We start from the raw sequence: 72089 nt of genomic DNA, 5'->3' as shown, positions 1-72089 counted from the left end.
TGAGCAAAGCTGACTATAAAACAAACAGTTCTTAATAGCTGGAAAATAATTTGAATGATAAAAAAGGACACCACAATGGCATGAAATGAACACAAAACATGCACTATAGACTAATCAGCACTGAGACAAAATATAGATATATTGTTTGAAGAGAACCTTAAATACATTTCACACTTTCAATATTTTAATTATATTTTAGCTTCTTACTTCTCAAAAGTTCATATGAAATGTAAGGAAGAAATTTAAAGCAGGACAGGAATATTTTAGTACCCTGTTTTACTTACAGCTTTTTGCAACTGTGGAACAAGACCCTGAAGTCATTAAAGGTTTCAAATCTATTAAAATTGCCATTGCATTTTGAAAATTCAGCAGTATTGGAGTCCAAGAAAAATATTTTACCACTACTAATATTCTTCACTTTGAAACTAAAACAATTTTAAAAGATGACCAGCATCCGATGGCATGCTTCACATTTCTGGAAACCAGAGTCAGCATTGGTCACACCCAACTCAAATGTATTATGCATTGATGCAAAATAAAGCATATTGCCCTAGATGCACCTCACTCCCAACTCTGAATAATTTTGTTCAGGATACCAGTATGGAGGAAAGAAAGAAAAATACTATGGAAAAGAAAGATGGAGGAAGTGAAACAAAAGGGGGAAGAGAAAGATAAACAAAGAATGAGAGAAAGTTAGAAGATTTCACCTCTTCAAGGTAACATTAATTATTGCACAATCAATGAACCAAGTACGAAGTGTTATTGTATTGGCAGTGAATTAATGCATGGCAAAGGCTATAGTATTGAGACGAATGACTCTTCTGATAGTGTTGCTTTTTCCTTTAACCTTTTCTGTTTTCATAACAGCTATCTTTGTGTCTCATTGGGTATATTGCTAGTTAGGAGGGAGGTACAGGGGATTCAGAGCAGGGAAGAGAGAAGCGAGACTGGTCATGTGGTAGGAAGAGAGGAGGAAAGAGATGACATAGAAGAATAATACCAAATGGAAGGGTTGGTGGTGGTGGTGATTGGGATTAAGTTGTAGGATGAGGGAGCGTGAAACAGATCACATACTGGGTGGAAGCAAAAGAGGCAGTATCCTCCATGACAGCATGACAGCATGACTCGTGAATGGAGCAAAGTAACTACTTAATGATCTAACAAAACATAAATAGACTGATTAGAAAATAAAAAAGAGAAAATTGGACATTAATAGTTTTTGTGTACACTTTTATATTTTCAGTTTCTGGTAAAAGAATAGACAACAAAGTTCCCTCTTCTGAAATATGGGATCTCCATCACCTCTGGTGGGAAACCACCATGTGAGTTGGGAAATGTTGGCTTTGTCACCTACTCCCACCTGGAAAGACTTGTTTGTATAGAAGTTGAGAGCCACAGTGACCTCAATTGACCCTGATAGAATTGTTCTTCTCTGATTTGGGCTTTGGGATCTGTTGAAGGATATGGCCCATTGCAACGAAACACCCTCCAAAACAGTGAGCTGTCTATCAACACATATACTGCAAACTGCCAATGTCGAAATAAGTGAATGCAATGCTTTGCCTTTGAATCAGAAGGCTGTGGGCTCAGAATTCAGTCTAAAAGGTAGGTTTGATACTCTAATGTAACACTGAGTGAGGTCAGTATTATTGGAGGTGTTACCTTTTGCTTAAAATATTTAATCAAGTAAATATTTAATCTTTACCCTTGAATGGAAGTAAAAGATCCCATGCTGCTACTTTGAAGAAGAAACAGGAAAGTTTATCCCAGCACCTTGGCTAAAAACACCCTTTAGTCAACATCACTAAACAAAATCGGATCATTATCTCAATGCTGTTTGAAGGACCCGTGTGTAACCTTGCTGCGGTTCTTTCTTCATTACTACACCTCAAAAGTACTTTGTTGCCTGTAAACGTTTTGGGAATGTCTTGAAACATACTACAAGGTAATGAGGCATAGATAGAGTAGATAGCAGAGACTTTTCCCCAGGGCAAAAATGGCTGTCATGAGGGGGTTATAATTTTAAGGTGATTGGAGGAAGGTTCGATTAGATTGCCTACAGTGTGGAAACAGGCCCTTTGGCCCAACAAGTCCACACTGACCCATTCTCCTACATTTACCCCTTCACCTAACACTACAGGCCATTTAATGTGACCAATTCACCTGACTTGCACATTTTTGGATTGTGGGAGGAAACCGGAGCACCTGGAGGAAACCCACACAGACACGGGGAGAATGTGCAAACTCCACACAGACAGTTGCTCGAGGCTGGAATCAAACCCAGGTCCCTGGGGCTGTGAGGCAGCAGTGCTAACCACTGTGCCACCATGCCACCCACAAAGGTATGGGGGAGATGTCAGAGGTGAGTTCTTTACGCAGAGACTGGTCAGTGTGTGGAATGAACTGGCAGCGGTGGTACTAGAGTTAGAGACATAGGGACATTTAAGTGACTGCTGTGTGAGCGTGTGTCTGTTGGAGCCTGTGTATGAGTGTCTGTCTGTGTGTATAGTGCAATGGGGTCACCTGCATTGTGACATGAACCCAAGGTCCCAGTTGAGGCCCTCCCTATGGGTACCAAACTTAGCTATCAGCCTCTGCTCGGCCACCTTTTGCTGCTAGGTAAAAACGAGGACCGCAGATGCTGGAAACCAGAGTCTAGATTAGAATGGTGCTGGAAAAGCACAGCAGGTCAGGCAGCATCTGAGGAGCAGAAAAATCGATATTTTGGGCAAAAGCCCTTGATCAGGGATAGAGACAGGGTGCCTGCAGAGTGGAAAAATAAATGAGAAGGGGTAGGGGTAGGAGAAGTTAGCATAGGGTACTATGGGTGAATGGGGGTGGGGATGAAGGTATAGGTCAGAGAGGAGGGTGGAGTAGATAGATGGAAAGGAAGATAGGCAGGTGGGACAGGTCATGAGGATGGTGCTGAGCTGGAAGGTTGGAGCTGGGGTGAGGTGGGGAAAGGGGAAATGAGGAAACTGGTGAAATCCACATTGATGCCATGGGGTTGAAGTGTTCTGAGGTGGAAGATGAGGTGTTCTTCCTCCAGGCGTTGGGTGGTGAGGGAGCGGCGGTGGAGGAGGCCCAGGGACTCCATGTCCTTGGCAGAGTGGGAAGGGGAGTTGAAATGTTGGGCCACAGGGCAGTGGGGTTGATTGGTGCAAGTGTCCCAGAGATGTTCCCTAAAGTGCTCTGCTAGGAGGCGCCCAGTCTCCCCAATGTACAGGAGACCACATCGGGAGCAACGGATACAATAAATGATAATAGTGGATGTGCAGGTAAAACTTTGATGGATATGGAAGGCTCCTTTGGGGCCTTGGATGGTGGTGAGTGGGGAGGTATGGGCAAAGGTTTTGCAATTCCTGCAGTGGCAGGGGAAGGTGCCAGGAAGGGAAGGTGGGTTGTTGGGGGGGGGGGGGGGGGGGGGGGTGGACCTGACCAGGTAGTCACAGAGGGAATAATCTTTGCGGAAAATGGAAATGGGTGGGGAGGGAAATATATTTCTGGTGGGGTCCGTTTGGAGGTGGTGGAAATGTCGTCGGATGATGTGGTTTAGGCGAAGGTTGGTAGGGTGCAAAGAGCGCACCGGGGCGTTCTGTCCTTGTTACGGTTGGAGGGGTGGGGTTTGAGGGCGGAGGGGCGGGATTTGGACAAGATGCGTTGGAGGGCATCTTTAACTATGTGGGAAGGGAAATTGCCGTCCCTAAGGAAGGAGACAATCTGGTGTGTTCTGTGGTGGAACTGGTCCTCGTGGGAGCAGATATAGCGGAGGAATTGGGAATACGGGGTGGCATTTTTGCAGGAGGTAGGGTGGGAAGAGGTGTAATCCAGGTAGCTGTGGGAGTCAGTGGGTTTGTAAAAATGTCAGTGTCAAGTCACTCATCATTAATAGAGACGGAGAGATCCAGGAAGAGGAGGGAGGTGTCAGAGATGGTCCAGGTGAATTTAAGGTTGGGGTGGAATGTGTTGGTGAAGTTGACGAATTGCTCAACCTCCTCGCGGGAGCATGAGGTGGCGCCAATGCAGTCATCAATGTAGCGGAGGTAGAGGTGGGGAATGGTGCCAGTGTAGCTACGGAAGATAGACTGTTCTATGTAGCCAACAAAGAGACAGGCATAGCTGGTGCCCATATGGGTGCCCATGGCTACCTCTTTGGTCCGGAGGAAGTGGGAGGATTCGAAGGAGAAATTGTTAAGGGTGAGGACCAGTTCAGCCAAATGAATGAGTGTGTCGATGGAAGGGTACTATTGGGGACATCAGTAGAGAAAGAAATGGAGGTCATGGCGGATGGAGGTGTGAGGGATTGGATATCCATGGTGAAGATGAGGCATTGGGGGCCGGGGAAATGGAAGTCTTGGATGAGGTGAAGGGCTTGGGTGGTGTCTCGAACGTATGTGGGGAGTTCCTGGACTAGGGGGAATAGGACAGTGTCAAGGTAGGTGGAGAGGAGTTTGGTGGGGCAGGAGTATGCTGAGACAATGGGTCAGCCAGAGTGGTCAGGCTTGTGGATCTTGAAGGAGGTAGAATTGGGCGGTGCAGGGTTCCCGGACTATGAGATTGGAAGCTGTGGTACATTGGCGCCACCTCGTGCTTCCGCGAGGAAGTTGCGCAATTCATCAACTTCACCAACACATTCCACCCCGACCTTAAATTCACCTGGACCATCTCCTGAGGTGATGAGGTTCTGTATGGTCTGGGAGATGATGGTTTGGTGATGGGGGGGTGGGGTCATGGTTGAGAGGGTGGAAGGAGGTGTCTTCGAGTTGGCGTCTGGCTTCAGCGGTATAGAGGTCAGTGTGCCAAACTACCACTGCACCCCCTTTATCTGCTGATTTGATGGTGAAGTTGGGATTGGAGCAGAAGGAGTGGAGGGCTGTGCATTGTGAGGGGGAGAGGTTGGAGTGGGGGAGGGGAGTAGACAGGTTGAGGTGGTTAATGTCTCGGCGGCAGTGGGAAATGAAGAGATCGAGGGCAGGTAATAGGCCAGCTTGGGGTATCCAGGTGGATGGAGTGTGTTGGAGGTGGACAAAGGGGTCCTCGGAAGGTGGGCAGGAGTCCTGATTGTAAAAGTAAGCACGGAGGCGGAGGTGGCGGAAGAAGTGTTCAATGTCACGGACTTTTTGCTGCTGCCTGTCCTGAAGTACCCCTTGGAGGATTTGCATCTGAAGGTCCGAGGTCGAATGTTCTGGACCACTGAAGTGTTGTCCAACTGGGAGAGAACAATCCTGTTAGTTGATTGTTGTTCAGTGCCCATTCATCTGTTGCCATAGCCTCTGCTTGGTTTCACCAATGTACCATGCCTCAGGGCATTCTTGCTTGCAGCGTATGAGATAGACAATGTTGGCTGAGTCACATGAGTACCTGCCACATACAGAGTGGGACATGTCCCCACGCAAAATGGTGGTATCCATGCCCACACTCTGCAGCATCTACCGTGACAGGGTTGTATGGAGTTGTCCTGAAATCTGAGTGCGGACTGAGGCCTGAGGCATGGTACATTGGTAAAACTGAGCAGAGGTTATGGCAACAGATGAATGGGTATCACACATGAATCAACAGACAGGAGTGTTCCCTCCCAGTTGGAGAGCACTTCATCAGTCCAGGACATTCGACCTCGGACCTTTGGGTGACCATCCTCCAAAGTGGACTGTAGGAGAGGCAGCAGCAAAAAGTGGCCGAGCAGAGGCTGATAGTTAAGTTTGGTACCCATAGGGATGGCCTCAACCGGGACCTTGGGCTCATGTCACATTACAGGTGACCACCATTGCACTACGCACTACACACACACACGCACGCATGCACCCTCTAACCAGACTTAGACTTCTTTACACTCTCTCACACACATATACATATACAGTCTGTCTCACAGACACTCACAATGCCCCCCCAAACCCACATACACATGTACGTTTGTGGGGTGAATTTGTACTTGCAGAGTTACATTGTAGTTTGCTCAAAAACTGCATGAATCCATGTGAGATTCTTAACTCATTTTTTAGATTAGAATCAGTCTAAACAGTATGGCACAGACAGCAGCACACAGGGGGCTAAAACCTTCAATACATTATCTGGGCTAACACCAATTGTTAAAGTTCACTTGAGAATGTAACTTTTAAAAAAAAAAGGTTTTGCTATTTACATATGAAAGAGGTGAAACTAACATGGTCATTCTAACAGATGAGAGACGTAACAAACAATCAAAGTATTTTTTGATGTATAATTTCAGTGATATCACACTGTAAACTTTTGCTATAAATTCTGTGTCTTTCAGTTGTGTACTGCACAACCACCTGATGAAGAAGCAGCAATCGGAAAGCTAGTGCTTCCAAATAAACCTGTTGGACTATAACCTGGTGTTGTGTGATTGTACACCCCAGTCCAACATTGGCATCTCCAAGTCATGTTTAAGTCTTTCTTTCAACTGAATATAAACTAAGCCTAACCAAATTGGTTTAGATACCGTTGTGGGTGTTGTCATTATTGTGCTCACCTCCAATCCAATATATACCAAGAAACAAACATTTTGACCCAAAGTACTTTTTCTTCCCAAGACCAGGAGTACTGAGGTTAACTGTGGTGGCCCCCAACTATTGCATCAAACAGACATCAGCTAACTCAACACAGATGGGGAAGAAAAATAACCCAAACCTTTATAATCAATGATACTGATCTATCCAATGAATCAATGAGCCAATAAGGGAGAACTTACATTATTCACTTATATCAAACTAATTATTTTGCAATGTTTTCTATTGGGTTTGTTTGTGAGTTTTTCCATTCTAATCCAGAAAGTGGCTAGGATTTCAGCAAAAGGAAGTGATGGCCAGTGGTATTGTCACTAGACTAATAATCCAGAGACCTAGGTAATGTCCTGGGGACCTGGGTTTGATTCCCACCACAACAGATAGTGGAATGTGAATTCAGTTTAAAAAAGAAATCTGGAATGAAGAGTCTAATGATGACCACAACTCCATTGTCAATTGTTGGAAAAACCCATCTGGTTCATTAATGTCCTTTAGGGAAGGAAACTGACAACCTTACCTGGTCTGGCCTACATGTGACTCCAGATCCACAGCAACGTTGCTAGCTGTTAAACTATCCTGTGGGGAATTCTGAATGAGTGATAACTGCTGGCCGAACCAGTGACACCCTCATCCTGTGAATGATTTAAAAATATTCAAACAGTACCAAGTATGCAGTACCAAGGCAATGCCACATGATGGCATTAAGTATCAATTTTGATTACACAATTATCAGCAGCCCACTGTAACATAAGTTAATTTAGCAGTCAACAATTATAGATCTATATATTAAAAGGGGCAAAGCAATGAAGAAGATGTCTTTTGCTGGTTAATGGGTAGGAAGGGAAATGGTATATGTTTTACAATTATGAGATTTAAAAGATTATTCCATTTTGGGACAGCTATATTTTAGAAAAATAGGAACAAGTAAACCACAGATTTGGTCGTCAAAGTAAGGTTACTAAGAAATGTTCCCTGAAATGCTCCATGATTTGGCATCCTGTCTCCCTTATGTACAGGAGACCACATTGAGAGCAACGGATGTGCAGGACGATCTCTGCCAAATATGAAAAGATCTTTTGGGGCCTTGTTTAGAGGTGCCATCTCCAGGACACATGCACCAAACAACCCCACTGCCCTGTGATCTCTCCCACTCCACCAAGGCCATGCAAGTCCTGGGCTGCCTCCACCGCCAAATCCAAGCCACCTGATGACTGGAGGAAGAATGCTTCATCTTCCGCCTTGAGACCCTTCAACTATATGGCAGCAACATCAAGTTCACCAGTTTCCAAAACTCCCCTACCCCACCTCATTCCAGATCCAACCTCCAACTTGGCACCACCTTCTTGAACTAACCTATCTATCTTCCTTTCTACCTATCCACCAACCTATCACAATCACCCCACACCTGTATCTACCTATCGCCTTCCCAGCTACCTTCCCTCCACCCCACCCTCCTATTTATTTCTCAGCCCCTTCCCCACTCTCCCACCCCAACACATTCCTGATGAAGGGCTTATGCCCGAAACGTCAACTCTCCTGCTTGGATGCTGCCTGACTTGCTGTGCTTTTCCAGTGCCACAATTTGACTCAATACGATCATAGTTTACCCTGCATTTAATGCTATATTCTCACTTTCTTCCCATACCCCTTGATACTTTTAAAATCTAAGGATTATATTAAAAAAAAACCTTTCCCCTTCCACCCGTGCTTGATTTTTGTATAGGACTATAAATGCTGTATGTTTCATAACTGGTTTCTACGCTGGCCATTCTATCCTGGCACCTGATCCTGAGGACCTAGCAGGAATACAAGAAACCTAATGTCCTCAAGCGGTTGGTCAAGATCAGTGGAAGTGTCTTTATACAACAGCACACAGCCACTACCTCTCTGTGTTCAATGCACCAGCATATACTTCTGGCATTCAGGATTTGAGACTAACATCCAGGTAACCCACCTCACTAAAAAACTCTCATATTCTAACAAACCAAATTCAACTGTTGCTCTCGCTATATTTTCAGCTGTGGCAGACATGTCAGCGTCACTCCAGCACCAATATTAAGCCCTGTCTCTTGACTAAAGAGGTCACCAAAAACAAAACACAGAGCATAGTAGAACTACTGGTGGGGGGATTAAAGACACCTGAATCTCAGGATGGCTACGGAATGGTTCACAGCAATGCTGGACAATGCCTTTGCTATCTGGTGTCACTAAAAACTTTTGGAGCACGATGGAATATTCCTACTTTTAGCCCCAGTTACCCTCATCTTGCCATCACCTGTCATTACTTGCAACTGCTAATAGCATAACCATGGGTGTCTTGCTATTATCTTACATCCCATTTACTCAAACCAAATTTCCTAATTGTCTGCTTTCAGGCACCCTAGAACAGTTAAAGGGCCCCATCACTTGGTCTGAAACTCAGACATTGGCACTCCACATCCTTTAAAGGTTAATAAAGAATGGGGATTTGCACATGATGAGTCACTGGGCATGCATGAGCTATGGCAAGATGAAAGGGTGGGGGAATACCTTGTGTGCTAGCTTGTGGGGCTACATACACGAGAATTTCGATGAGGATGCAAACCACATTGGAATGCACTGCCTCCCTAATCTAAACAGCCTCTTGATGCTGACAAGGAAAATGGAGATCTAACTTGACAGATGGCATCAAACAGGGCTCTCCCAGACTCAGGCCCATGTCCATGTCATATTGTACATCCAGATATGCTGCAACTTCAGCCACTGTGCCTATTACAGAATTTGTGTAGACAGAACATCCCCCAACCCAGCAAATCACCCCAACATCTCAAAAACATTCCACAGTATTTACGATGATCACAATAGCAGGCATCAGTGTAAACTGGGGAGGCAGTAGCAGAGTGGCATTGTCACTAGACTAGTAATCCAGAGATCTAGGACATAAACTTTAATCTCACTATGCCAAATGGTGAAATTTTAATTCAATTTATGTAATCTGGAATTAAATGCTAGAATATTAGCAAGCATGCACCAGTCAATTGCTTTAAAAATTAAATGGTTCACTAATTACCTTTTGTGAAGGAAATCTGCCATTCTTACCTGGTCTGGCTTATGTGATTCCAGATCTTCAGCAATAAAGTTGACTCTCAACTGCTTGAATCTGAAATAGCCGAGGAAGCCACTCCATTTGAGCAATTCGAGACAGGCAACAAATGCTACCTTGCCACTGACACCACATCCCAAAGAATGGAGAAAAATTATCAACTTTCATTAAGTTGGTTACCTGACCCTTTAAATGACATTAATAGTAGGCCCATCTTCCAGCTTTATTCATGTTTTTGGTGAGTGACATACAAATACGTTGACTGAACGTGTATAGTTCAAGTTTGTAAGTTACATGACAACGTATCAGCACATGGATAGCATGCTAGCAAAGGTCCTTCCTAGCATGATATGCCACATTAGAAGCAGCTGCCGGCAGATACACCTGTTGGCATAACATTGACTCCAGCAATATTACAAGTCTGAGTTTCACACCCATTGGAAGCATTGAAATTAGGAGTTAGAATAGGCCAGTCAGCCCTTTGAACCTGGTCATTCAAAAGCATAATGGCTGGCTTGCTAAATCAGTGCCACCTCCTTTCTCCCCAGTCCACTTGATAGATTCATAGAGATGTACAGCATAGAAACAGACCCTTCGGTCCAGCCCGCCTATGCCGACCAGATATCCCAACCCAATCTAGTCCCACCTGCTAGCACCCGGCCCATATCCCTCCAAATGCCTCTTAAATGTTGCAATTGTACCAGCCTCCACAATTTCCTCTGGTAGCTCATTCCATACATGTACCACCCTCTGTGTGAAAAAGTTGCTCTTTTATATAGACAATAGACAATAGATGCAGGAGTAGGCCATTCTGCCCTTCGAGCCTGCACCGCCATTCAATATGATCATGGCTGATCATTCCTAATTAGTATCCTGTTCCAGCCTTATCTCCATACCCCTTGACTCCACTATCTTTAAGAGCTCTATCCAATTCTTTCTTAAAAGAATCCAGAGACTGGGCCTCCACTGCCCTCTGGGGCAGAGCATTCCACACAGCCACCACTCTCTGTGTGAAGTAGTTTCTCCTCATCTCTGTCCTAAATGGTCTACCCCGTATTTTTAAGTTGTGTCCTCTGGTTCGGCACTCCCCCATCAACGGAAATATGTTCCCTCCTGCCAGAGTGTCCAGTCCTTTCATAAGCCTATACGTTTCAATCAGATCCCCTCTCAGTCTTCTAAACTCAAGGGTATACAAGCCCAGTCGCTTCAGTCTTTCCGTGTAAGGCAATCCTGCCATTCCAGGAATTGACCTCGTGAACCTACGCTGCACTCCCTCAATAGCCAGAATGTCTTTCCTCAAATTTGGAGACCAGAACTGTACACAGTACTCCAGGTGTGGTCTCACCAGGGCCCTGTACAGCTGCAGAAGCACCTCTTTGCTTCTATACTCAATCCCTCTTGTTATGAAGGCCAGCATGCTATTAGCCTTCTTCACGACCTGCTGTACCTGCATGCTTGCCTTCATTGACTGGTGGACAAGAACACCCAGATCTCTCTGAACAGCCCCTTTACCTAATTTGATACCATTGAGGTAGTAATCTGCCTTCCTGTTCTTGCCACCAAAGTGGATAACCAGACATTTATCCACATTAAACTGCATCTGCCATGCATCTGCCCACTCACCTAACTTGTCCAGGTCACCCTGTAATCCCCTAACATCCTCATCACATTTCACCCTACCACCTAGCTTTGTGTCATCAGCAAATTTGCTAATGTTATTGCTGATACCATCTTCTATATCATTTACATATATTGTAAAAAGCTGCGGTCCCAGCACGGATCCCTGCGGTACCCCACTGGTCACTGCCTGCCATTTCGAAATGGAGCCGTTAATCACTACCCTTTGTTTCCTGTTAGCCAACCAATTCTCTATCCAATCTAGTACTTTGCCCCCAATCCCGTGCGCCCTAATTTTACTCACTAACCTCTTGTGTGGGACTTTATCAAAAGCTTTCTGAAAGTCCAGGTACACTACATCCACTGGATCTCCCTCGTCCATCTTCCGAGTTACATCCTCAAAAAATTCAAGAAGATTAGTCAAGCATGATTTCCCCTTCATAAATCCATGCTGACTCTGTCCTATCCTGTTACTATTATCCAGATGTGCCGTAATTTCATCCTTTATAATAGACTCCAGCATCTTTCCCACCACTGAGGTCAGACTAACTGGTCTATAATTTCCTGCTTTCTCCCGCCCACCCTTCTTAAAAAGTGGCACAACATTAGCCGCCCTCCAATCCTCAGGAACCAACCCCGATTCTATTGAACTCTGGAAAATAATCACCAGCGCATCCACGATTTCCCGAGCCACCTCCTTCAGTACCCTGGGATGCAGGCCATCAGGTCCCGGAGACTTATCAACCTTCAGACCTAACAGTCTCTCCAACACCAAATCCTGGCAAATAGAAATTCCCTTAAGTTCAGGTCCTTCAGCCACTGTTACCTCAGGGAGATTGCTTGTGTCTTCCCCAGTGAACACAGATCTGAAGTACCCATTTAATTCCTCTGCCATTTCTTCGTTCCCAGTAATATATTCCCCTGCTTCTGTCTTCAAGGGCCCAATTTTTGTCCTAACCATTTTTTTGCCTTGGACATACCTAAAAAAGCTTTTACTATCCTCCTTTATATTCTTGGCCAGTTTACCTTCGTACCTCATTTTTTCTCTGCGTATTTCCTTCTTACTAATCCTCTGTTGTTCTTTAAAAGCTTCCCAGTCCTCCGTTTTCCCGCTTATCTTCGCTAAGTTATACTTTTTCTCTTTTAACCTTATATGTTTCTTTACTTCCCTTGTCAGCCACGGCCGCCCATGTCTCCTCCTGGGATCTTTCTTCCTTTTAGGAATGAACTGATCCTGCATCTTCTGCATTATACACAGAAATATCTGCCATTGTTCCTCCACGGTCTTCCCTGTTAAGGTATTAAACCATTGAACTTTGGCCAGTTGCTCCCTCATAGCTCCATATTTCCCTTTATTCAACTGAAATATTGTCACTTCAGATTGTACCCACTCCCTCTCAAATTGCAGATTGAAGCTTATTGTATTATGGTCACTACTTCCCAATGGCTCCTTCACTTCGAGGTCACTGACCAATTCTGGTTCGTTACACAATACCAGATCCAGAATCGCCTTATCCCTGGTCGGCTCCAGCACCAGCTGCACTAAAAATCCATCTCTGAGGCACTCCACAAAGTCTCTTTCTTGAGGCCCGATACCATCCTGATTCTCCCAGTCTACCTGCATGTTAAAATCCCCCATAACAACTGTAGTAACATCTTTGCGACAAGCCAATTTCAGCTCCTGATTCAACTTACCTCCAACATCCAGACTACTGTTTGGGGGCCTGTAGATGACTCCCATGAGGGTCTTTTTACCCTTAGTGTTTCGAAGCTCTATCCACACTGACTCTACATCCCCTGACTCTAGGTCCGCCCGCGCAAGGGACTGAATATCCTCCCTTACCAACAAGGCCACCCCACCCCCTCTGCCCGTCAGTCTATCCTTACGATAACACATGTAGCCTTGAATATTCATTTCCCAGGCCCTGTCCCCATGAAGCCACGTCTCAGTTATCCCCACAATATCGTATCTGCCAATTTCCAAAAGAGCCTCAAGCTCATCCACCTTGTGTCTAATGCTTCGTGCATTCATATATAGAATTTTTAATTTGTTACTGCTCTCACCCTTCCCCTCAACCCTTATTTCACTCAACTTTACAGCATGATGCCTTTTCCAGTTTTCTGCCTCCTTGATACAGTTGTCTTTCTTGACTTCTCTTGTTCTAACTACCCCTTCAATTTCCTTTTTAAACATCCAGCTTGTCCCCTCCCCCCCGCTACTTAGTTTAAATGTAGCGGTGTTGCAGCAGAAAACCTGCCTGCCAGAATGCCGATCCCTGTTCTATTAAGGTGCAAGCCATCTCTCTTGTAGAATTTATGGTTACCATAAAATATACCCCAGTGATCCAAGAACTTGAAACCTTGCTTCCTGCACCAGTTCCCCAACCACACGTTCAAGTCCATTATCTCCCGGTTTCTGGCCACACTAGCCCGAGGAACTGGAAGCAAACTGGAGATAACCACCTTGGACGTCCTGCTTTTTAGCCTTCTTCCTAGTTCTGCGAAGTCTCGCTGTAGTATGTTCCTCCTCTTCTTCCCGACATCATTTGTGCCGACGTGTACCACCACCTCGGGCTCTTCACCCTCGTCCTTGAGTATGTCCTGCACTCTGTCCGCGATGTCTTTCACTCTAGCACCAGGAAAGCAACACACCATCCTTAAATCCCGTCTGCTGCCACAAAAACCCCGGTCAGTTCCTCTCACGATGGAGTCCCCTATTACCACGGCTCTATGTGATGTCCGACTCTTCCGCTCTGCTTCTGCGGCAACTTTTGATTGACAAACATGGCCGCCTTGCGAACTGGTAGTGTCATCAGACTCTACTGTTTCCAAAAGCTTCAACTTGTTCCTGACAGGTACTTCTCCCGGCGTCTCTTGCACCTGTCTCCTCTCTGCCTTCCTCATCGTCTGCACTCTTCTGCTCTCTTCTGGCATGATTGGTGTAATAACATCACTGAAGGTCTTGTCCAGAAAGATCTCGTTCTCTCGGATGAGCCTAAGGTCTTCGAGTTCTTTCGTCAGTGCTGCAATATGCTCGGTCAATTGCTGAATGTGCGCACACTTTCCACACATATACGAGCCAGACACACCAGAGTCATTGACTTGCCACATCAAACACGTAGCGCACTGAACCAGCTGAGCAGTCATGTCTTCACCCTCTTCAACTGTGGTGTAATCTCTTTACTCAACCTCTTTATCAAGATTCCTGAGCTGAAGCCTCACTCTTCGATCTAAACTTCCTTAGACCGTCTTCCTATGGCAACTCTGTGGACTCTTAATTAAGGTTAGAGGAGGAGGGAGGGAGGGAGACCCTACTTTGTAGGATCTGGGGTTTAGAACACACCCACTCTAATAACAATCCCTTACCTACCCGACCAGCTTTGCGCTCCGTCTGAACTTCCGCCCAGCTCCCGCCGCTCTCTGCTGCTCACCTCTCACGCTAAACCTATGCCCTCTATTTCTGGACTCCCCAACCCCAGGGAAAAGACTTTGTCTATTTACCATACCCATGCCCCTCAATTTTGTAAACCTCTCAAAAGGTCACTCCTCAGCCTCCGATGCTCCAGGGAAAACAGCACCAGTCTGTTCAGCCTCTCCCTATAGCTCAAATCGTCCAACCCTGGCAACATCCTTGTAAATCTTTTCTGAACCCTTTCAAGTTTCACAATATCTTTCCGATAGGAAGGAGACCAGAACTGCCCGCAATATTCCAACAGTGGCCTAACCGATGTCCTGTACAGCTGCAACATGACCTCCCCACTCCTGTACTCAATACTCTGACCAATAAAGGAAAGCACACTAAACGCCTTCTTCACTATCCTATCTATCTGCGACTCCACTTTCAAGGAGCTATGAATCTGCACTCCAAGGTCTCTTTGTTCAGCAAAGATGCCTTTAAAAATTTTCTCTCTCTTTCCTAGACAATGTATATTCAGTGATGTGGCCGCCCATTGCCTTCTGTAGCAGAGAATTTTACAGATTTACAATCCTTTGACTGAAAAAAGATTTCTTTATCTCAATCTTAAACAGTCTACCTGTATCCTGAGATTGTCTCCCCTGGTTCAAACTAGTTAAAACATCCTCCTGTCAGGTTAGGCTGAATTAGGGCAAATAATATTTTGTTACAAAATGCTTTTTGTAGCAGTGTAGTAATGTATGAAATTGCATCAGTCGTGTGTGCTTATGTATGAACAGTTAAGTTTTTTTTAAAACTCACTTGGAATCCACTGGAGGATTAAAATAACATCAAGTTGGAATTTTGTACAGAAGCTGATGCAATGCTGTCTGAGGTTTCCTCAGTGCTGTAGCCACCACAGAAGGGAGAAGGAATGTAAGTTGATACTGGGACAGTGTGCTAAAAATATTTCATTCACACTGCCCAATGAAACAAAAACAAAATTACTGTGAAATGAAATGAAAATAACTATTTTATGGTAACAAAATTGTTGGTGTTGACTTGGTAACATTTTGGAAACTACTATCATACATCTCAGTAGCCTAAACATGTTCTTGCTGATGAAACTTTATTTAGTTTTAATGCGCACTTTTGACAGGTTGTTCTTCAAATTCTTAGGCTATCAGTATTTCGTGAACTCTCCTCTAATTTGCAAGTGTTACCAGTTAATATACTCAAGGCATGTCAGAAATAGCTGCATTCCCTTATTTGGGCATGATGCTGACATAGTCTATCCCATATGAATTATCTTTTGAGCAAATTACCTATTACTTCAAGTCAAATAGTGCAAGTAATCAAAGTGATCATTTAGAGGTTACGTATTGGAATATAAAAACTAAGTGACTTAGAGTTAAGACAGCTATCGTGCTATAAATTTTTCAAAAATAAGTGAACAAATAAAAATACAGCCCTAGAATTAATTCGTGAAAAACAACTCTCCCTGGTCTCTCTTCAGACTAATACAGGTAAAGACATCATTGTCCTACAGAACCATAGAGCTGCTCTTATATTAGACAACTAATAATGGTTTAGCCTGGAAGGTCACACGCCTCAGACAAGGGTAGGTTGAGATAACAACCTTAGCCTGTGAGATTCGGAGGTGCCGGTGTTGCACTGGGGTGGACAAAGTTTAAAAAAAATCACAAAACACTAAGTTATTGTCCAACAGATTTATTTGGAAGTACTAGCATTTGGAGCGCTGAATGAAATTGCATCAGTTGTTTGTGCTTCCACATGAACAGTTAAGTTTTTCTTAAAAGAAATCACTTGGAATTCACTGGAGAACTAAAATAACATCAAGTTGGAATTTTGTTCACCTGATGAAGGAGCAGTACTCCAAAAGCTAGTGCTTGCAAATAAACCTATTGGACTATAAGCTGGTGTTGTGTGATTTTTAAACTTTGCCTGTGTGGGAATTGAACTCTCACTGAGATCATTCTGCATTGTAAACCAGGCACACATTAGAAGAGCTAACCGGAAGACCCTAGATAGACAGTAAGATGATGTAATTGCATTGAATGTGCTCATGATATTAGTAAAGCATATGCTGGCAAATTCATATAAAATTCTTTGGTCTAATATTTAACAAAGGTATTTACTAGTGTTTAATTAACGCATTCAATAGAATATTGGGTATAAGAGTTTGGTATCAATGTGAGTTTGTTCTCAACAAATATTGTAAACATAATATCAAGGATTTAGCATGGTTTTGCAACAGCGGGACATTTAAGGATCAGCAATACATACTGGCCTTTCCAGTAATGCCCACGGCCCATGAATGGAGAAATAAGTTTGCTCTCTCGACAACAATATTGTCATAACCAAGTATGTGATCATTTGTATTGCTGCTGTATTGATAGGAAACCTTTGTCAAAAGTTTGAACAAATTAGGAATAAAAATACAATGACAAAATTTTCATTCTGGTTCCAATTCCAAAACTGTTTGCTAAATGAGGAATTAAATTATGCAAATTAAAGAAATGATCAAAGACAAGTCAATTAGCTGGTGTTTTCTAGTAAAAATGGTGACTTTTTAGTGCAATACTTTGTTCAGACTATACTTGTTAGTGCAAACAAGAGTTATATAAATTTGGCAAAGGTCTCAATTTAAAACATCTGGAAAAGAACACACATAATTGAAACTGTCTTTCATTCCTTAAAACTGAATTCACCAATTAGCTGTGGACATTTGACAATTCTTACTATCATCTCTGCATCAGCAGTGAGACAACATAGCAGATATGTTCACTAGAAACAGCTAATGCTGGTTTTCAGCCTTAAGCAGTATAATCCATAAGTGGCTATTATCTTTTCCAAAAATATATCCTTGCCTTCATTGCTGACTACATATTAAGATCATGATTCCACCAAGTATCTTAAGCCAATTTTTGTTTCTAAAACTCACTAGGCAATCTGAGTTGATTTCAGCTTTTCAGCCTTAAGACTTGCCTTAATTTAAAAATAATTGTATGTTAAAAATGCATATTGAAACAACACATCTATATGGCATCTTTAGTGTAACAAAATGCTGCAGGATGCTTTTGTGGATTATCATAAAGCAAAGTTAGACACTGTAACAAAGGTGATAGCAGGACAGATGACCAAAAGATTAAAGATGTAACTTTAAAGGAAGAAAGAGAAGTAGAAAATCAGATAAGATTTAGGGAAGGAATTCCAGAACATAAGGCCTTAACAGTTGACAGTGTGGCTTCCAATAATGGAATTAATAAAGCTCAAAAGGCAAGAATTAAATGAGCACATATTTCACAGGTTTGAGAGATGGGAGGGATTACAGGGAGAAGGAAGAGTAAGTGATGCAAGGCATTTGAAAAGAAGGATAAGTTTTGAATCATGTCATCACATGATTGGAAGCCAATCTAGTTCAAAGATAACACAATGGACAATGGCTACTAGATATTTGTGCATAGCGTGAACTTTGCCTTCTTCCAATGTGCTATCACACCATCTGGGATTTCAACACTATTATCAACTTGATCTGATAATTACCAGAAGTCTCAATCTGTCCAGCGCTGTTCACACATGTACAAAGAATGCCATGCATAATGACAAACATCAGAACTTTTCAGCTCTTCAAGAACCCCTTAAACTCTATCGTTCACTAGGTAGACTGACAAAGGTGTGAAAATCACTGCAGTTAATCTTCAAATGATGCTGCAGTAATATAGAGTGGAGGATACAATCAGACTGGCCATGATTTTACTGAATGGCAGAGCATGTTCAAAGGGCCAACTGGCCTTTAAATGCTCCTAACTTACTTGCTTGTATGTGTGCAAAATCTGGAAAAGGAACAAGCAGATTGCCACACATCATCATATGGTTTCAGAATCTCCAAAGCAGATGCTAATCCTGCAAACAACATATCAGTAGAAACCATCCTGCACCAACAGCAAGGGACAACTTAATGAGTGGCAGGCTGGTTTAGTCTCAAGCAAATGGTGAATATAGCTAGGGAGTAGACTTTGGAGTCAGCACCAAAGACAATAGCATTAGTATTCCAACTATTTAATTGGACAAAATGTTCCTCATTGAGTCATAAATATCAAATAAGCAGATGAATAATTTACTAACAGTGAAAGGATCATGAATGAGTGGTGAGCTGCACGAGAGTACCATCAATGCACAAGTAAAAACAAATGATCTTTTAAAATGATCTAGTCAAGGCATAACATGTAGATTGAAAAACAGGAAGGGAACAAGGATTAATGAATGAAGGAAACAGGAATAATTGGTATGGGCGAGGGAAGAGAAACAAGTGACAAAATAAATCCAAGGGACTATGAATTGGTGTACAGTATATTGATTATATGCTTTACGTCAGCAACGCACATGAAACAGACTCTCATACATTCCTCTTCTCAAATGAGTTTATTAATAATTACCTGTTGATAAATATATCATGCATGAGATTACACCATGAATCTTCTAGATTCACTGAGCTAATTTCACAATTAGCTTCAGCATCTCTAACCTTCAGACAAAAATGACTGACACATTCTCTGAACTCCTTTGAAATTTAGTGAATGTAGTATATGGAGACTTTCAGAAAACTTTTGATAAATAATGAGAGGGTAATGGGGGAGATTAACAAACACAAGATTAGCAGAAAGGTAACAAATTGGTTTACGAATTGACAAGAAGGGAATCCTGACATCACCTCTTTAATTTCTCTGTTCTTCTCTATTCTGGCATATGGCTAATGGCCATCTGACTGATTTCCCTCATTCAGGTATCCATTAATGTATTTTCAGAGGTGGTTAGAGATTGACAAGTGGCAATCTTTAGAACTGATGTCCAGATTTTCAGATCATACTATAATGAGGAACATTATAAGCAGTGAACAGTAAAAATGCAGTACATGACTGAAAAAAGACCAGAAGTATTACATAATAATTTTAGCTTATTTGGAGCAGCAGCAGGAGAGGAGTGGGTGGAACCTGGGAGTGAATGGTAGCAGCGGAACTTCTGGATAAAAACCGGAGGAACAGGGCCCAGATCAAGCTCAGTCGCAGCAGCAGTGGAAGAGGAAATGAGTGGGTAGAATATTCACTTAATCCAAAGGCAGAGCTCTTGAGGCGATGTCAGAGTTTAAAAAGTGATGTATGACAAGAGGATTGGTTGCTTAGGAACCAGCTTTAGGGGCCAAAAGAGTAGTACTGGAGAGAGAGTAGATGTAAAGTCAGGAGCAAGTTCCATTCAGAAAAAGAAGGAATACTATGACAATACAGTCAGCAGAGAACACAAAGGCACATGGGAGGTCTGGAATGCTGCTCAGAGTACTCTAGTTGCAGCTGCACCAATACCTTGCAATAAGACTTCCTTATTTTCTTGCTCCAAACCCCTTCATGATTACAGTGAGAATTCAGGGCCAGTGTGCTTCTCCAAGAGTGATAGCAAAGGCAGGATGTTCAAGGCATTTTAGGAGTAGATGTAAGGGGATTATCAGTAAAAGAGTGGGACTGATTGGAGATCAAAGCAGCAATTTATGCATGGAGCCAGTGAATATGAGTGAGGTCTGAAATGAATACTTCTCATATATATTCACAGAAAAAAAACATTGTAGCTGGGGATTTCAGTTGGGATGGTGAAGTTGTAGAACATGTTAAAGATTAATACAGAGGAGGTATAAGATAAATAAATTTCCAGGGCCTGATGAGATGTATCCCAGGTTGCTATGGGTGGCAAAGGAGAAGATTGCTGGGGCCCTGGCAGATATATTTAATACTTTGCTGGACACAGGTGAGTACCAGATGACTGGAGGATAGTTAATATAGTTCTTTTATTTACTAAGGGCAGCAATGATGGGCCAGGTAATTACAGACCTGTTAGTTTGACATCATTGGTATGGAAATTACTGGAAAAAAATTCTGAAAGGACAAGATTAAACAATATTTAGGAAGACAAGGATTGATCAAGGATAGTCAGCATGAAGTTTTGTAAAGCGAGATCCTGTCTGACTAATTTAACTGATTTTTTTGAAAGGTTGACTTAACACATTGGTGAGGGTATGCCGTTGATGTGGTTTACATGGACTTCAGCAAGACCTTTGACAAAATCCCACATGGAAGGCTGGTCCAAAAGGCAACTGCCCATGGTATCAAGGCAAACTGGAAAACTGGATCTAAAATTGGCTAATAAATATATGAGGCAGAGGGTGATGGTGTAGAGTTGTTTGTGTAATTGCAAGCCTGTGATCATCAGCATACCGCAGGAATTGGTGTTGGGACCCTTGCAGCTTGTTACATACATTGATAACTTGGATGTGAATGCAGAGGTTTAATTAGTAAGGTTGCAACTGACATGAAAATTGGGGGTATTGTTGATAGTGAAGACGACGGTGCCAGGCTAGCTTGATATTGCTCAGCTGGTAAATTGGGAAACGCAATGGTAGATGGAACTTTATCCTGATAAGTGCAAGCTGATGCATTTTGTGAGGTCTAATGAGGGAAGGATATCCACCAATAAATGGTAGGTCCCTATGGAGCACTGAGGAGCAAAGGGACTGTGGCATAAAAGTCCATAGATCCTTGAAGGTGTCAGCACAGAGTCAGGATTGTGAAGGAGGCAAAAGGGATACTTGCCTTCATTAGGTGGGGTGCAGAATATAGAAGCAAGGAAGTCTTGTTTCAGCTTTTTAAAACATTGGTTAGGTCACACATGGAATACTGTGTGTATTTCCGGTTGCCACTCTCTTGGAAGGACATGATTGCATTGGAGAGGGTGCACAGAAGGTTCATCAGATTGTTACCTGGCATGAGGAAAGACCAAGTAGGCTGTGTTTATTTTCCTAGGAGCAGAGAAGGCTGAACAGTTATCTGATTGAGGTATAGAGAATTACGACAGGCATAGTAAACAGATCAATGGAATTTCCCCATGGCAAATGTGGAAGACCAGTGGGGAGAAGTTTAAGGTGAAGAGCAAGTGGTTTAGAGGATGTCTGAGGATAAAGCTTTTTCACCCAGAGGTTGGTAGATGTATGGAACCTGGTGTCTGAAAGGGTAGTGGAGACAAATATTCTAGCAACATTTAAGAAGCATCTGGATGAGTACTTAAAATGTCACTGCACTGTAGGCTATGGACCAAGTGCAGGTAAATGGGATGAGTGTATTGTTGTGTTTGTTGGTCGGTAAAATCATGGTGGGCTAAAGGGCCTGTTGATTCTTTACAGCACTGGTTGGTTATTGGGAGAATGCCAAAAATTGGGATCAATTAGGAAGATTTGAATACATACAGCAACAAAGGAAACAGCTCAAGGCCATAATAAAGTTAATGGAATACTGAGTTTTATACTGAGAGATACAGAATGTTAAAATTGAGATGTACCTGTGCACCTCAATAGTAAGACCATCCAAAAATGTGCAGGTTAGTTAGATTGGTCATGCTGAATTGCCCATGGTGTCCAGAGATGTGGAAGCTAGCTGGATTAGCCATGAGAATTGCAGAGTGATAGGGTAAGTGGGGTGGGGGGTGGGGATGGGGATGGGATGGTATGCTCTTTGGAGGGTCGGTGTGGACTCGATGGGCCAAATGGCCTACTCCACACTGTAGGGATTCTAGAATTTTGTATTCAAGAGTAATATTGCACTCCAGATTATGGTAAACATGGGACAAATAAAAGGTGCATTGTTATTACTAGGATTCTGCCTATTACAAGGAATATAATTCTTAAGACTTAAAAATTCAGGCCTTTTTATTTTAAAAGAAAACAAGGAGGACAGTTTGATAGGACAGAGTAGACAGAAACAAATGGTTTCAGTTGATAAATGAGTAAATTCACAGGGAAAGTTTTTTTTAAAAAGTCAGTGTTGTGAAGCTGAAAAATAAAATGGCTAGAAGAACAGAACAAGCAGAGTATCTGGAAAGACTAATGTCTGGAGGATAAATACCAACAAAGTCATGTCATAGTTGAGTTGCTGCATAATTCTATGTAACTTTGCAGCACAAAATTAACTCATTAATGTGTTCAAGAACAAGCTGCTGCTACCAAAAATGACCCAGCTGGCATTAAAAAAATTAAGGTAACATCAAACCAATCATCATAACTACACCAAATCAATATTTGTATTGACAATGAAATAGTCGATGGCATCAAGTACTCTAAAGCATAAATCTAACTATTATTCTTCAGTAACATTTTTTACTTTTGTCATATGTGAGCCATTTGTTGCTCATTTCTAACTGTCTTTGAGAAAACAGTTACAATTCAATGTGTTTTCCACCTCTGCATTCTATTCTAACATTTTGATCAAGTTTTGTCAATAAATAGATTGTATAATGTGTTCATGTAATACTCAAAGGAATTTTATGGCAATCCATTGACTGGTATACTGCCAACTGAAACCAAATTCCAAGCTGGAAATGAAGAAGTGCTGAGCAATTCAGGTTCTCTTCTTGAGCCTTTCTTGATGCCAAACTCAAATTCAACAATGTCTAGACCATGCAAAGGAAAAAAGATAAAAGTTCAAATTTCTCTACTAATACATTAAATATTTAGTTGTACAGTTTTATATTACAACTGTTATTTAAGACTGCTCGAAATTGGAGCAGGAGCAGGCCATTATGACATTCCTCACATCCACTTACCTGCTCTTTCCCCAAAACCTTTGATTCCCTTACTGCATCAAGAATCTCTCAGCCTTACATATGTAGAGTCACAGAGTCATAGAGATGTACAATATGAAAACAGACCCTTTGGTCCAACATGTCCATGCCAACCAGATAAACCAACCCAATCTAGTCCCACCTGCCAGCACACAGCCCATATCCCTCCAAACCCTTCCTATTCATATACCCATCCAAATGCCTCTTAAATGTTGCAATTGTACCAGCCTTCACCACTTCCTCTGGCAGCTCATTCCATACACGTACCACCCTCTGTGTGAAAACGTGGCCCCTTAGTTCTCTTTTATATCTTTTCCCTGTCACTGTAAAGCTATGCCCTCTATTTCTGTACTCCTGACCCCAGGGAAAAGACTTTGTCTATTTATCCTATCCATGCCCTTCATAATTTTGTTAGGGATTCCAAAGACTCACATCTCAAAAAATTCTTCCCCATCTCAATCTTTAATTGGGTCATCCCTTAATTTTGAGACCATGCCCTCTGGTACTAGATTCTGTTATGAGGGGAAACATACTCTCTACATTTACCCTGTCAAGGCCCTTATTAATCCTGTATATTTCAATGCGATCACCTTTCATTCTTCTGAACTCCAGTGAGTAGAGTCCCAACCTGTTTAGCCTTTGCTCACAAGACAATCCCTCCATACCAGGGATCATCAATCCTAGTGGATATTCTCTGAACTGCCTCCAATGAAAAAATGTTTTTCCTTAAAAACTGACCAGAACTGCTCAAAGTAGTTGAGATATAGCATCGGCAATACTTTGTACAGTTACAGTAACACTTCCTCACTCTCATGCCCCGAACCCCTTGAATTCAAGGCCAACGCTCCATTAACTTTCCCAATTACCTGCTGTACCCTGTACACTAGCTTTGTGTTTTGTGCACAAGTACCCTCAAGTCCCTTTGTGTTGCAGTTTTTCTCCATTAAATAATATTTTGTTCTTTTATTGTTCCTTCCAAATAAACAGCTTCATATTTTCCCAAATACTCTGTCAATATTTTACCCACTTACTCAACCTAACAATATCTCTTGTAAACTGTTTACATCCCTCTCACAACCCATCTTTCCACCTATTTTTGTGACCTGCACAAATCTGGTGACAATACATTCATAGAATTCCCACAATGTGGAAAACAAGCTATTCGGCCCAACAAGTCCACACCAACCCTTGGAAAAGCATTCCACCCAAACCCATGCCCATCCTTGCATTTCCTAGTAGCTAATGCACCTAACCTACACATCCCTGACCACTATGGGCAATTTATTATGGCCGAGCCATCTAACTTGCACATCTTTGGACTGTGGGAGGAAACCTGAGCACACGCCAGAAACCACGCAGACATGCAATCCCCACACAGCCAGTCACCAGAGGTTGGAATCGAATATGGGTCCCTGGCACTGTAAGGCAGCAGTGCTAACCAGTGAGCCACCGTGCTACACTTCCTCCAAGTCATAAACAACTGTGGTATCAGTACTATCACTTCCATTCAGAGGAAAGGTTAATCAACCTGAAACGTCAACCCTGATTTATCTCCTCAGATCTGCTGAGCTTTTCCATAAATCTCTATTTTTGTTACTGATCCCTGTGGAACTGCACTGGTTACACCTCACTAACTTGAAAAAGAACCCCTTATTTGCACTCGCTATTTCCTATTCACTAGTGAATTCACTATCCATGCCAATAGACTACCTCTAAAAACCTTGTCGAACACCTTCTGGAAGTCCAAATACAACACACCTACTGGTTCCCCTCGATTTTCTCTGGATGAGTTCGTCAAAAAATTTTAATAAATTGGTCAGGCATGATTTCCCTTTCAGGAACCATGTTGACTGTGCTTGATTAGATTTGATTTTCCAAATGCTCTGCTATTACTTCCTTAATGACTGATTCCAATACTTTTCCAACAATAGACGTTGGGCGAATTGGTTTAAATAGTTTTGCTTCCCTCCTGTTTTGAATAGAGATACCACAATGGCAGTTTTTCAATCTTCTGGCACTTTGCCAGAATCCAAGGAATTTTGGAAAACTACAACCAATGCATCCACCAACTCTATAGCTACTTCTTTTAGGATTCATGGATATAAACCATTGGGCCAGGGGACTTATTTTAGCTGCATTAGTTTGTTTAATATCACTTCTCCAGGGATGTTGATGGTAATTAATTCTTCCTCTGTATTCCTTAGTCTTAATACTAATGGCAAGTTCAAATTATCTTCCACCGTAAATTTAGTACAATACACTTACACTGAGAATAATCACTCATGAGGTTTATAATCCCAGAATTTGTTGCTGCATCTTTTTAAAAAATACATTTCATATTTCATTTATAGGTAAAATTTTGAAGAGTGCACTGAAAGCTAACATTAGGGTACTGGATTCTAGTGCCACTCATTAGGGACAAATGTTGTCCTAGAACACTATCTGAACTACCTGACATTTTACTAGCTGTAACATCTCCAGCTTCTGATTATCTATACAATCACTGCACAACGGAACATACCTAGTCATTTTCTCAAGTTAGTTGGTTGTGACAGTAACTGTACGAGACGTTGTTTCCAGTACAGCGGAATACTTGCTCCAGTTTTGGGTGAAGCTTTAAGACAAATCAAAAACAAAAAAGTCACCCTTAAGTTGTTTTTCCACTATGCTATAGAACCATGAAAACAATAATAGTATTATTATTCATGAAAAAAATTTAATGCAATGTAGTGTAGATTTGAATAACAGTTTACCCTTGTATCCAAGTGGTTGATTGCTGAACCAGTACATTCACACCTTAATGTTGAAGTTGACCAGAGATAATCTTGCAACCACACAGTCCACTCTATTAACATGACTGCCTTATTTTACCCTTGTAACATCACCTGACTTTGCTCATCTGCTGTTGAAATTTGCATCAATATCTTTGTTATCTGTAGGTTTATCTATGCTCTTCTAATTAGACCCACAAATTCCAAACTCCACAAAACTGAACTCACTAAAATATTGCTATCTATATCCAAAGTCACATCTCTTGTTCACTTGTTACCCCTGTGCTTGTTGACATAGTCTGACACTGCCTCAATTCTGCAATTTTTAATCTTGTTTTCAAATCCATCCATGGCCAAGATCTTCCCTGCGCCAGCTCCACTAGCCTCCAAGATATCTGAACTTTTGCAATTATGGCATCATGTGTTTCCCCTAATTTTAATTGTTCCATTCTTTCAACCAACAACTTCCAAGAACTAGAATTTTCTTTCATATCTTTCCTTTCTTTTCCTTCTTTATTATACTCCTTAAACACACCTCTCAGCAAGCTACTGCTCAACTGTCCTTTAACCACCCCTTACTTTGCTCTGTGTCAAATACTATTTAATAAATCTCTGTGAAGCATCAGAGATGTTTTACTAATTTATATAGTATATATTTGTATAAATCCAAATTGTTGTTGATACAGAAAATAATAAGGCCATACTGAACAATAAGGTCTCTTGTTCAAACCATAATCTTTGCAGTTAGCTGATCTTAGCTGGAGCAATGGCAGATGTGCGCCAATATATATTAGTACTCTTGTAATTAGGAATAGTAAAATGCTGCCACTTTATAAAAACCTCTGATGGGAGGTGCAGTTTACCTACATTAACAGTGGCCCTTTGTGAAAGGAGCAAAAACGGGTGGGTCAGATGAATAGTGGTATTATACACTAAAAATATTATATGGGTAACCAATACTGATTTACAGCATGTGATGGTGAGGCAAGAATACACTTGGCATTTTTTACAAAAGCGAAAACTGTCGAAGTTAAAGTTCACTTCCGCAAGTGGAATTGTTATTCTTTTGAAATTTCATACAGGAAGCATTTTTGACGTTATTTAATCCACGGGCTGTAACACTTACCACAATTACCTTCTGAATATCTTGCAAGCCCAGCCGCTACCATCTTTTGGGAAAGCTTAGATCCTCTCCTAAAGGAAATAAAATGCTTAAACAAGAACAACAAACTAAACTAACAAAGTTAAAGAAAGAGAACTTATGCTGTAGAGGCTTTACCTTTTGACTGTTAAATGAAACTAGACTAAAATTATACACCACTGTGAAAAATAGAGAGATTATACCTGAGATAATGGCTCTTTATTCACCACATATTCCCATCTTCAGGTAAACTGGCATAGGGTTAAAAATCAATGAGTTAAATGTGGATAGAATGTTTCAGTTCATGGGATAATGGCATCATTACTGGGGTAGAAAAGAGCGGTTCCAAAGGGTTTCACTTGACCCAGACTGAAGTAACTCCAAAGAGGCCACTATCTCATCATCAAGTCACCGTTTATTTATTCACAAACAATCTGTGACTATGGTACTGCCTCAGTGTCAGACATCAGAGTGTCAGTATCTGACACTTATCCTTTTCACATATCAGTCAGGTTCCTAATTGGACAAGATTAACAGCTCCAATTAGAAAACTCATATCCCATGAGTTTCAACTGAAAGGGTTCAGAAAAGATTTAAAAAGATCTTGCTAAGGTTAGAGTTGAAACCAGAGGGAGGGGCTGAATAGGCAGGGGCTGTTTTCCCTGGAGTATCAGAGGCTGATGAGTGAGTTTATAAAGGTTTATAAAGTCATGAGGGCATGGATAGGATAAATAGACAAGGTCTTTTCCCTCGGATGGGTAAGTCCAGACTTGAGTTTCAGGGTGAGGAGGGGAAAGATATAAAAAGGACCCAAGAGGAAACTTTTTCACACAAAGGGTTGTGCATGTATGGAATGAGCTCCAGCAGAAGTGGTGGGGGCTGGTACAACTACAGCATTTAAAAAGCATCTGGATAGGTATATGAATAGGAGGGGTTTAGAGGGATATGGGCCAAGTACTGGCAAATGGGACTAGATTTGGTTAGGATATCTGGTTGGCATAGACAAGTTGGACCGAAGGGCCTGTTTCCTTGCTTACGTCTCTACGACCTTGTTACAATCACTGCACCTACTGAGACCAGTGTCCTGACAAATCGAATAACTATAGCCATAGCAAGGGCTTTAAAATAATTAGAGGAGCTGGAATGGAGAGTGTGTGCAAAGTAGGAATGTCAGTTTACAAATCAAAAGGATATATTAGTTTGGGAGCTATTTGGATAATGGGACAGGAGGGGATTGAGTATATATACACAAAAACAGCAGTTAAACGGACAACATTTTAATGACTCTTTATTTCAATACATGTAGGATGTGGAGCAAAATAAATAAAGAAGCTAAAGGCGCAAATAAGGCTAAAGGGTATGATCTTATAGACAGGGTTATAAGCTGATCAAAGTTGGGAACGAAATATCCAGGGGTATGTGACTTTTTGAAAGGACAGGCAGGAAGGAAAGTCTGAAGGGGTAGCTTTGTTAATATAGGATAGGTTACAAGAGCAAGAATTAAAATATGTATAATCCATATGGATTGAGATAAGAAATAACAAGGGGTGAAAACAATGGTGAAAGTAGTCTATAGCCCCCCTATTGACAACTATACTATAGGACAGAGAATACATGTAGAACAGGCAATCAAGGGTGATTTTAACACTTTATGTAGATTGGGAAAATAAAATTGACTGCCATGACTCATGAGTAGCCACGAGTAGGAATTCGTAGTATATTCAGAACGGTTTTCTGGAATTATTTTAGACCTGGTAATGTGAAATGAACTTCAATAAATTACTTTAGACTAAAAGATCATCTATAAAATAGTGTCCGTAGCATTATAGAATATAGCATGCAGTTTGAGTGTAAGAAAGTTCAGTCAGAACTAACTGTGTTAAAGGAGAACAAGTTGGCATGGATAGGGAAAGGAGTTTACCAGCAAAGATGGTCAAAGAACAATGGCAGACTTTTGAGAAAATAGTTTATTGCTCAAAACAAAAGATATGTACCAGTGAGAAGAATTCTAGGAAGGGGAAAAGACAACAATGGTTAACCTTGGAAGATAAGAATAGCATCAAATTTTAAGAAAGAAAATCATACAACGTGGCAACGCTAGAGAACTGGGACAGTTTTAAAAACTAATAAAAAATGACTAACATAATAAAGAGGGAGAAAATAAACTTTGGGGTAAGCTTGCAAGTAATAATTAGACAGATAGTAAGAGCTTCTTTGAATATGTAAAAAGGAGAGGTCAACAATAACGATAACCCCTAATAGAATGAGGCAGTGAAATAACAGAATAAGGAAATGGCAGAGAAGCTGAATAAATACTTTTGCACCTGTATTCGTGGTAGAAGACAGTAACAGTATTCCAGAAATATTCAATAATCAAAGGGTAAAAGGAGAAGGTTGTTGGATTTATGTCCTATCACTAGAGAAAGTATGTTAAGGAAACTCATGGGTTGAGGGTTGATGAGTCGCCATGACCAATGGTATTCATCCTAGGACACCAAAAGAAGTAGCTACAGAGATAGTGGATGCGCTGGTTAAGAATCTTTCAAGAATCAAGAGGTTCTTGAAAGATATTGAAGGATTGGAAAACTGTCAATGTAATATCCGCATTCAAACTGGGAAGGAGACTAAGAACAGGTAAATATAGCCCAGTTAGCTTAACATCTGTTACTGGACAAATGTTAGAGTCTATTATAAAGGATGCAAAAGCAGAACATTTAAACATAGGTAGTAAGATCAAGTGACATCATCTGGTTTCATGAAGGGGAAGTTACATTTATTAGAATTGAGGAAGCAACAAACATGATTGATAAATTGGATATATTTGGATTTCCAGAAGTCGTTTGATAAGGTGTTACACATTAGGCTACTTAATAAAATAAGAGATTAGACAATTTTGGGGACAGTATATTAGTATGCGTGAAAAACTGAGTTGACGTGAGTGAAAGGAGGACTTTGGAGTCCTCATGCAAAATTCACGAAAAGGTGGCATACAAGACAGCAGGTAATAAGCAAGGCAAATAGAATGATGGCTTTTATTTCAAAACAAGTGGAATACAAACATAGAAAGGACCTGCTAAAATTAGAGCACACCAATAATACTGTGAGCAATTTTGATCCCCTTATCAAAGGTAATAGCAGAATTGGAGGCAGTCCAGAGAAGATGCACTAAGTTGATTCCAGTTATGGAAGGATTGTCTTCAGATTGAGGAGAGGTTGAATAGGTTGCCAATCGCATAACTCAGGCTGTGGATAGAGTTTAAAACTGATTAGTGAAGATAGGGGGGATTCAATTGCATGGAAAAGTATGGAAAAGCTTAAGCACGGGGAGAGCTTTCAGTTTAAGTTTCAAGAACAAGTAATAGGACAGAGTGTATACAAAGGGATGGAATACAGTGTGGGTAAGTGTGAAGTTATGTACTTTGGTAGGAAGAATAGAGGTGTTAACTATTTTCTAAACATGGAAAGGTTTCAGAAATCTGAAGGACAAAGGGACTTGGAAGTCCTAATTCAGATTTGTTTTAAGATCATCATGCAGGTTCAGTTAGTCTGGATAAAGAGATATATCGGGCATAAGTGGTTCATGCATAACGAAACAGACTTTTACCTGGTCTCATTAGTACGACTTAAAATAAAGTATATATTTAATTAAGATAAGAACATCACAAGTCAAAAGGCATATATGGATGTCTTGCCAGCATACCTCATGATCCCTATTTTCCCTCTTTCACTAAAAAGTGCCACCGTCATAATGTTCGATTTTTGATAAAGTCTTGCAAAAAATGTTTTGTTTTTCACAGACTTCTTGAACCAGTTTATCTCTAATCTGGACCAGGTCACACCATGCATTGGAGAAACCTGTAAATTTGAGAAGATATTGTTTTATTTGCATCTGTACCCGCCACCTCAATTCCCAACTAAGCTCAACATAAGACCATAGGAACTCCTGTGGTCTCTGAAGCACACCAAACCATTCAGAACAATAATTGCTGGTCTTCTTCCTCAACTCCAATTTCACACATACCTTGAGAGACCAAAAACGTATCTGTTTCATCTTTTAAATCTATCATATGCTCATTGTGAAACTTATATTTTACAGTGCAATGTGGACAAATTGGTATATCATTGTCAGCACCTGATAAGCTTAACAGTTGAGTTAAAAAGCACTACACATTATGGATGTCTATGGACTGCCATAGTCCCTCTCTTCAGGTACCACGTCATAAAAGGACACAGGTGACCACAGACTCCCATCAGAATGGTTTATGATTATGTGTGACAAAATACTGTAGTGCTTCGCCTTTGCCATTTATACCCTTAATGCCATCATATATATTGGAAGGATTTACAGGCTAATAATCAACCTGTTTAGCTACATCATGAATGCACCCTCCTTCCAGTACAGAAGCAGGATTTTAATGGAGGGCTTTTACCATTGCACTATATTACATTACCATTGCACCACAAGATCTTCTCATGGTCTAATTATGAAAACTTATTTCATTATAGAAACTAAACAACACTATTTATGCCATGTTGTGTTTCAATTTTTAAAATGCTCTTTTTGTTAATGAGAATAACAGTGTCTCAAAGAGTAGGGAGAACTTGGTTATGGGAAGCAGCAGCAGTCAATATCAATCAAGTTATATTCTATCATGCCCAAGGCACTGAGCACTGGTGCAGCACACTTGCAACTCCCAAGCTTCTAAATTTAGCATTTAATAAGTTTTAGTTCATCTGGTATACATTAAAGCTAAAAAAGGGCTTAAACAACATCATTGGTCTTGGTTTTATTAGGTATAATAAAACCCTCCATGTTAAGAATTTTAGTAAACTTCACATCCGTATATACTTACGTTTGCTAAAGACACACACAATGCTTGCTGGGGAAGGACACAATATGCTGGAGGAAGAGGTTTTAAATAACTTAATGAAAGGCAAGCAGAAAATCCATAATCTACACATAACACTTCCAGTAGAAGGTGTTGATGATCACCTGCAAAACAATGTCAAAGTTAAGAATTTCTCTCTTTGATGTGAATCAATCTTTCAAAAAATGAATGCAAACAGACTGCTCGATTCAGAGGGAAACAGCTTTTCAATAAGTTCCTGAAAATATATTGGTCTTAAAGTTGGTGTATCGTAGAATGTAAGTGACTAAGCTCATTTCTGATTTATGTAAATTTTATCCAAGTGGATAATCAAAGCTTTTAATAGGTTGTATTAGAGCTTCAGGAACACAAATGGTATGTCAAGCTAACCCAATGTTTCACATTCCCAAAACTTTATTAAGGTAACTACCTGCTATTGACTCAGCACGTAATGTGGGAAGTGATCATTAAAGAAGAAATAGTGAGACTTCTGGATGGAAAGGGTTCCATCAGGCAGATGCAGCATGGATTCAAGGAGGGAAGGTAGTGTTTGACAAACTTATGGGTGCTCTTTGAGGATGTAACAAGCACAGTTGATGGTGGAGAACAGGTAGATGTTGTATACTTGGATTTCCAGACAGCGTTGGAGAAGGTGCCGCATAAAATACTCATCCATAAGAATGCATGGAGTTGTGGGGAATGTACTAGCATGGATAGAGGAATTGTCAACCAATAGAACGCAGAGAGTTGGGATAAATGGGTGTTTCTCTAGTTGGAGACCAATGGTGAGCGGGGCACCGCAGGGGTCGATGTTGGGCCCACAGCTGTTCATGATACATATAAATGATTTGGTAGGAGGAGACAGAGTGTAACATATCCAGGTTTGCTGATGAGGACCAAACTGAGTGCTAAGGCAAACTGTGCAGAGGATGTGGAGGATCTGCAGAGAGATTTAGATAGGTTAAGTGAGTGGGCAAGGGTCTGGCAGACGGAGTACAATGCTGTAAATGTGAGGTTATCCATTTTGGAAGTAGAAGTATTAAGTCAGAGTATTACTTAAATGGTACAAGATTGCAGAATGCTGTTGTGTAGAGGGACGTATGAGTGCTCATACATTAATTGCTAGAAGTTGATTTGCAGGCATAACAGGTAATCAGGAGGGCAAACGGAATATTGGCTTTCATTGCTAGAGGGATTGAATTTAATTGCAGGGAGGTTCTGCTGCAATTGTGCAAGGTATTGGTGAGTCAATATCTCATCTCTTGACTCATCTCCAGCATGTGTAGTACCCACTTTCACCAAGGTATTGGTGAGGCTGCAACTGGAGTACTGTACACAGTTCTGGTCTCCTTACTGGAGGGAAGATATACTGGCTTGGAGGCGGTACAGAGAAGGCTCACCAGCTTGATTCCGGAGATGAGGGGGTTACCCTATGAGGAGAGGTTGAGCCCCCGGGACTGTACTTGCTAGAATTCAGAAGAATGAGAAGGGGTCTTAGAGAACCATAAAGAATTATGAAATGGATAGGCAAGTTGTTTCGACTGGTGGGTCAGACTAGGACTAGGGGTCATGGCCTCAAGATTAGGGGGAGTACATTTAGGACAGAGATGAGGAGGAACTGCTTTTCCCAGAGAGTGCTGAATCTATGGAATTCTCTGCCCAAGGAAGCAGGCAGCTTAATTAAAAATATTCAAGACACATTTGCATGGTAGGGAAATTAAGGGTTATGGGGATAATGCAGGTAGGAGGAGCTGAGATGATGGATTGTTCGGCCATGATCTTAAGGAGTGGCAGAACAGGCTTGACGGACCAATTGGCCTACTCATATTCTATTACTATGAAACTATGTAACAACACATTGAACAATTTTGCCAATTTCAGTTGGGATCCAGTTTTATGCTATAATTGCATGGATTAGGACCTCTGAAAAGTGAATATATATAAATGTTAATGACTGGCCAGTTAGATTCTCACAAGAAGACAGACTGTCCTGAAGGATTAGCAGACCAGAGATGTTACCTCTACCTACTCTCCACAGATACTGCCTGCTCAGTTTACCAGCAATTTCTCTTTGTTTTGAAAAAAAAAAGACCACTTATGCTATCCTTTTACTCCATCAAAAAGTATGAATTGCACATTGACAAAAAAATTACTTGAAACCATAAGATTTGTACTTTCTTGTCTTCAATGTCCACTTATTTCATCCCAATTTGTAATACATTTTCTAGCTCAATTGGCATACAGCCTATGTGCATACCATGTGTTGCTACATCCCCCACAATTCTGATCACACGAGACCGATACCACTGCTTGTTTTCAGGGAGCCAAGCACACACGTAGGAGTTGATCATAGGGATGGAACTCAATGTAGCAGAATTCCTTGAGCACTCAATGCTGCAATAAAAAATACAACCCAAATGTTAGTTTTGGTAATTGGCTCAGCTGGTGAGGAGGAAATGGATAGCATGGTGAGTCCACAGAACAGAATAACTATGGTCTCAAAAAAGCCATAGTTATAAGACCAATACATCAGATATTGGGATTTTGCAAGTGACAGAATCTAAGCATACTTCAGCATTTTTCATTCTCACATTGTTGGATGGTAAAATGCTATCTTTGAATTGAGGCAGGTGGCTTAGTCCATGCTGGAGAAATAACTTCTTTACCTATTTTTCATCCAATATAACAAGGTTACTAAAAACCTCAGGAATTCTGGTCATATCCATGGCCTGAAATCCAAACCAAGGACTCATTTGTCTTCTCCTGCAGACCATGCAACCTCTAACTTAGCACATTTGCTTGCAAACATATACAAAATTTCATTTGGGTTGGGAGCCAATAATTTTCTTTAAAATTAATTTAAAAGATGTGGGCATCACTGACTAAGTCAGTATTTATTGTCCATCCCTAACTGCTTGCGATGATGGTGTAGAGCAGCCTCCTTAAAACACTGTAGTCCTTGAGCTATTGGCATACTGTGTGTGCTATTAAGGAGTTCCAGGATTGATTCAATAAGTGAAGGGATGAGCAATATGGTTCCAAGTCAGGATGGTGTGTGGTTTGGAGAGAACCTGCAGCTGTGATGTCCTCACATATCAGCTGCCCTTATATTTCTAGGTGGCACAGGTCACAAGTTTGCAAAAGCTGTCGACAAGCTTTGGGGAGTTGATGCGATGCAAGTTGTACATGGTACTGACACTGCAGTGTTGATGATGGAGAGTGACTGTTGAATGTGATGGATATAGTGCCAATTAAGCAGGCTATTTTATCCTGGATAGTACTAAGCTTCTTTGAATGCTGTTGGAGCTGCACTCATCCAGACAAGTAGGAATCATTCCATCACACTCCTGACTTGCATCTTGTAGATGATAGACAAGCTTGGAGGCGTCAGGTGGATTACTCATTGCAAAATTACCAGCCTCTTATCTGCTCTTGTTACTACCATTTGTACATGGCTGGCCCAGACCAGTTTCTTGTCAATGGTAACCACCAGGAAGTTGGTAGTGGCGACTCAGCAATGATTCAGCCACTAAATGTCAAAGGGTAACAGTTAGATTCTCTCTTATTGGAGACTGCCATTGCCTGGCACTTGTGTGTCATGAATGCTATTTGAAACTCATCAGCCCAAACCTGAAAATCCTCTACATCTTGTATTTGGATATTGACTTCATGAGTATCTAAGGAGTCAACTGGTACAAAACATTATGTAATCAAAAGCTAGTATCCCAAGCTCTGAACTTATGATGGACGAAAGGGATACAGAAGCAGCTGACACTACAATAGCCTCCTTGGGGAAATATCTTATGGCTGACTTTCAACAACCACAACGATCTTCCACTATGCTAGCTATGACTGCAACCAGTGGAGTGTTTTGCCAGATTTGCTGTCAAAATCAGTTTTGCTGGGGTCTCCTTGATGTATTATTTGGTCAATTGCTGTTTTGACCTCAAAGGCAGTCACCCTCACTTCCCGAGTTTAGTTTTTTTGTCCATGGTTATTTGGTTGCAACTGAACTTCAGTATTGTTGAAAAAAAATACATTGTATCAAAGCATCTATTCTTGCACTCAGCTGGACATTTTGCAACAATATAAATTAAAGGAGAAAACAAGCATTTATACTGTAAGACAGGAGCGTGCTGATTAGTTGGCAAGTGGACTTTTGATAGATAGATGAGTTTTCATGGACAATGTACCCGTTGATGTTGATTGACAGATGACAGTTGAGACTTGTTAGATTTTAAAGCAGACATGTTGACTTTAATTAGTTCGGGCAGTGCCCTGTAAAAATGGAACAGTGAGTGGCTGTCACCTGTTTTGTTACAGGTGCAGTGTGTGGACATGTTCTGTCAGCAAATAACAGGGTACTGTGATTTAATATATAGCTACCATTACAGACAAATGTGTTATATTGAGAGCCTGATTAACAATCATAAATTTGTTTGCCATCATACATCCTGGCATATTCAGGATTATCTTGTAAATTTCGTTCAAGTGCAGAATCACATTTAATTTAGGCACTATGTTGCATGTTTTGCAAACAAGGACTAGTTGGGTCCTATACAGCCACAACATGACCTCCCAACTCCTGTACTCAATACTCCGACCAAAAAAAGAAAGCATACCAAACGCCTTCTCCACTTTCAAGGAGCTATGAACTTGCATTCCAAGGTCTCTTTGTTCAGCAATGCTCCCTAGGACCTTACCATTCAGTGTATAAGTCCTGCTAAGATTTGCTTTCCCAAAATGCAGCACCTCGCATTTACCTAAATTAAACTCCATCTGCCACTTCTCAGCCCATTGGTTCATCTGATCAAGATCCCGTTGCAATCCCCCGCGGTAACTTTCTTTGCTGTCCAGTACACCTCCAATTTTGGTGTCATCTGCAAACTTCCTAACTATACCTCTTAAGCTCACATCCAAATCATTCATATAAATGACGAAAAGTAGTGGACCTAGCACCCATCCTTTGGCACTCCAGTGGTCACAGGCCTCCAATCTGAAAAGCAACCCTCCATCTGTGTTGCACCTGTATCGTAGTAGCGGGAAACAACTAGATTCACCTTTGCTCAAAACTGTGGAGATTATCCTACCAGGGTATTCCACAGTTCAATTCCCGCCTCAGGCAACTGACGGTGTGGAGTTTGCACATTCTCCCTGTGTCTGCATGGGTTTTCTCAGGGTGCTCCAGTTTCCTCCCACAGTCCAAAGATGTGCAGATCAGGTGAATTGGCCATGCTAAATTGCCCATAGTATTAGGTGCAGGGGTATGGGTGGGTTGCGCTTCAGCGGGTCGGTGTGGACTTGTTGGGCCGATGGGCCTGTTTCCACACTAAGTAATCTATTCTAATCTAATCTAGATTGAGCACTTTTCAAGACCAAGACTGAGATTCCATGAGCTTTTTTGATATAAAATGAGAAATTATCTGATGAGAATAGGCATTATCTCCAAGGATAGCTTTGAAGTACCCCATTTCAGCAGCATGAACAAACAGCTTAAGTCCTATCTATGCGGTTACTGATAAGGTCAGTCCTACAGTGCATAGGTCTTTGGAATCCTAACATGTATACTTACTCGTGAAGGTACATTTGTGGTAAACACTATTACAGAATTCCCTAAACAACTGTTCAACAACAATGTCTGGGTAAGAGAGCTCATTTCAAATGTGAATTTAAGTGCATGATGGAGCCCATTAAGACAAATAAATTCTTACAGTCAATTGCAAATTCAATTTATCAGAAATGTGCAAGAGATAGAAGGTCCTATCACATCTCTCATGGAACCCAACATGGATTTTTTGAGATCACTGGGCCTAGTGGGGATCCCACAAAAACACTATCTATTTGGGCATACATGTTGGAAATTGAATTCAACTATGTGAGTTGCTGACTTCATAAGTTCAACAAATACTGATTCACACAATATTGGCAAATCTAGATCACCATGTTATTATGCTACATTTGCAAGTTTTGAGCAACAGATGCAGTTACAGGGGCACAATCCTTTACCTGAAATGCTCGGGACCAGCTGGTTTTCAGAATTCAGAATTTTTCAAATTTCAGAATAAGTGGCAGTTTGATGAAGTTTAAAAATCTTTCTGAAGAATAGACTTACTGTGAGTAAAATGGGTCCAGATACAAAACTGGGCCTCTACTGTAATAAGGCTATGTCAGGTTCCACGTGATCGATTGTAATAGGGACTCTCTAGGCTGGATCACAGACAGATGTTGCTGCGGCCATCAGGATGGTGTGTTGCCTCCCTGGTGCCAGGGTCAAAAATGTCCGAAAGGGTGCAAAATATTCTGAATGGGAAGAGTGACCAGCAGGACGTTGTGCATGCTTGTACCAACAACATAGATAGGAAAAGAGACGAGAGAGAGAATATAGGAAACTAGGCAGGAGGTTAAAGAGGAGATCCTTGAGGGTAGTAATATCTGGACTACTAGCGATGCCATATGAGAGTGAGAGTAGGAATAAGAAGATACAGCAGATGAATGCATGGCTGGAGAAGCTGGCGCAAGGGGAAAGGATACACATTTTGAACTATTGGGATCACCTCAGGGGTAGAAATGACTTGGATATGAGGAATGGGTTCCACCTGAATTGGAAGGGGACCAATATCCTTGCAGGGAGATTTGCCAGTGCTACTCAGGAGCCTTTAAACTACTTTTGCGGTGTTGGGGCAGGGGAGGAGGAGAGAAACAAAAGCAATAGAGAGAAAAGAGAAAAGGCTGGAGGCCAGTGCAGTACATAAGAGGAGCAAGTCGAATAGTAAAAGCAGACATGGGCTTGGCAGAGAAGGTAAATCTGATAAATTAAACTGAACTTACTTCAATGCAAGAGGCCTGACAGGTAAGGCAGATGAACTTTGCGAACAAGGGATTGGGATACAATAACTATTACAGAAACATGACTCAGGAATGTTCAGGACTGGCACATTAATGCTCCAGGGTACAGATGCTAAAGGATGGATAGAAATGGAGGCAAGAGAGGAGGGCTAGTGACGTTTCTGGTAAGGGATAACATTACAGTTGTACTTAGGGAGAATACTTCTGGAAGATATATGGGTGGAATTCAAGAATAAAAAAGGGATGGTCATATTATATATATTACAGGCCCCCCCAATTGTAAGTGGGAAATTGAGAAGCAATTATAAGGAAATTTACGAAAGGTATTGAGGAAACCCCAGGGAACTATAAACCGGTGAGCCTGACATCGGTGGTGGGCAAGTTGTTGGAGGGAATCTTGAGGAACAGGATTTACATGTATTTGGAAAGGCAAGGACTGATTAGGAACAGTCAACATAGTGTTGTGCTTCAGAAATTGTGTCTTACTAACTTGGTTGAGTTTTTTGAAGAAATAACAAAGCAAATTGATGAGGGCAGAGTGGTGGGTGTGATCCATGTGGATTCCAGTAAGGCGTTTGACAAGGTTCCACATGGTAGACTGCTTAGCAAGATTAGATCACACAGAATACATGGAGAACTGGCTATTTGGATATAGAACTAGCTCAAAGGTAGAAGACAAAGGATGGTGGTAGAGGGTTGCTTTTCAGACTGGAGGCCTGTGACCAGCAGCGTACCACAAGGATCAGTGCTGGGTATACTGCCATTTTTCCTTTGTATAAATGATTTGGAGTGAACACAGGACGTATGGTTAGTAAGTTTCCAGATGACAGTAAAATAGGAGGTGTAGTGGACAGTGAAGAAGGTTACTTCAGAGTACAATTGGATCTTGATTAGTTAGGCCACGGGCCGAGGAGTGACAAATGGAGTTTAACTTAGATAAATGTGAGGTGTTGCATTCTGGTTAGCCAAAGCAGAGTAGGACTTATACACTTAATGGTAAGGCTCTGGCAGGATGAAAGCAGCTTTTGACACGCGAGCCTTTATCATTCAGTGCATTGAGTATAAAAGAGTTGGGATGTCATATTGTGGTTGTACAGGACACTGGTCAGGGTCCTTTTAGAATATGGCATACAATTCTGGTCACCCTTCTATAGGAAGGATGTTGTTTAACTGAGAGAATGGAGAAAAGATTTACAAGAATGTGCTGGGACTGGAGGTTTTGAGTTATAGGGAGAAGGTGGGTTTTTATGCCCCGGAGGGTCAGATGCTGAAGGGTGACTGTATTGAAGTTTATAAAATCATGAGAGGGATGTTTGGTTGATGCAGATGAGTTGGGCAAAACGGTTTGTTTCCCTGCTGTATGACTGTGGCTCTATCTGTAGATTAATCTTCAAGTTGCTAAGGAGTATTCTAAAAACCAAACTAAGATTATTAGTTGGGCTTATAATGTAATGCACTTGTTTGTATTGGAAGCCACATATACAAAGGGCTCAGTTCTTTGCAGATGAAAAGAACATGTACATGCATGGTGTCTATTTCAACTCAACATAGTAGGTGACAGCTATTCAGTTGTTCATTTTTCAACACAATGCCTGGATTAGTCAATCTTTCCTCGCGATGGGGAGGTAGTGGTGTAATGGCAACGTCACTAGTGTAGTAATCCAGAATGTTCTGAAAACATATGTTCAAATCCCACCATGCAGATTTTAAGATATAAACTCAATTTTTAAAAATCTAGTCTGATGATGATCACGTAACCATTATCATCTGCTATAAAGAACCATCTAGCTCACTGATGTCTTTTTAGGGACAGAAATCCAGGTTTGGCCTACATATGACTAGACTCATTGCAACGTGGTTGACTCTTAACTGCCCTCTAGGCAATTAGGAATGCTGACCCAGCCAGCAATGCCCACATCCCATGAATGAATAATTTAAAAAAAACAGCCAAGTTTAAAATTAACAAAGCCTGAGTGTTATCTGTCAATAAGTGCATAACAGTTTAGCAAGTAACAAGAAAGGCAAATAGGTTACTGGCCTTTATATCAAAGGGAATGGAATGTTAGAGTAATCTTGCTAAAACTACACAAGGCACTGGTCAGACCACACCTTGAATTCTCTCTGAATAGGTTTGGTCTGGACTTACCACATCAACCGATCAGATATAAAATCTGTACATATTCTTTATCAACTTTACATATAACAAATTTTATTGCCCAAATTTATAATGAACATCCCTTTAATAAAGCCCTGTCATGTTGCAATTACACTATTTTAGCAATTGAAGCATTGACGTATCATCACTGAAAAGAAGGATGTCATTATGCTAAACTCTTATTAGTAGCTTTTATTATAAATTTGGATGGTTGCATTTACAATAATATCAAAAGGATAGAAGTATAATTTTAAAATGGGAACTGAATTATGCCTGGTCCCCTGACCCAATTAATTTCCTGCCTCTTGCTGTCTTCATCCAACACTCAGTGTTGACTCCATTTGTGCAATATTAGAGAGTTTACAGATATAGTAAATTTTAAATCAAATGCCAGTCCAAGATGCAGTCCTTGTTGTCGGAGGCAAGAAAAAACAATACTATTAAGTCTATGCCCCACAGTATGTGTTGTTACCAACTAAGAGTTGCTGTTGCCTCATTAACCTCTCGGCATCTTGGCAATTTGTTCTTGTGGTACTTTGCTCCCCTTTCGAAAGGGATGATTCTTTTATGGCACAAAGTAGGAAAATCCTTTCATGTACTTACTTGAATTGTCTCATCAGTTCTGGTAGATCCTTACCAACGTGCTGAATGTAGAAACAGTGTGGATCGATTGCATAACTGACCCTTATCTCCATCTCCTGCCACCGACAAAACTGGAATTCTGAGATCTCACTGGCTACAGGTGGTTCCATAACCCTTCCAAATGATGAATTTGAAAAATGACTCCGATTTAATGGTTCCAACATACAGTTTGAACTCACATATTGTTCTGGTGAAACTACACAATTTCTTGAGGTTGCCACTTGTTCAATTGCATTTGGGAAGCAGAAAGTATCATTCGGATTCAAGGGCTCTTGAGGTGAAATGGCATCAAGAGTTGAGATCAGCACTTTTCCATTACATGTCTTTTCTTTTTCAGGGCTAACCCAGCAATTAGTATCACTGTCCAATGTGGGGAATTCAAAAGTGTCCCAAACTTCCCATTCCGATCTAACAATGTATGTTTGATTAACATGCAGAGACTTGCTTTTGCTGGAAAGGATATGTGGACCTTCTTGCTTCGAGTGCAGGCTTGTGCAACTTGGATTTTCAGTAGTTAATATGTCCGCTACTGTTTCCACAATGAGTTCATTGCATAGATTTGATGATTCAATTTCTTCTGGAGGTTGGTCCACTTCTGAAAACTGACTGTTGAGAAAAGGGGAATGCCTTAGTGATTGCTCTTCCTTTTGCAATTCAGATTCTGATATTATGTCCTCACAAAATGCACCAACTACTCGGGAACTATTTGTTTTGGAAATGTCAAGCTTTGAACTACAGATGCCAGGTCCTTCATGAATATGTACACATACATTTTGTTTAACACCTGTTGGAAAATCTTCTGGAGCTAAACCATTAGTATAATTTGTAGAACTAAAAGCAGGAACTCCAAAAGGAAGAGGTTTCTCTGTTGCAGTCTGTTGTCCAGTTGCCACAATTCCTACTTGAAACAAGATGCCTGTAATGGTAGATAAGGCCTTAGTGAGGAGCAGAAAAATAACTTTAAAGAAACATCTAATCTTTGTTAAATTCAGGCATGATCTTTAAATATTTATGCCCCATCAATATGCTTTGACAATTTAAAGTACTGGAAAGTAATTTCCTTTAATTTCCTATGAGGGCTTCTGAAAAAAATTGTTTACATAGTAACTTGGTATAACTGATCTCAAACTTAAACTCTAATTACCCTGCAGAATGTGAAATGACAACCTACAGCTATCAACCAAAACCAGTAATCAAGTATGAAGAATAATTAGACTAGTATGTGCTTTGAAGTTGAATTTCCAACTTTAGTATATCAGATAAATGAATGTCTTAATTTGAGAACTTTCTGTAGTGTCACACCTCTCAAAGACTTTAGAGGTACAACGCATTAAGGCAGGTTAAGAGTAACCAAATAACAACCAATTTGCTAAAACATTAACAACTAAATCTGAAAGCACTAAAAAGGTGAGACAGTGAAAAAGAAGCAGACAGTTAAAGAATTTTCAAAGCTAATGTTGACAAACCAATGAACAACTTTTTTCAAGTATAGACTTTATCTTTGCTCAGTTAGAAATACAATATGCAACATACATTTAAACAAAATAAATAAATTTTATGAAAAATCAATTACTAGTCTCTAGATTCACATTTCTAGTGTGTACCTCCTACAAGTTTAGGAAAAAGCAAGATTTTTTTTGATGCAGATTACTATTTGAGATTTTACAGATTTAGTTCCAGATGAGGATTTACCTGCTTTAGTTTCTTGAAACATTTTGTATAATTCTTTACTTAAATTGTATAGTTGACTTAGTTGACCAAAGACAACTTCATAAATTTTGCAGAGATCTTCTTTAAAAGTAATGTTCTGAATATTCAATCTGACCTGTAAAAATATATTTTTACCAGTCAATTTTTACCAACAATTCACATTCCCATTGTACTTCTACATATAAAGCACCCTAAGGTGCTTCTTGGCAACACTGTCAAACAAAAGTGATCGAGAGTCACATAAGGAGATAAGAGAACAAGTCAAAGAGGTTAGTTTTAACCATTAGAAATCTTAAGCATGATATATGTAGAGACTCAGACAGGTTTAAGAATTTCAGGATTTAGGGTCTGAAAGCATGATCACCAAGGAGGTAAAGGAAACAAAGATGCACAAAATGCCATGCTTGCAGAATGTTGATAAAACATTGCAGCAGGAGTAGGCCAATCTTGACCCCATTCAACCTCTCAAGCCTATTCCACCATTTTAGAGATCATGATTGATCACTTAGCTTAACATTTTCCTACACTATCTCATAATTCTCGGTTTATTGATTTCTCTCAGAACATATTTTATGTCTGACCTTCCTCAGTTCTCTGGAGGAGAGAATTCCAAAGATTCACTGCCTGCAGACTAAACAACTTTTTTGTCAAATGGAACTATTGTCCTTTATTCTGAGATTGTTTTCTCTGAATCTATATCACCTAAAAATTATAGAAATTAAGGCCAAATCTTCTCAATCTCTCCTCATAGCTCAGTCCCATCATTTATTCTGGTGCACTGACACTGTCCTCCCTCTCTATGGTACATAGATCCTTCATTAGATAAGCTATTGTAGTGCTTAGGAAATGTTCCCTGTGAAGATCACTGTATAATCTGGAAAGTAAAAATATATTTTGCAATTCCCTAAAGTCAAAGAAACATGGAATGAGCATAATAGCTTCCTTCTCTTTACGCTTATGTTTTCATTATATTCTAATGCCTGATCATAAACTCCATGTCACCTGTTTACAGCCATTTAGAATATTCTATGTATTCACATTTTAAGTTTCAAAAGATAATTAAGTACAATTAAGCATCTACATCAGTGTTTAACTTTGACTGGATACGCTGCACAACTGCTAAAATCACAAATATGTAGACCTAGAAAAAAGGAATATTTCCTATTCAATCTATCAAATCTGCTTCACTGTTCAATACGATCATGACTGATCATTCTACTCAATACCCTGTTCCCACTTTCTCCTCATACCCTTTGATTCATTTAGCCCCAAAAACCAGAATATCTAACTCTTTGAAAACAGTGTTGATTAGATTAGATTTCCTACAGTGTGGAAACAGGCCCTTCGGCCCAACAAGTCCACATCGACCCTCCAAAGAGTAACCCATCCAGACCCATTTCCCTCTGACTAATTAATGCACCTAATACTATGGGCAATTTAGCATTACCAATTCACCTGACCTGCACATCTTTGGATTGTGGGAGGAAACCGGAGCACCCGGAGCAGACACGGGGAGAATGTGCAAACTCCACATAGACAGTTGCCCAAGGCTGGAATTGAACCTGGGACCCTGGTGCTGTGAGGCAGCAGTGCTAACCACTGTGCCACAATGTTGTGGCCTCAAATACCTTCCCTAGCAGAGAATTATATTTGTATCCTAGGGAACATGTAACTATTTCTATCCTATAGTATTCTGAACTACTGGGATGTTAAGACGGAGCTGCTTTCAAAATAAAACAAAACCAGCAGAGAATGGAGGATTTTGCATATAACAATTAAGAGTATGGCTTGTACACAACATATTGACCATATTATTACTAGGACATTAACTTGATTGAGTCTGTGGAAGTATGCCAAAACTGCACTCAAACTGTGTAAAATCTATGCGCTATTAATCCTCGTCAGGCACAGATTAAAGACTACAAGAATCTAGGACTAAGTAGTAAAGACAGTATGTTCCTATCTGCGCTTTTTCTCTATGACATGTAGTGGATTACAAAGAAAAGTTTCTTTGATACTCTGGGAGTACTTACACAAAAATATCATTGTAGATATAGGACGGGGGAGAGATCTACCATGAAACCAATAAGTGGTAAGCCTTGACAACATCCTAACAGAGACGATCATGGTGCAGATGTCAACTAAACTACATAATATCAAGAGAAATTATCAGCAAGCTCCTGATATTACAGTTTATCTGTTTTTAGAAGAGTTGGGCATCAAGCACATAAATAGAAATTGCAGGGCAAATAAAACAAGCTTATGAACCAGGCTAAGTGTGCAAGTTTACATTTCTCTATTTTCATTAATCAAATAATATAGGTCATGCAAATAGACAGTGAGAATTTATTTGTGCTACTTTGTGTTGAGATTTAAAACCACTAGGAAGAAAAGTAAATTATCTTTACTGATAATTGTGCCTGTCTTAAAATGGGAAGACTTGGAACCTATTAACTGGGAACATAAACCTGATGCAAAAACAAACTCAAAAATCATGTTTGTCCATTTTCATTTGAATGTAAAGGAATTACTGCAATGCGGTATCTTGAAAATATAAAGATATTAATATTACAAACAAATAAAAAGATTTACTGCTGTAAAAAATCAAAACATTCCATTCCTTGGGAATACATGCTTGATTAAACATTACAGTAACGTACCCATTCAACGAGTGGCCTCAGCTCTTTGCTAATGGCCTTCTGGTAATTTTCAATCATCATCAGCTGGTAGTACAGATACCGTTTCATTTTTTCTATTGTAGGAGCATGCTTCTGTTCCATATGCACATTTTGCTAGTAAAATAAAGTGTTGAAAATACATGGCATTATGCATACTTTTAAAACTGTACATATATATTCAAAAATCTAAAACCCTGCCTGCACATACCACCTTCCATGTAGCATAACATCAAGTTTCACAGGAATGCTGACTATATTAGACATTGAACTTCACAAAGAAACATTCCACCAAACGACCAACAGCGTGGTCAGAGGTAAGATTTAAAGAGGCAGAGAGGCCGAGCAAAGGAATTTCAGTGCTGTAGGTCCAGGCAGTTGAAGGAGGAGAAAGTGAGGACTGCAGATGCTGGAGATCAGAGATGAAAATGGTGTTGCTGGAAAAGGTCAGGAAGAAGGGCTTATGCCCGAAACGTCGATTCTCCTGCTCCTTTGATGCTGCCTGACCTGCTGCGCTTTTCCAGCAACACATTTTTCAGGCAGTTGAAGGCACAATCATGTTAGAGGGAACAAAAATCAGAAATATCAAAGTAGCCAGAATTGGTGGAAGCCAAAAGAACCCCAAATGTTGTAACCTCCTGCAGTCCTACAACATTAGGGAAAGATCAGGCTATTAAAATCTGAACAAAAGCAGAGGCTTTTATAATCAAGGTATTGCCAGTCCAAAGACAACATAGGCGAGCAAGTACAAGGATGATGAGGTAAATGAGGCTTTGGCAGAAACTTCAATTTATGGAGGATTGGAAGTTGGTCAGGACAGCATTTTGTCAGTCAATTTTAGAGGGGACGAGGGTTTCAGTAACTGATGAGCTAAGGAAGGGCAAACACAAGAGAAGTTATATAACGTAAATAGGAAAGGGAATGGAGAAGCAATGAGAAACTACAATAACCATGTGCTTTAAAATTTAGCCAATTACTCAAAATATTTGTGCCTAATGTTTCATTACAAAGATTGAATAATTTGATCCTAGTTTCTTATTTCAAATTTGTAACTGCAGTTTAAAAAATGAACAAAGACTTTTCAGATGGCAGGACAGACAACTTTATCTTGGTGGTGAAATCTTATCTTCATTCACTGAAGCATGGTATACATATTCCAGCAAGGTCATGTTCTGCTGTTAGTACGAAAGTCATCCTTTATTAACTGTATGGCATAGTAGTAAGAAATTACCTGCCAAAGATGTGTACAAGAGACATCCACTTGACCAAAGAGGGGAAGGCTTATTAACCTCATTTGCATCATTCTACAGAACAGTCTTAGGAAACACTGCAAAAACGGCTGGCTTGCGAGATGAAACCATCTTCAGATCAACATGGGTAGAGGATACTCGAGGACTCATTAGCTTGATCATAGGTAACAAACACTGATAGCAATGGAGAGGAGGTACTTCACTTTCCACCTAACATGGATGTTTCGCAGAAACTTTCTTACCTCCCTCCTTTTTTCCAGAGATACAATTCAAGCATACCTGATAGTGTTTTCATAGTTCAAGAAGTCCTGCAAGACCTTTCAAAGAAATGTAATGGTCTCAAACTGTAATACATCGGAAAAAGAACCTGTAGCAGCAATGAATTAAAAGGGGTTGCAGAAGGCAAAATTGCTTTCTTTTAATCTTCAATAAGCTGCAACTGAAGATGATATTTCTGAAATGTCATCCAGGGAAAATATATGGGTTGAAATTAAAAATAAAAAAGGAATGATCACCTTAATGGGATTGTTCCATAGACTGCACCCCCCCACCTGCCCATTAATCAGAGGGAAATTGAGGAACAAATAAATAGAAAGATCTCATATATATGTAAAAATAAGAAGGTTCTAATAGTAGGTGATTTTAATTTTCCAAATGTCGACTGGGACTACAACAGTATTATGAGTTTGGATGGTGAAGAATTTGTTAAACGGTGTTCAAGAAAAATTTCTTTATCAATATATCTGATCAGGAGTACCCTAGAACTCTGTGGGAAGCTAGAGAAGTGATTGCTGGGCCTCTTGCTGAGATATTTGTATCATCGATATTCACGGGTGAGGTGCCGGAACACTGGAGGTTGGCTAATGAGGTGTCACTGCTTAAGAAGGGTGGTAAGGATAAGCCAGGGAACTACAGACCAGTGAGACTGATGTCGGTGGTGGGCAAGTTGTTGGAAGGAATCCTGAGGGACAGGATGTACATGTATTTGGAAAGGCAAGAACTGATTAGGGATAGTCAACATGGCTTTGTGCGGGGGAAATCATGTCTCACAACCTTGATTGAGTTTTCTGAGGAAGTAACAAAGAGGATTGGTGAGCGCAGAGCAGTAGATGTGATCTATTTGGACTTCAGTAAGGCGTTCGACAAGGTTCCCATGGGAGACTGATTAGCAAGGTTAGATCTCATGGAATACAGGGAGAACTGGCCACTTGGATACAGAACTGGCTTAAAGGTAGAAGACAGAGGGTGGTGGTGCAGGGTTGTTTTTCAGACTGGAGGCCTATGACCAGTGGAATGCCACAAGGATCGGTGCTGAGTCCTCTACTTTTTGTCATTTACATAAATGATTTGGATGTGAGCATAAGAGGTTCAGTTAGTAAGTTTGCAGATGACACCAAAATTGGAGGTGAAGTAGACAGCAAAGAGGATACCTCAGATTAAAAAAGGATCTTGACTAGATGGGCCAATGGCTGAGAAGTGGCATGTGGAGTTTAATTCAGATAAATGAGAGGTGCTGCATTTTGGAAAAGCAAATCTTAGCAGGACTTAAACACTTAATGGTAAGGTCCCAGGGAGTGTTGCTGAACAAAGACACCTTGGAGTGCAGGTTCGTAGTTCCTTGAAAGTGGAGTTGCAGGTAGATAAGATAGTGAAGGCGGCATTTGGTATGCTTTCTTTTATTGGTCAAAGTATTGAGTACGGAAGTTGGGAGGTCATGCTGCGGCTGTACAGGACATTGGTTAGGCAACTGTTGGAATATTACGTACAATTCTGGTCTCTTTCCTATTGGAAAGATGTTGTGAAACTCGAAAGGGTTCAGAAAAGATTTACAAAGACGCTGCCAGGGTTGGAGGATTTGAACTATAGGGAGAGGCTGAACAGGTTGGGGCTATTTTCCTTGAAGTGTCAGAGGCTGAGGGGTGACCCTATAGAGGTTTACAAAATTATGAGGGCATGGATAGGGTAAATAGGCAAAGTCTTTTCCCTGGGGTCGGGGAGTCCAGAACTAGAGGGCATAGGTTTAGGGTGAGAGGGGAAAGATATAAGAGACCTAAGGGGGAACTTTTTCACACAAAGGGTGGTACATGTATGGAATGAGCTGCCAGAGGAAGTGATGGAGACTGGTACAACTGCAACATTTAAGTGGCATTTGGATGGGTATATGAATAGGAAGGGTTTGGAGGGATATGGGCCAGGTGCTGGCAGGTGGGACTAGATTGGGTTGGGATATCTGGTTGGCATGGACGGGTTGGACCGAAGGGTCTGTTTCCATGCTGTACATCTCCACGACTCTACATAAACATTCCTACTAGAGAGAAAGCGCTAGCAGAACACTTTGGATCCAGTGATCATAATTCTATTTGTTTTGAAATAGTTAAGCCTTCCATAAAATTGAAGCTTTTAATTGGAGTAAGACAAATTTTAATGGCATAAGACAAGAACTTTCAAAAATTGACTGAAGTATTACATGTAAAGGGACTGGAGTCATTATGTTCTTGTTATAGAGAAAGGTGAGACTTGTACGATTAGAGAACAATGAATGATTAAAGATTTTAGTCAAGAATCATGTTAGTTATATACAACGGTGTTCAAATGAATCTCTGGAACAGTATAAAGAGTGGACGAGAATTTTTAAGAGGGAGATCAGGAAGGCAAAGATAGGATGCGCGATAGCTTTGGCAAATAAAGTTAAGGATAATCCAGAGATTCTACAAGTACATTAAGAGCAAAAGAACAAGGGAAAGTAGAAACCTTTAAAGATCAAAGTGGTCATCTTTGTGTTGAACCTCAGGAGATGGGAGAGATATTAGATGAATATTTTGCATCAATTTTACGGTGGAGAAAAATATGGAGGTTTGAGAACTCGGGGAAATATTGATGTTTTGAAAACAGTTCACATTCTAGAAGAGGAGGTGCTGGAGGTCTTAGAAAATATAAATGTGGGTAAATCTCTGGGACCTGATCTAATGTATTCCAGGACATTGTAGGAAATTAGGGAGGTAATTGCAGGGCCTCTTGCAAAAATATCTATATCATCTATAATTACAGCTGAGGTTCTGGAGAACAAAAGAGTGGGTAACGTTGTGCCACTGTTTAAGAGGAGATGAGAGGAGAAGCCGAGAAAGTAAAGACCTGAGACTCTGACTTTGATGGCAGGTACGTTATAAGAGGTTATTTTGAAAGAAAAGATTCATATGCATTTGGAGAGGTGAAGAATGATTATGGATGGTCAATATGGTTTTATGCAAGAGAAAACATGTGTTAGTGAGTTTTTTGAGGAAGCTACCAGGAAGGGTGAAGAGGTAAGAGTGGTAGATATTGTGTACATGGACTTAAGAGTCAGAGCGATGTACCAGCATGGAATCAGACCCGTCGGTCCAAATCGTCCATGCCGACCAGATATCTCAACCCAATCTAGTCCCACCTGCCAGCACCCGACCCATATCCCTCCAAACCCTTCCTATTCATATACCCATCCAAATACCTCAAATGTTGCAATTTGCCAGACTCCACCACTTCCTCTGGCAGCTCATTCCATATACGTACCACCATCTGTGGGAAAAAGTTGCCCCTTAGATCTCTTTTATATCTTTCCCTTCTCACCCTAAACCTATGCCTTCTAGTTCCGGACTCCCCAGCGCCATGGAAAAGACTTTGCCTATTTACCCTATCCATGCTCCTCATAGTTTTGTAAACCTCTATAAAGTCACCCCTCAGGCTCCGACGCTCCAGGGAAAACAGCCCCAGCCTGTTCAACCTCTCCGTATAGCTTAAATCCTCAAACCCTGGCAACATCCTTGTAAATCTTTTCTGAACCCTTTCAGGTTTCACAACATCTTTCCAATAGGAAGGAGACCAGAATTGGATGCAATATTCCAACAGTGGCCTAACTAATGTCCTGTACAGCTGCAACATGACCTCCCAACTCCAGCACTCAGTACTCTGACCAATGAAAAAAAGCACACTAAACACCTTCTTCACTATCTTATCTACCTGTAACTCCACTTTCAAGGACCTATGAACCTGCACTCCAAGATCTTTGTTCAGCAACACTCCCTAGGACCTTACCATTAAGTGTATTAGTTCTGCTAAGATTTGTTTTCCCAAAATGCAGTACCTCGCATTTATCTGAATTAAACTCCACCTGCCACTTCTCAGCTGTTGGCCCATCTGGTCAAGATCCTTTTGTAATCTGAGGTATCCTTCTTCACTGTCCACTTCACCTCCAATTTTGGTGTCATCTGCAAACTTACTAACTGTACCTCTTATGCTCACATCCAAATCATTTATGTAAATGACAAAATGTAGAGGACCCAGCACCGATCTTTGTGGCACTCCACTGGTCACAGGCCTCCAGTCTGAAAAACAACCCTCCACCACCACCCTCTGTCTTTTATCTTCATGCCAGTTCTGTATCCAAATGACTAGTTCTCCCTGTATTCCATGAGATCTAACCTTGCTGATCAGTCTCCCATGGGAACCTTGTGGAACGCCTTACTGAAGTCCATATAGATCACATCTACCGCTCTGCCCTCATCAATCCTCTGTTACTTCCTCAAAAAACTCAATCAAGTTTGAGAGACATGATTTCCCACGCAAAAAGCCATGTTGACTATCCCTAATCAATCCTTGTCTTTCCAAATACATGTACATCCTCTCCCGCTGGATTCCCTCCAACAACTTGCCCACCACCGACGTCAGACTCACTAGTCTAAAGTTCCCTGGCTCGTCCTCACCACCCTTCTTAAACAGTGGCACCACGTTAGCCAACCTCCAGTGTTCCGGCATCTCACGTGACTATTGATGATACAAATATCTCAGCAAAAGGTCCAGCAATCACTTCTCTAGCTTCCCACAGAGTTCTAGGGTACACCTGATCAGGTCCTGGGGATTTATCCACTTTTATGCATTTCAAGACATCCAGCACTTCCTCCTCTGTAATCTGGACATTTTACAAGATGTCACTATCTATTTCCCCACAGACTATATCTTCCATATCCTTTTCCACAGTAAATACTGATGCAAAATACTCAGTTAGTATCTCCCCCATTTTCTGTGGCTCCACTGATCTTTGAGGAGCCCTATTTTCTCCCTAGTTACCCTTTTGTCCTTAATGTATTTGTAAAAACTCTTTGGATTCTCCTTAATTCTATTTCGCAAAACAATCTTATGTCTCCTTTTTGCCCTCCTGATTTCCCTCTTAAGTATACTCCTACTTGCTTTATACTCTAAGGATTCACTCAATCTATCCTGTCTATACCTTACATATGCTTCCTTCTTTTTCTTAACCAAACTCTCAATTTCTTTAGTCATCCAGCATTCCCTTTACCTACCAGCCTTTCCTTTCACCTTAACAGGAATATATTTTGTCTGGATTCTCGTTATCTCATTTCTGAAGGGTTCCCACTTTCCAGCTGTCCCTTTACCTCCAAGCATCTGCCCCCAATCAGCTTTCAAAAGTTCTTGCCTAATACCATCAAAATTAGCCTTTCTCCAATTTAGAACTTCAAACTTTTAGATCTGGTCTATCCTTTTCCATCACTATTTTAAATCTAATAGAATTATGGTCGCTGGCCCCAAGTGCTCCCCCACTGACACCTCAGTCACCTGCCCTGCCTTATTTCCCAAGAGTAGGTCAAGTTTTACACCTTCTCTAGTAGGTACATCCATATACTGAATCAGAACATTTTCTTGTACACACTTAACAAATTCCTCTCCATCTAAACCCTTAACACTATGGCAGTCCCAGACTATGTTTGGAAAGTTAAAAGCCCCTACCATAACCACCCTATTATTCTTACAGATAATGGAAATCTCCTTACAAGCTTGTTTCTCAATTTCCCTCCGACTAATAGAGGGTCTATAACACAATCCCAATAAGGTTATCATCCCTTTCTTATTTCTCAGTTCTACCCAAGTAACTTCCCGGGATGTATTTCTGGGAATATCCTCCCTCAGCACAGGTGTAATGTTATCCCTTATCAAAAATGCCACCCCCCCCCCCACCACCACTTTGCCTCCCTTTCTATCCTATCCTTCCTGTAACATTTGTATCCTGGAACATTAAGCTGCCAGTCCTGTCCATCCCTGGGCCTTGTTTCTGTAATTGCTGTGATATCCCAGTCCCATGTTCCTAACCATGCCCTGAGTTCATCTACCTTCCCTGTTAGGCCCCCTGCATTGAAATAAATGCAGTTTAATTTATTAGTCCTACCTTGTCCCTGCCTGCCTTGACTGTTTGACTTGCTTCTGTTTTCAACTGTACCAGTCTCAGATTGATCTGTTTCCTCACTATCTCCGTGGGTCCTACCCACCCCGCCCACCTTAGTAGTTTAAATCTTCACGAGCAGCTCTAGCAAATCTCCCTGCCAGTATATTAGTCCCCTTCCAATTTAGGTGCAATCCATCCTTCTTGTACAGGTCACTTCTACCCCAAGAGAGATTCCAATGATCCAAAAATATGAATCCTTTCCCCATACACCAGCATCTCAGCCATGCATTCATCTGCTCTGTTCCTGCCTTCAACAGCTCGTAGCACCAGGAGTAATCCAGATATTACTACTCTCAAGGACCTCCATTTTAAATTCTTGCTTAACTCTCTAATCTCCCTTCAGAATCTCAACCTTTTCCCTTCCTATGTCAAGGGTTCCAAAGTGGACAATGACCTCTTGCTGCCCCCTCTTCCCCCATAAGAACATTCTGCATCCTCTGAGACATCCTTGATCCTGGCACCAGGGAAACAATACACCATTCTGCTTTTTTGCTGCTGGCCACAGAAATGTCTGTCTGTACCTCGAACTAGAGAATCCCCTAACACAATTGATCTCTTGGAACCCAACATACCCCTCGCTGCATTAGAGCCAGTCTCAACACCAGAAACTTGATGGTTCATGCTACGTTCCCCTGAGGATCCATCACCCGCTACGTTTTCCAAAACAGCATACCTGTTTGAAATGGGTATATCCACAAAAGACTCCTGCACTAGCTGCCTACCTCTCTTACCCTTCCTGGAGTTAACCCATCTATGTGACTGTATCGGAGACTCTTTCTCCCCCCCCCTTCCTATAACTGCCATCCATCACATACTGTTGCAAATTCCTCTTTGCTTCCAACCATCTTTCCAACCGATCCATTCAATCTGATAAGATTCGCAGCCAGCAGCATTTATGGCAGATATAATCCACAGTAACCCTTAAACTCTCTTTAAACTCCCACATCTGACAAGAAGTACATATCACTCTATTAAAGTCCATTTTTGCTCCTTCACAATCTACAGACCCAGAAAATAACACCATCTTATTCCTCTACAAACACTGCCCCAGGTTAAACTAAGTTATGGTTTATGTCCCTTGATTAAACTTTATATGTTTTTGGAGATCTATTTTATCAAGAAAGAATCTACTCTACTCACTACTGCAGATTCTATGTAGACCACACTTAAAACAACAATTAACTTATCTGATTCTGTGCTGTGAACTTCACCCAACAGTTCCTCCAAGATGAGTTGTGAATTTCACCGTTTGATAATTTTCCCAGATGCACTCCGATGTCCAGCTATACACAAATTCAAACATCAAAGGCAGTAACTGTGCAGGTTGTCTCTCGCTCTCTCCTGCAATGACCTCACCATGTGCTTCCTTTTTCTGTTCTTCTCCCTTTTAAAACTGCTGTTGTTTTGACTTTTATTTTCCCAAAAGTTCCAAAACAATGCAACAGCATGTGAAACAGTAATTGCTGCTCCTGCAATTCGAGGAAATCACCTCCAGCACCTAAAATACCTCAAAGAGCAGTTGTTACAGCCAGAAATATTTTCCAACTTTAGTAAAGCCTTTGACAAGGTTCCGCATGGTAGACTAATTAGTTAAGTTAGACCACATAGGATTCAGGGTGAGCTTGCCAATCGGATATAAAATTGGCTTAACTGGAGACAAGTGATGGCGGAGGAATTGTTTTTCAGACTGGAGGTCTTTGACCAGCAGTGCTCCACAGGGATCGGTGCCAGGTCCACATTTTTTAATCATTTATATAAGCAATTTAGATGAGAGTATAGAAGGTATAGTTAACAAACTTGCAGATGACACCAAGATTGGTGATATAGTGGATAATTGAGGATATTTAAGATTACAAACAGATCTTGATCAATTGGGTCAATAGGCTGAAGACTGACAGTTGGAGTTTAACTTGGACAAATGCAAGGTATTGCATTTTGTTAAGTTGAACAAAGGCAGGACTTAAACAATAACAATTGGGCCCTGGATAGAACAGAGAAACCTAGGGGTTCAGGTACATAATTCTTTGAAGTTTGCATCACATAGGTGGTTAAGAATGCATTTAGCACACATGCCTTCATCATTCAGACCTCTGACTATAGGAGTTGGGATGCCATGTTGAGGATGTACGGGATGTTGGTGAGGCTTCTTCTTGAGTAGTGTGTCCCGTTCTGGTGGTCCTAATTTAGGAAGGATATAATTAAGCTGGAGAAGGTTCAGAAGAGATTTACCAGGATGCTGCTAGGAATGGAGGGTTTGAGTTATAAGGAGAGGCTGGATAGGCTGACTTTTTTCACTGGAATGTAGCGGGTTGACAGGAGAACTTAGAGGTTTATAAAATAATGAGGGGTATAGATAAGGTGAATGACAGGTGCCTTTCCCCTAGGGTGGGGGAATTTCAAAACTAGGGAGCATATTTTTAAGGGGAGAGGAGAAAGATTTAAAAAGACATGAGGAGCAATTTCTTTTTATAAACAGAATGGTGCATGTGTGGAATGAGTTTCCAGAGGACATGGTGGATGTGGGTACAATTCCTGAAGAAGGGCTTATGCCTGAAATGTCGTTTCTCCTTCTCCTTTGATGCTGCCTGACCTGATGCGCTTTTCCAGCAACACATTTTTAAGCTGTGATCTCCAGCATCTGCAGTCCTCACTTTCTCCTAGACACAGCATATACCAATAAAATAGTGAAAGTGAAAATGTAGCGGGGGGCTGTGAAGGTAGGTGAGTGGATGGTGTATGGAGGCAGTGGGTTTGGATGTTTTGACCCCTTTGACAGTGCATGTTTTGTATGACAATACCTTATAGGCAAGAGTTCATATGGCAAGACATCAGGGTGTAAGCACAGTTTACAACCACAGCTCAGGGAAAAGGATAGCCATCCTGCTAAAGGGAGAGTTCTCCTACAGAGAACTCAGATGAGGACAAGTTACATAAGAAAATTTATGGATAAGCACAAATAAATATTTTGTGCATTTGGTTTATGTACAACATTTAGGAGTGTGGAGGAGTTCAGCCCTGATTTAGCATGGGTCTATGCACAAAGTTTGGAGGCTATCCGTTCCAGCAAAGAACTTGCGACCAATTTCAATAACACTTTGAGACCCAGTCAAAATTGAGCACCCGCTGGTCAATGTCACAGCTATCATTGTACCATAAGCAGCAGTTCAGGCTGAAATCATGCAAGGCCATGCAACAGAATGTTTGTCTCAACACCACAACAGTCTGCTCTATTGCACTGAAATAGTTTCATTGCACGCAAGCTGGCATTAAGTAGAAGGGTGTACTGGATTCGTGAGCTATATTGTCATTACTGCTAAGTAGGCACAATCTGCTTTGCAGTGGTAGTTTAAATTGTAGATGGCACGATAGACTCCCACAGAAGACATTACGACAGCTGGCAGGCATTCACCTCCAAGACGGTGTATGGTCAGTCGTGTATTTAGTACAGTCCCTTTCAGCTGCAGTAAGTTTCTGAACTGACGCACAACACCTGTATAAAATGATGCATAAAATAGTCAATAATTCCTTAAAAAAAAAAAGAAGCCTGCAAACTTCATGAATTCATGTGCTTCTGCCATCTGCTCTCTCAAAATACGGTACTTTAGTGATGTTGCAGCAAGGCTTATGATACAAAGCGAAGTCAAAACAGAATCACGTGCAAGTGTGTCCCTAACTGACGAGCTCAATGCATTCTACGCTCACTTTAAACAGTGAGGTCACTTATCCCAACAGCCTCAGATGTACCTGTACCCTGGGTCATCACCACAGATCAGCCTTAAGGGTGAAACCACTGAAAGCAACCAGCCCAAATGGAGTCCCTGGCTGTGCACTGAGATCCTACACAGACCAGCTGACGAGATTATATGCAGACATCTTCAACCTCTCCTTACTGTGACCTGAAGTTTCGATCTGCTTGAAAAAGACCACCAACATCCCAGTGCCAAAGAAAGATCATGCAGCGTGCCTCAATGACTGGTGGTCAGTGGCTCTGACATCCATAATTATGAAGTGCTTCAAGAGGTTGGTCTTGGCTCACATCAAATCCAGCCTTTCAGACTGCCTTGATCTCTTGCAATTCACCTCCTGGCGCAATCTGTTCACAGCAGACATCTCCCTGGCCCTCCACTCATCCCTAGAATATCTGGAAAACAAGAATACCTACACTAGGCTCATATTTATTAATGAGAGCTTAATCTGCAACACCATAATTCCAACCAAACTCTTCCACAAACTCCAGGACCTATTTCTTTGCTCCCCTCCTCTGTAATTGCATTTGTGGCTTCCTGACCAGTCAGTAAGGATAGGCAACAATGCCTCCTCGATGATAATCCTCAATACCGGTGCCCCAAAAGGCTGCGCCCTCAGCCCCCTACTGCACTCCTTATACATTCAAGACTGTGGGATCAAATTCCATACCAACTCCATTTACAAGTTTGCTGACAAAACCAACACCGTAAATTAGACCTCAAAACAACAATGAAACAGTACAGGAAGGAGAGAAAAGAGTGCTTAGTGGCATGATAAAAAGCCAACAATCTCTCCATTAACGTCAGCAAAATGAAGGAGCTGGACATTGACTTCAGGAAGCGGTATGGAGGGCATGCCCCTATCTGCATCAACGGTGCTGAGGTGGAGATGATCGTCACAATCAATTTGTCCACCAACATTGAAATTATTGTCAAGAAAGCACAGCAATGTCTCTACTTTCTCAGTGACGTAAGGAAATTTGGCATGTCCATAAAGATTTACAATTTTTTATAAATGCACCATAGAAAGCATTCTATCTGGATGCATCATGGTATGGTATGGCAACTGCTCTTCCCAAGGCTACAAGAAATTAGAGAGTTGAGTCCATCATGCAAACCAGCCTCCCATCCACTATACTTCCCACTGCATTGGGAAAGTAGCCAACATAACCTAAGAGCCCTCTCACCTTAGTTATACTCTCTTCCACCCTCTTTCTTTGGGCAGAAAGTATACCCATATACGAACAGCTTCTTTCCTGCTGTTATCAGGCTTTTGAATGGATCTCTTAAATGTTAATCTCTTTCTGCATCTTCTTGGCAACTGTAAGATTGTATCCTGCACTGTGTTGTTACCCTGATGCATATGTATAGTACGATCTACTTGTGATGCACGTAAATCAACACTTTTCATTGTACCTCCGTACGTGACAGTAATAAATCAAATCAACATTTGAAAACTGCAAGGTGTTATAAATATTGCCACAAATATCTTCACCAGCCCTTGACAATACTATTAACAGCCCTACACTGAGCAGCAACAGTTGGCAGGTTTCAATGAGAATGTCCCTTCTGAAGTACAATCTGGCACAAAGATTCTCTAAGTTTTGAATGGGACACGACTTTCTGAACGTTACGTGGATATTGTCTCTTCTGACAGAGATTCTTCTCACCCACCCCCAACCCTTCACGCATCTTCTCTTGCCCTGTGTCACCATTGCTCTTCACCCTTGTAATGCAGTCCATGTGGATGTAGATTGTTGCACCCACATTAGGTAGCAAGTCATGTGTGCAGAATTGATGAAGTCAGGGCAAAATGCATGTAGATTTTAGCAACATTAAAGAACACAACCAGCATCTACAATCAGGGTGTTAGCCAGTAGAAATCAATGAGCCACTAATCTCCAAGTAGTTGGTGATCCACCTAAATAACAGATGGGGGAAGAAGAGTGTCCTTCCTGCTGTTGAACATAGTTCAGTTGTACACGTTGAAGGGAGTGTCTGGAGTTCCAAAACATTGACAACCAAGAGTCTTGTGGCACAGTGATAACATTGCTATCTTGGAGTTTGAAGCTCTGGGTTCAGGTCCCTCCTGCCCTAGGAAGTGTACGATAACTTGACTGAGCAGTTTGATTTGTAATCTATGGCCCAGAAGGTCAGGGATCATGTCTCACCTGCCCTGTGAGGGGTGGGACTGTTGTTTAATAAGTCTGTACAGGTTGGCCAGACTTTTTAAGCTGCAGGAAGTAGCTCCGAGAGATAGTAGACTAATGATATTACTCGAAACGTCGATTTTACTGCTCCTCGGATGCTGCCTGAACTGCTGTGCTCTTTCAGAATAATGATATTACTACTCCAATATTAACCAGAAACCCCAGATAATGTTCAAGTCTCACCATGGCAGATGGTGGAAGGTAAATGCAGCTCCTGGTCATGTCCATGTTAGGTAAAGACACTCTCACCAGGAGGGCATGCGCGCACCATTTTGAAAATTAACGGTTCTTGGGCCAAACGCGTGACTTTTCGCCTCTCGATGAACAGCTGCCGCCGAGAGAGAAAACACCAAGAAACAACAGCAGCAGGAGGCCGTTCAGCCCTTCCCGACTTATCGGGCATGACGCGGGCTACACAGACCGTGAGGGTAGCTCAATGGGAGGTAGGGCATGGCATGAGCACCGCCAAGAGATGTCGAGTGTCGCCGTCACCTCGGAGTTAGGGAGCCTTCCCTCCTTCCCTCCCTCCCGGACCGTCAGCTGGAAAATGGCGGACACTCATCATTTCCCCCACCCTCTGAGGGGAATCGCGCTTCTTAACACCTCGCAGTTTCTATTAATTTAAATCGGAGCAGTTGTGGCGCCCTTTCACCCTTCGCGGATCTCACCCATACTTCGACAACATCTACTTTACCTCCATTATTCCCGCCACCTGCAAGCACCACCCCTTCCTCCAACCGTCAGACCCTGGAATAATGATTGACAAGAAGGTTCTTGGGCTGCAGACAGCTGCTGGACGGTGGATCATCAGTCAGCAAACCAATCATTTCCCACAGCTGCTGGACGGTGATAACCCAGTGCACAGTGGAGTATCAGTCAGCAAACTGATCATTTCCCACAGCTGCTGGACGGTGATAACCCAGTGCACAGTGGATCATCAGTCAGCAAACTGACCATTTCCCACTGCTGCTGGAGGTTTGTAACATACTGGATCTCTGGGGTTGTTGTGGCATGTGTGCTAGTGTCCCTATCTGGGCCAGGAGGCCTGGTTCAAGTCCCACCTGCTCCAGAGAGGTATAGTAATTAGATTAGATTACATTACAGTGTGGAAACAGGCCCTTCGGCCCAACAAGTCCACACCGACCCACCGAAGCGCAACCCACCAATACCCCTACATTTATCCCTCACCTAACACTACGGGCAATTTAGCATAGCCAATTCACCTGACCTGCACACCTTTGTGACTGTGGGAGGAAACCGGAGCACCAGGAGGAAACCCACGCAGACACGGGGAGAACGTGCAAACTCCACACAGTCAGTCGCCTGAGGCGGGAATTGAACCTGGGTCTCCGGCGCTGTGAGGCAGCAGTGCTGAACAGGTTGATTAAGAAAATAGGTTAATTTTAAAAAGACTCTGGATCACTGGGGGTCTTGTAGCACAGTGGTAGTATCTCTACCTCTGAACCAGGAGGCCTATGTTCAAGTCCTTTTGCAGAAGTATGTAATAGCATCTCTGAACAGATTGATTGATTAGAAAATATCCAGCAGGTTGGTTATTTTTTGCAGATAGAGGCTAGATTTTTTCTAATCCAGTGCAGAGTGGATCATTGAAGTATGCATGTCTACTCCTTGAACAAGCTGCAGTGTAAACAATGAGTGTCAGGTAACTTGCTTTTAAAAAGTGCAGTAATCATTTGTACAATTGTTGTGTTTTAAAATAGTCCTCTTCGCACTTCAGTCAAGTGGTGTATATAAGTGAAAATTCAGCTAACATTATTAGCCGATTGGTCTGTGGAATGGTGATCAGTTTTTGATAATAAAGGGCTTTTGCTTATTGACAACTATGTGATTGGTTTCCAGGTAGCGGAACAGCTTGTGGGTGTGAATGATTGGGAGAAAATCTATCAGACCTCTGAAAAAGGAGCTTTTTCCTTTCCTTGCAGAAAGCACCTCAACTCTAATATTGGTATTATTTCTGGACTGTTAATTCAGAGCCCCAGATAATGTTCTAGGGACCCAGGTTCAAATCCTGCTATGGCAGATGGTGAAATTTGAATTCAATAAAAATCTGGAATTGACAGTCTAATGACTACAAATCCATTGTTGAATATCAGAAGAATCTACCTGGTTCACTAATGTCTTTTAGGGAAAGAAACTGTCATCCTCACCTGGTCTGGCCTACACGTGACTCCAGTCGAAAGGTATGGCACTGGAAAATAACAGCAGGTCAGGCAGTGTCCAAGGAGCAGGAAAATCGACATTTCGGGCATTGGGCCTTTATCAGGCTCCACATGCTCTTCCACACCATCAACACTGTTGGACATTATTCTGTTCTCCCCATTTAGAATACATTTTATCCCCAGAATTGTGATGGTCTTTTTTCCTCTGATTTATTAGAAACATAAAAGATAGGAACAGGATTAGGCCATTCAACCTCTTAAACATGGTGTGTCATTCAATATTATCATGGTTGATCATCAAGCTCAGTACCCTAATCCTGCCTTCCTCCTGTCTCCCTTGATTCCTTTAATCACATGACCTCCTTCTTGAACATGCATAATGTTTTGGCCTCAAACGCTTCCTGTGGTAGTGAATTCCACAGGCTAACCACACTGGGTGCAGAAATCTCTCCTCATCACAGTTCCAAAAGGTTTACTCCTTATCCTTAAATATGACCTCTGACTCCAGGCTTTCCCACGATCAGGAACATCCTTCCTGTACCTAACCTGTCTAGATCTGTTGAAATTTTATAGGTTTATGTGAGATTCCCCCCCCCCCCCCCCCCATTCCCCCCCATTTTTCTAAACTCCAGTGAATACGATCTTAACCAACTCAATCTCTCCTCATCTGTTCGTCCTGCTTTGCTAGGATTCAATTTGGTAAACCCTTGTTGTAGTCCCTGTATAGCAAGGACACCCTTCCTCAGATAGGAGACCAAAACTGTTCTCAATATTCCAGATGCCACCCCCGTATAACTACAGCAAGACATCCTTGTTCTTGTACTCAAATTTTATTGTTATGAAGGCCAACATACAGTGTGACTTTTTATACGAAAGTAAAACAAAGAACTGGGGATGCTGGAGATCTGAAACATTAACTCTGCTTTTTCTCCACAGATATTGCCAGGTTTGCTGAGTTTCACCAGCAGTTTCTCTTCTTGCTTTATTCACTGCCTGTTGCACCTTCACACTTACTTTCAGCAACTGATGTATGAGGTCACCAGGTCTCATTAAACATTCCAACTCTCAATTTATAGCCATTTAACAATAATCTGCATTCCTATTTTTGCTACCAAGGTGGATAATCTCATACTTATCCATTTATACTGCATCTACCATGCGTTTTCCCATTCACTCAGCCTGTCCAAATCAGACTGCATTTTCCTCCCAGCTTTGTTATTTGCAAATTTTGAGATATTACATTTAGTTCCCTCATCTAAATAATTAACATATATTGGGAACAGCTGGGGTCCTTGTACTGATCCCTGTGGTATCCACTATTCGCTACCTACCATTCAGAAAATAACCGATTTATTCCTACTATTTGTTTCTTGTCTGCTGACCGTCTCAATAAACTACTTCCCCATTACATGCTTTAAATTTACACATTAATCTCTTCTGTGGGACTTTGTCAAAAACCTTCTGAAAGTCCAAATAAACTACATCCACCGGCTCTCTCTGATCAGCTCTATGACTTACATTGATGAAAATTTCTAGTAGATGTATCAAGTATGATTTCCCTTTCGTAAATCCATGCTGTGTCTGATTCTACCACTGTTTTCTAGTCCTCTTCTAGAAAATCTTTGATAATGCGCTCTAGTATCTTCCCCATTACTGATGTAAGATTCATTGATCTATAGAGTCATAGAATCGTACAGCATGGAAACAGACCCTTCAATCCTAGTTGTTCATGCTGACCAGATATCCTAAGTTAATTTAGACCCATTTGACAGTATTTGGCCCATATCCCTATTCCATATCCTATGGCCAATATAATTCTCTGTTTTCTCTCTACTGTCCTTTTTGAATAGTGGCATTTCATTAACCAACCTCCAATGTGCAGGAAACCAGCGGAAAGCTTTCCCCATTGACTTTCGAAGATGAGTGTGCCAGAAAGTTCACCCTTCCAGTCAGAGACAAATGGTCATTTAGACTGATTATAGGTGCTTGCTGAGGACGTTCATCAGATGCTAATTAGAATCATTCAGGTAGCATATGGGCCACACACCTAGGCTGAAAGTAACTGAAAGAGGAATTGGTTGCCCAGCAGCAGAAGACTGGAAGCCAGTGACGTTTCATTTCATCTTCTATTCTTGACCCCAGCAGCTGTGATTGCCAAAAGGCACAACTTGGCTGATATTTCATTCCTACTATGGCATACAGTAGTAGTGGCCAAAATCAAACACATCATTTCTTACAGGTATTTTTTTAAAACATCAACTAAGTGGCCATTTTTTCAGATCTGAGTATGGACAATAAGTGTAAGCAGACCTTGGGTAAAGGGTATTATGGCTAAGTCATATTTCCTCCACACGTGTGCACTTTGTACCAGGAGACACTGATCAGTAATGAAGAATTGAATCATAGTTATAGAACATAGAACATAGAACAATACAGCACAGAACAGGCCCTTCGGCCCACGATGTTGTGCCAAACTTCTATCCTAGATTAAGCACCCATCCATGTACCTATCCAAACGCCGCTTAAAGGTCGCCAATGATTCTGACTCTACCACTCCCACGGGCAGCGCATTCCATGCCCCCACCAATCTCTGGGTAAAGAACACACCCCTGACATCTCCCCTATACCTTCCACCCTTCACCTTAAATTTATGTCCCCTTGTAACACTCTGTTGTACCCGGGGAAAAAGTTTCTGACTGTCTACTCTATCTATTCCTCTGATCATCTTATAAACCTCTATCAAGTCACCCCTCATCCTTCGCCGTTCCAACGAGAAAAGGCCGAGAACTCTCAACCTATCCTCGTACGACCTACTCTCCATTCCAGGCAACATCCTGGTAAATCTTCTCTGCACCCTCTCCAAAGCTTCCACATCTTTCCTAAAGTGAGGCGACCAGAACTGCACACAGTACTCCAACTGTGGCCTAACCAAAGTCCTGTACAGCTGCAACATCACTTCACGACTCTTGAATTCAATCCCTCTGCTAATGAACGATAATACTCCATAGGCCTTCTTACAAACTCTATCCACCTGAGTGGCACCAGAACTGAACACAATATTCCAAGTGTGGTCTAACCAGGGCTCTATAGAGCTGCAGCATAACCTTGCGGCTCTTATGCTCAAATTCCCGCTAATGAAAGCCAACAAGCCATATGCCTTCTTGACAACCCTCTCAACTTGGGTGGCACCTTGATGGATCTATGGGACGTGGGGTGTTCATCCATACTACCAAGAATCTTGCCTTTAACCCTGTATTCTGCATTTAAATTCGACCTTCCAAAATGGATCACTTCACACTTTTCCAGGTTGAACTTCATCTGCCACTTATCAGCCCAGCTCTGCATCCTGTCAATGTCCCGTTTCCTGCATCCTGTCAAATCCCGTTCCAACCCACAAGAGCCCCCCATACTATCCATAACTCCACCAACCTTCGTGTCATTGGCAAACTCACTAACCCACCTTTCCACTTCCTCATCCAAGTCATTTCTAAAAATCTCAAGGAGCAGAGGTCCTTGAACAGATCCCTGCGGAACACCACTGGTTACCGAGCTCCAGGCTGGATACTTTGCATCTACTACCAAAGTGTAGTGGATAGAAACAGTAGGATGAATGTGGGATGACCACGTGGCTGAAAGAATGGTGTGAAGGGGAGGGTTTCAGATTTGTGGGGGCCTGGGACCAGTTCTGGCAAGGTGGGAGCTGTACAAACTGGAAGGGTTACACCTGGGCAGGACTGGGACTGATGTCCTTTGCAGGGTGGTGGTGGGGGGTGGTTATTGGTAATAGAGTGGTTGGGGAGGGTTTAAACTAGTATGGCTGGGGGATGGGAACCAAAGGAGTAGGACAGTGGATGCCGAAATTGAGGGAGAAATAGAAGTCAAGGCAAACATGACTAAGAACAAGAACAGGCATGGAAATAGTGCTGAAAAGAGTGGGGAGGTGGTCTGCAATGCAAGTGTTGCAATGCAAGAACTATAATTGGCAAGGTAAGTGAACTCAGTGCGTTGATTATTACAGTCAGTTCTTCTATATCATGATAGTTGCATTCTTGTGTAACCCTGTGTTATAGAAAAAATGTCTTTTAGAAACAGCACTTAATGTGCTAGTGATATAATCGTGTAACAGCCAGCACATATTTTAAAGGTTTGTGCTTTAGAAACAGCTTCCCCAATTCCTCAGTTGTGTTATAGCACATTCACATTGACAAAATGCGTGTTATAGCAGAACGACCTGTATTTGGAGCTATAGATCATTGCGATTCCGGACACTTGGCTGAAAGAGTGACAGGACTGGCAGCTGAATGTCCCAGGATCTAACTGTTTCAGATGTGATAGAAAGGGGTATAAAATGGTTGGGGGAGTTACATTACTGGTAAAGGAGTATCTCTCAGCTGTACTATGGGAGGATACACCAGAAAACTCGTGCAGCGAGGCAACATGGGTAGAACTCAGCAATAGAAAAGGTGAAATTACGATGCTGGCAGTATACTACAGGCCTCCCAACAGCCAGGGGAGATATAGGAGAGAATGCATAGACAGATTTTTGAAATATATGAAAACAGCAGGGTTGTTGTGAGTGATTTTAACTTCCCCATATTGACTGGGACTTACTTCATGCTAGGGGCTTAGAAGGGGCAGAATTTGTAAGGACCATTCGGGAAGTTTCTTGACACAGTATAACAGTTCAACCAGGGAAGAGGTTATATTGGACCTGGTTTTGGGAAATGAGCCCAGCCAGGTGAGTGAAGTTTCAGTGGGGAAGCATTTTGGGAGTAGTGATCATAATACCGTGAGTTTTAAGATACTCCATGGATAGGAATACTAGTAGTCCTTGGGTGAAGGTGTTAAATTGGGGGAAGGAGAACTACAACAATATTAAGCAGGAATTGGAGAGGTTTGATTGGAGCAGCTGTTTGAGAGTAAATCCACACTGGATATGTGGGAGTACTTCACATAACAGTTGATAAGAGTTGAGGTGTGGCACGTTCCTGCGAGAATGAAGGATGGGTATGGCAAGTTATGTGAGTCTTGGATGACTATGGATGTCAGGACCTTAGTCAATAAGAAAAGGAAAGCATATGTAAGGTCCAAGCAGATGGGAACTGAAGAAGCCCTTGAAGTATGTAAGGAAAGTAGGAAAGAACTTAAACAGCAAATTAGAAGAGCTAAAGGGGATCATGAAAAATCGTTAGCAAATGGCTTTAAGGAGAATCCCAAGGCTTTTTATACATATATTAAAAAGCAAACAGGTAGCCAGGGAAAGGCTTGGCCCTCTCAAGGACAAAGGAAGGAATCTAGGTGTGGAGCCAGAAGAAGTAGGTGAGGTCCTAAACAAATGCTTTCTATTGATATTCACCAAAGAGAAGGATTTGATGAAGGATGATCTCAGGGAAGGGAGTGTTGAATATCTAAGCCAAGTTGCTATTAAAAAGGTAGAGGTGTGTCCTAAAAAGTATTAAGCTAACTAAGTCCCTGGGTCGTGTTGGGATCTATACCAGAATATTGAGGGAGGTGTTCTGGACCAGGCCAGACCCCTCAAAACATTTCAGGAAGTTAGCCCAGACCCTAACTTTGCTAGTTGGTTTAAGCAGGTGTAAAGTGGATATTTCAGGAGAAATGCCACAGGTCAAACCATTTAGTTTTATAGAAAAACAATTTATTTACAAGATTACTGAATGAAACGCAACCAACAGAAGAAAGTATACTGAATAACAACCTCTCTGAAAACCCAACAAATCATCCCAACTTAATTATGCTGTTCCAAATGCTTGCAAAAATCCCAACAAACACCTTGGCACAAAAGGTAAAATTATCATAGGTTCTTACAGGAGAGAAGTCAGAGGAAGTGTAATGGACAACGAAGGAGGTTACCTCAGATTACAACAGGATCTTGATCAGATGAGCCAATAGACTGGGGAGTGGCAGGTGGAGTTTAATTTAGATAAATGCGAAGTGCTGCATTTTGGGAAAGCAATTCTTAGCAGGAGTTATACACTGAATGGTAAGGTCCTAGGGAGTGTTGCTAAACAAAGAGACCTTGGACTGTAGGTTGGTAGCTCCTTGAAAGTAGAGTTGCCAGTAGATAGGATAGTGAAGAAGGTGTTTGGATAGCTTTCCTTTATTGGTCAGAGTATTGAGTATGGGAGTTGAGAGGTCATGTTGTGGCTGTACAGGACATTGGTTAGCCACTTTTGGAAATATTGTGTGCAATTCAAGTCTCCTTCCTATCGGAAGGATGTTGTGAAACTTGAAAGGGTTCAGAAAAGATTTACAAGGATATTGCCAGGATTGGAGGATTTGTGCTCTAGGGAAAGGTTGAATATGCCAGGACTGTTTTCCCTGGAGTGTCGGAGGCTGAGGTTATGAACCTTATAACCTCATAGAGATTTATAAAATCATAAGGGGCATGGATAAGACCTTTTTCCTGGGGTGGGTGAGCCCAGAACTAGAGGGCATAGGTTTAGGATGAGAGGGGAAAGATATAAAAGAGATCCTAAGGGGCAACTTTTTCATGCAGAGGGTGGTGCATGTATGGAATGGGCTGCCAGAGGGAGTGGTGGAGGCTAGTACAATTGCGACATTTAAAAGGTATCTGGATGGGTATATTAATAGGAAGGGTTTGGAGGGATATGGGCCAGGTGCTGGCAGGTGGGACTAGATTGGGTTGAGATATCTGGCCAGCATGGACGAGTTGTACCGAAGGGTCTGTTTCCGTGCTGTACATCTCTATGACTCTGTGACTCTATGACCTGCCTCTTTGGGTTCAGCAGTTTTTTTTCCACACTACTACTAATACCAAATCAAGCCAGAGAAAACCTGAGCTAGGCGAATTGGCCGCTCCCCTTTCATTGTACAAGTGTTCTTTTTTTAAAAATTGAAAGCCTTCTGTCTGAGGCAGTATCTGTTAGCTATTATCAAATTGATCCTAAAACCCTTCAACCCCAGGCTTTTCAGAGTCTGAGTTGTTTACAATCTCTCTGAAAAAAAGGCAAGGACAGTATAACCTTGTTAAAGGAGCAGCTTCATCACAGAGGGAAGAGAACAAATTTCTGAGCACAATGGCTCAGTGGTTAACACTGCTGCGTCACAGTGCCAGGGACCCGGGTTCGGTTCCAGCCTTGGGTGACTGCCTGTGTGGAATTTGCTCATTCTCCCTGTTTCTGCGTGGCTTTCCTCCAGGTGTTCTGGTTTCCCACCACGTCCAAAGATATGCAGGTTAGGGTGGATTAGTCATGCTGAAGTGCTCATAGTGTTCAAGGATGTATAGTTTAGGTGCATTAGTCAGGGGGAAATGTAGAGTAATAGGGAATGCGTGTGGGTGGGATACTCTTCGGAGGGTCAATGTGGACTTGTTGGGCCAAAGGGCCTGTTTCCTCACTGTAGGGATTCTATGCAATTCTATGAAATTGACAGATATCTTTGTGTCCTCTTTGACCACAAGTGAGGTCCCAAGGGACTGCAGAATAGCCAGTGGTTATTCCCATTGTTTTAGATAGATAACTGGAATAATCCTGAAAATCACAAATGTGGTAGGGAAATTATTGAAAAAGATTCTTGTGGATAAGATCTATACATGTTTAGAAGCAAATGGACTTAATGGTAGACTGCATGGTTTTGCATGGAGGTGGTCATACCTCACTAACTTGATTGAGTATTTTGAGGAGGTGACAGAGATGATTGATGAGGGAAAAGCAATTGGTGTTGCCTACATGCACTTCAGTAAAGCCCCTGACTAGGTCCTCATGGCAGACTGGTACAAAAGTTGAAGAAACATGTATCAGAGATGAGCTGGCAAGATGAATTCAGAATTCATAGAAGACAGAGGGTAGCAGTGGAAGGATGCTTTTCAGAATGGAGGGTTGGGATAGTTGTGTTCCACAGAATCAGTGCTGGTATCTCTGCTCTTCATGATCTACGTAAATGATTTGGAGAAAAATATAGCTAGCCTAATTCGTAAATTTGCAGACAATACAAATGGTGGTGTTGCGGATAGTGAGGAGGAAAATACGGCAGGATATAAATCATTTGAAAGCATGGGCTAAGAAATGGCAGATGGAGTTTAATCCAGACAAATGTGAGGTGACACATTTTGCAAGGGCAAGTAAGATGGAAATTCTACAGTGAATGGCAGAACCTTTCGAAGTAATGATATGCAGAGAGATCAGGGTGTGCCGGTCCACATATTATTGAAGGTAACAGTGCAGGTAGATAAGGTAGTAAAAAAGGCCTATGGCATGCTTGCCTTCATTGGAAGGGGCATTGACCAAAAGGATAGATATGTTATGCTGCAGCTTTATAGAACTTTAGTTAGGCAACACTTTAGAATATTACATACAGTTCTGGTCACCACATTACCAGAAAGATGTGGATGCTTTGGAGAGGGTACAGAAAAAGGTTTACCAGGATGTTGCCTGGTATAGGGAACTTTAACAATGAAGAAAGGTTGGATGGACTAGATTTGTTTTCACTGGAATGCAGGAGGTTGAGGGTTGACCTGATAGGAATTTATAAGATTGTGAATGGCATGCCTAGAGTGGAAGGTATGAGGCTTTTTCCCAGACTGGAGAGGTCAATTATTAGAGGACACAGGTTCGAGGTGTGGTGGTGGAGTGGGGGGAGGAGGGAAGTTTAAAAGAGATGTGCAAGGAAAGTTTTTCACATGAACGGTGGTGAGTGTCTGGAATACACTGCCAGAGGAGTTGGTGGAAGCAGACACAATAGCAGCATTCAAGAAGCACCTGGACGAATACATGAATAGGAAGTGAATAGAAGGACATGGATTCTGTAAATGAAGACAGTTTTAGTATGAAGGGCAATATGTGTCAGTGCAGGCTGAGAGGGCCGAAGGGCCTGTTCCTGTGCGTATTGTTCATTGTTCTTAAAGAGCATGAGTGCTATGCTCCAGTCCTTTAGAGTGGCAGAAATAAGTTGTGCATGCCTCAAAAGCATACCAGTGAACAGGGATCATTGCTATCCATGACCTTCGCCTCGAGTTTGAGGATTATGGTCCTCAAAAACTCTTTTCCTCAGTCAGGCAAAGGCTGTGTGAGCTTATTGGATATGATGATAATTTTAATTGTGTATGACTTCACTGAGAGAAGAAAGCTCCCAAGATCTGGTAAATAATCCAAAGTCATAGAGATGTACAACACAGAAACAGATCCTTCGGTCCAACTCGTCCATGCAGACCAGATATCCCAACCTAATCTAGTCCCATTTGTCAGCACTTGGCCCATATCCCTCCAAACCCTTCCTATTCATATACCCATCCAGATGCCTGTAAATGTTGTAATTGTACCAGCCTCCACCACTTCCTCTGGCAGCTCATTCCATACAAGCATCACCTTCTGCATGAAAAAGTTGCCCCTTAGATCCATTTAAAACTTTTCCCCTCTCACCCAAAACCTATGCCCTCTAGTTCTGGACTCACCCACCTTGTCTATTTACCCTATCCTTACCCCTCATGATTTTATAAACCTCTATAAAGTCTCCCCTCAATCTCTGACGCTCCAGGAAAAACAGCCCAAGCCTATTCAGCCTCTCCCTATAGCTCAAATTCTCCAACCTTGGCAACATTGTTGTAAATCTTTTCTGAACCATTTCAAGTTTCACAACTTCCTTTTGATAGGAGGGAGACCAGAATTGCTCACATCATTCCAAAAGTGGCCTAACCAATGTCCTACACAGCTGCAACATGACCTTCCAACTCCTATACTCAGAGCTCTGACCAGTAAAGGAAAGCATTCCAAATGGCTTCTTCACTATCATATCTAATTCTGGATCTCACTATTGATCTTTGTGGATGGGGAGGTTTTTGTAACTGTTTGGGAGAGAATCAGTTTTCTGGTTTGTTGAAAGTTCTGTTTTGTAATCTTCAGAGAAGGAGTCAAAAATAGTTGGAGCTTAGTTTCTGAGTGGATGCCCACACAAGCTTAATGACTGAAGTCATTTTGGTCTGGATTGATGGCAGTTTAGGTGGAACTGTTTCCTGTCTTGTAAATTATCTGCACGACTACAAGTAAGAATTTGCTGGAGATGAGGTGTGGTGATGCTTTGAGAAAGATAGAGACGAGGGTTTGTGCGATGATACAACCCTGTTTGACACCAGCTTTCATTGCGATGAGGACTAGCGTGGCTTTAGGTGAGGATTACAGGTATATGGCACTATGGAGTGAGCAGCCAAATTTGAGGAAGATAATCCGTGAAGGTGACAAAGGATTTTTCGGGTGAGGTTAAAAAAGAGCGATGTGCAGAGGTTAGTATTGATGTTTGTGGTGACTTTGGTGGGCACAAAACTACACTAGAATTTAACCAGACAGAACATTCAC

General features: G+C 41.5%; 1 protein-coding gene across 3 annotated transcripts; it reads right to left on the bottom strand.

Annotated features, from left to right (window-relative positions):
* Positions 1–19044: 19044 nt before the first annotated feature.
* On the bottom strand, positions 19045–60436 carry LOC140495977 (uncharacterized). 3 transcript variants are annotated; one of them, XM_072595348.1, is made up of 10 exons: positions 60276–60435; positions 46090–46221; positions 43412–43544; positions 41681–42635; positions 34334–34470; positions 32062–32201; positions 30909–31063; positions 27194–27261; positions 25818–25910; positions 19045–23125 (listed from the first exon to the last, which is right to left on the bottom strand). In XM_072595348.1, exons 1-9 carry the CDS (start codon positions 60387–60389, stop codon positions 25822–25824), a joined length of 1923 nt encoding a protein of 640 aa, XP_072451449.1. In that variant the 5' UTR covers positions 60390–60435; the 3' UTR covers positions 19045–23125; positions 25818–25821. The 3 variants fall into 3 exon arrangements, with proteins under 3 accessions (XP_072451449.1, XP_072451450.1, XP_072451451.1); XM_072595349.1 differs by having other exon boundaries at positions 59765–60292; XM_072595350.1 differs by lacking the exons at positions 19045–23125; positions 25818–25910; positions 27194–27261 and adding an exon at positions 30243–30451 and having other exon boundaries at positions 60276–60436.
* Between the last annotated feature and the right edge of the window lie 11653 nt (positions 60437–72089).

Source organism: Chiloscyllium punctatum, chromosome 25 (genome assembly GCF_047496795.1).
Source record: "Chiloscyllium punctatum isolate Juve2018m chromosome 25, sChiPun1.3, whole genome shotgun sequence".
Lineage (NCBI taxonomy): Eukaryota > Metazoa > Chordata > Chondrichthyes > Orectolobiformes > Hemiscylliidae > Chiloscyllium > Chiloscyllium punctatum.
This window is presented reverse-complemented; position numbering and strand designations above follow the sequence as displayed.

Excerpts from the sequence above, each read along its gene's own strand:
- LOC140495977 (XM_072595348.1), bottom strand. The coding sequence starts at position 60,389 with ATGATCCACCGTCCAGCAGCTGTCTGCAGCCCAAGAACCTTCTTGTCA. Across the intron at positions 43,545-46,089 it reads TGAGGCCACTCGTTGAATGG|GTCAGATTGAATATTCAGAA; the intron begins GTACGTTACTGT and ends ATATTTTTACAG. Across the intron at positions 25,911-27,193 it reads ATATTCAGAAGGTAATTGTG|CTTCACCCAAAACTGGAGCA; the intron begins GTAAGTGTTACA and ends TTTGTCTTAAAG.